Raw genomic sequence first — 64,922 nt, 5'->3', positions numbered from 1 at the left:
ATGGCAGTAACTTCAGTAGTGCTTGGTAAGCCGTTGATGAATTATCAGTAAAATTGCTTATCTTAGTTTTCAAGGGATTCATAGAATTTTAGAAAGGGACTTCAGAAGCTGTCTAGCCCAACCCATACACCTAATCAAGGATCCACTTTATCAATCATGATCATTGAACCCTTGCTTGAACACTTCCAAAAACAGAGATACCTACTAACAAAATAATATCTGTAATTTTTAATATTTGCTTGGCATGTACTAGGCACTATATAAATGCTTATTCTTGTCTTTCTCTCCCTTCCCTTCCTATCCCTTCCCTTTCCTTCTCTTCCCTCCCCACAGCAGTGATAGAGTTCTAATATGTTGTGAGAAATGAGGGAAATAGATTATTTTAAGGAGACATGAAAAAAATGTATAGGAATTGATTTAAAGGGAAGTAAGGAGAGCCAGAAAAATAATTTATATTATACCCTCAATATTATAAAAACAAAAAACTTTGAAGACCTTTATAAACTGATGAAGAATGAATTAATAGAACAAGGACAACAACTAAAACAATCACGAAACTGTAAAGATAAACATCTTTGCAATCTATAAGAATTAAAATCAATATAATGACCATCCATGATGCCAAAAGACCAATGATAAAGCATGCTTTCTACTTCCTAACAGAGATGATGGATTCAGGGTACAGAATGAAATCTATTTTTTGAACACAGTTAATGAGGGAATTTATTTTGCTTGTCTCTGCATTTTTGTTACAATGAATTTTTCTTTCTTTTTTTTTTTCCAATGGAGTTAGGGGGTAAGAGAAAGAATTAAATTATTTAATTAAAAAAATAAAAGAGAACAACAACAAAAATATGTTCCAGAAATCTTGACTTGGTTCTAGTTCTTTTTGCTTTTAACCATTTTATCAATCCTTACTGATTACTGAAGCCTGACTTACAGTAGTACCAAATCTATATATCATCTTGGATCCCTGAGTCCATTTGACTGTCTGGACTCAGAAATCTGCCATTCCCAATCCCAAATTACTTTTCTCTCCACCCTCCCCCTTTTGCCACCAACACAATAACTCAATGTCCAGGTCTGTCAATCCAGTCCTACTTTGGTTCAGTTTGATTCAACAATCATTTATTAAGCCCTATTAAAATAAAAATAAAAATAAATGGGAAAGATGGCATTTATGAGTGATTTTGATGGACAGATTAGTCAGCAATCAACCTAGTACTGAACAGAACCTTACAGAATGGAAATAGGATGGCTCAGTGTTGATGGGGTTGTGTGTGAATTAACAGCTGACTGTTGGTAGGACCTGAATGGTCAACATGAGTGGTGATGTACTGCATATAGGTATATTCTGTACATGGAGATATATATATGTATATGTATATGTCATATATATATATATATATATAATGTCTGAGTAAATACTTTCTTAGAAAGATGATGTGACACAGAGTCCAGCTAAACCAGAGGAAGTGGGGTAGAGTCTTTAAAATCTGACAAATGCTGCCTGGCAAGCTATCACTATAATTTGGGTTTAGCCTGGAAATAAGATCCAGAGTCAGGTCTTGGGTCAGCATGGCAGCTTGGATGGAAAGCAGGGTTAATTAGCTTAGATCCCTCTACGTCCAGATTATAGGTGTCTTAGATTTTGTCTTTGTGCTTTATTATTCCCAAGTGCTGTGTTCTGTCATTCCGTCTCTTAGATAATAATGTTTAAAAGTAGTAAATATCATATATCATTATTATATGTAAATTGTATATCATTATATTACATAATATACAAATGCATAAATTATATACATTTATATTATTATAAGTATAATAAATTGATGATAAATAATTATAAGAAATAATATTTATTTAAAGAAATAATAAAATAATAAGAGCTAACATTACTTAGTACCTACTATGTGCCAGGCACTGTAGTTAATCAATCACTTTACAATTATTACCTCATTTGATTCTCACAACAGCCCTGAGAGGTAGGTGCTATTATTATTATCCTCATTTTACACTTGAGGAAACTGAAGCAAACAGAGGTTAAGTGATTTAAAGTGCTTATAAAGTTCTTTCCAGCAATTTAGCTTCTGCCTTGGGTTCATTAGGGACATTCATGCCAAGGTAGGAGCAGTAGAGATGATTTGAACCCAATTCCGAGAAGCATAGAATCATAGTTTTAGAGTTGCCGGGGGACTTACTCCCAAATGCCAACTGATAGAGGTTGATTAGGGTAGAAAGTAGAGAAAAAGAAAACCCCAGGGAGCATTGGGTTTGGTCCTTGTCCTTCTTGTTTGGAATCAAAGACATAGAAATATCTAGGACAGGAGTAGGGAAGCATGGGAGCACAGGACACTATGGAGCAGAGACCAAGAGAAGAAAAAGATCGTAGAATCGCAGCATAACAAGAGGACTGGCCAGTAGGCTCGGTCCTTAAGAGTTCAGCTAATGCAATCTCCACTTGGATTTTGGATCATACCCAGATTTCTGTAACTGGCTCTGCTAACCAGGTGGTAAAGACAAGGACTTTGTTGACTGGCCATGGAGCTGGAACCCTTGTACAACAAGCCCATACTAGACCCTCCTTGTTCTGGCGCTTTCCTGTCTGGGTGCTTTTTAGAGAGACTACAAGACAATAAGAGAGGCCCGAGACATTCTCCATCCTGAGGCCTTCAAGAAATCCATGAATATGGGCCTCTGTATCTGTCTCTTTATATCAGTTCTTTCTGATTTTAAGGGAAGAAGAAATATCGGAGTAAAATACAACCTTGTGAGCTTTTGAAAGATCAAAATAGTAAGCCACCGGAGGTATGAGAAGAGAGTCCATGCCAGGACTTGCCAGAAGCCACATGTTGAGGAAGGAGATATTGATCAGCCTGTTTGACCTGGCCCAGGGGTAGCTAAGACAAAGACTCCTCCAGTGACTTTTGCCACTTTTGGAAGTGAACTTGGTGGGATTAATGCCATGTGGAAATTTTTTTGTCTGTACTGACTCGTCCCAGACACGGAAGAAAGTGTGACTTTCAGGTGTTATGGGGAAATGTTGGTACAGTTGTTCTTATGTGTCTTCACAATAAATATCTCTCATAAAAGCTGACTGATTTTACTTGGTTAAAGAAACTAGATCTGGAATTTCTGAAGGCTGACAGTTTGGGGAATGCACTGGAAGGGGGTTGGAGCTGGTCGTATTAGAGATTGATACTCCTGATCCTTCAGAGGCATTCTGAGAACCCTGAGGGGCATGTAGCTAACCTGGACTGCTAATATTTCTAGAGTCATAGAGTACCCCAAACCAACATTTCCTGCTTCAGAGTTTTCTGTGGAGTCATATCAATTTCATTTATGCCATGATGGGCATTTGAACACAATTGAACTTAGGAAAAGAATCTGGGTACAGGAACTGAATCAAAGGATAACTTTCCCAGTAAGCAGTGGGGTATGTATGCATCTATATGTATGTTTATATAGGTATATATCAGTGGGGCCCAGCCTTTTAGAGACTCAGTGCCCAAACTGTACCCTCATGCTGCATATGAGCCCCCTGTCTTACCCCAGATGAGGGAGGGAGGAAGTATTCCCTTTGGACTGTTGGGCAGAGAGGCAGGTAATGGGAGAAAAGTCCTCAGGAGTCTATGGAGAGAAGGGAGGAGAGCAGCCCCCTCTGCCACACTCTAACAACATGTGCCATAGGTTCACCAACATGGGTATTTATGCATTTAACTATATACACATGTATACCTACATATACACATGGGCAAAATGCACATGCATGTACATATGGTCTTTTTAAGGAATCTATAGTTTTTGTACTTTTTTCAACAGGAGAAAAAGAGGGAAGGAGACAATATCTATCATGTAATCTTGAAAAACTTATGTATAAGTTTGTTATTGGAATAAAAGAAAAGAAAAAATTTTTAAAAGAGAAGGGAACATCAAGGTCCTGAGCCTAAGCCCCTAAAAACTAACATTGGACTTGACTCCCATGGGAATCTCCCTCTTTTGTATGTCTCTCTCTCATTTCCAATTGTGCTCTGGATGTGAGATATGAGTTTTTTGGTAATCAATCTGAAAGAGTTCACCCATAGTAAGAGGACTGTGGGGCCTATGAATGACTTGTGGAGCTGAATTCCTGGTTTCTACTTCTTTCTACTATGGATGAAATCTTCAAGGATGATCTAACCACTCTTACTCTTTCCCTCTCTCTCTCCCTCTGTCTCTCTGGCTCTGTCTTTGTCTCTGTTTCTCTTTCTCCCACCCTCTCTCTCTTCCTTCCTTTCTTCTTCCTCCCTCCCTCCCTCTCTTTCTTTCTCTCTCTCTCTCTCTTTCTTTCTTGCTTGCTTTCTTTCCCTTACCTTCTATCTTAGAATCAATATTAGTCATTGGTTCCAAGGCAGAAGAGTAATAAGAGCTAAGCTATTAGGATAAAATTACTTGTTCAGGGTCACACAACTAGGAAGTATTTGAGGCCAGATTTGGACCCATGACCTCCCTTCTCCAGTCCTGGATCTCTATCCATTAAGCCACCTAGTTGCTCTTCCCCTTCTCTTTCTACATGGCTCAATTCAATTTAGCAAATATATGTGTAGCTGTTGTCCTTGCTAAATTTATGGAATATACAAAGATAATGTTAATAATTGACTGGTATAGTAACTTGAAGTTTTCAGATCACATAACAGTATCTTCTAAAATGGTAGATAGAGGCTTGGCTTAGAATCAGGAAGACTTAAGTTCAAATTTAGCCTTCTTTACTTAATAGTTGTATGATCCCAGGCAACTCATTTAATTTTGTTTCCTCATCTGTAAAAATGAGCTGGAGAGGGAAATGGCAAGCACCTCTATATCTTTCCCTACATGGAGTTGGGAAGAGTGATACTGAAATGACTAAACAACAACAAAAATGATCTAACTGAACAAATTGTGGTGTCTGTTGGTGATGGAATACTATTGTGCTCAAAGGAATAATAAAGTGGAGGAATTCCATGGGGACTGGGAACAACTCCAGGAACTGATGCAGAGTGAGGAGAGCAGAGCCAGGAGAACATTGTACACAGAGACTGATACACTGTGGTATAATCGAACGTAATGGACTTCTCCATTAGTGGCAATGCAGTGATCCTGAACAACCTGGAGGAATCTACAAGAAAAACCACTATCCACATTCAGAGGAAAAACTGTGGAGTAAAAACACAGAAGAAAAACAACTGCTTGATTACATGGGTCAATGGGGATGTGATTGGGGATGTAGACTCTAAATGAACATCTAATGCAAACACCAACAACATGGAAATAGGTTCTGATCAAAGACACAAGTAATACCCAATGAAATTGTGCATTGACTTTGGAAGGGTGGGTGGAAGGGAGGGAGGGAAATAATGTGATTATTGTAAACAAGGAATAATGTTCTAAATTGACTAAATAAATTAATTTTAAAAATAAAATAAAATGCTCTAGTCTTGGGAGCAGCTGAGTAGCCTTAGTGGTTTGAGAATCAGGCCTAGAGAAAGGAGGGTCCTAGGTTCCAATCTGGCCTCAGTTGTGTGACCCTGGGCAAGTCACTTAACCCCCCTTGCCTAGCCTTACCACTCTTCTGCCTTGGAACCAATACACAGTATTGATTCCAAGATGAAAGGTAAAAGTTAAAAAAAAAAATAAAATGCTCTAGTCTTTTGAGGTAGGTTCTGAGGGTATCATCTCACTTTTACAAATAAGAAAAGTCTCAGTAACATGTATTGGTTCTAAGGCAAAAGAGTGATAAGGGCTAGGCAATGGGGGTTAAGTGACTTGCCCAGGGTCACCCAGCTGGGAAGTGTCTGAGGCCAGATTTGAACCTAGGACCTCCCATCTCTAGGCCTGGCTCTCAATCCACTGAGCTACCCAGCTGCCACCCCCCAAACCTTTTTAACTCTACAATGTCCAACCAAAGTAGATATCCTAGTCTATATAATACCTGTTATTCACTGGTTTCTTGTAGGTGTCAAAAGAGAAGAAGGCTATATGTTTAGCATGCCTCCTTGTTCAAAGACAGGAACAAGAGTCTCAGGAAATTCTTCTTACCAGCATTATCATTGATCCCTAAAGTACTTTTATCATTAATAGCTCTAAGCCTCAGTTTTCTCATCTGTAAATGAGGATAAGTCCAATTTTTAAAAAATAAAGATCAAATAAGTTAATAGAAGTTAAATGCTTTTGAAATTGTCAATTATCATCATCATCACCATCAACATCATCATGTTGGCATTTGATTAGACATACAAGGATGTAGCTGGTTCAATTCCCTATGTTTGTGATGGAGACATTGAACCCACTCCAAACTTGAATACACAGTAGTTGTGTTCTTGAAGAAGACCAAAATGGCATCACTGGTGATGTCTTTTGACTTTTGCAGAAATTCAATTTAAGCAAGGCAGAATTACACAAAATTGTTGACCTCGTTCTCTTTCAGAGTCATCGAAGTCCAGAGCAAGACGGTCAAGATGACTTGTGATGACTCGGGATATAGCAGATGACCTTGACTTCTTCAATGCCTAGCCAAACTCTAAGCACTACACAATACTTGCTTCTGCTATTGTCATGACTCTTGGAACAAATTGTTCTCATCTGTCCCTTATGCCAGAGGTAGTCTTCACATGCATGGGACAGATGCCCCCCTAATTTGCTGATGGTTTGGGGGTCTGCCAGTTACTCTCACCTTGGTTTAACCTGCCTCCTGACCTGATTTTATCAATGTGGCTGCTACTCATGTTACAGCTTCTTGGAGCCATGGGGAGAGCCAGGACACCAAAGGTGGATGAACAATCCTGAAGAGGCATGCCAAGACCTCCCTCCTGGGGTACTAGTCTTCCCAGAACACCCCTCTCATTCTGACACAGAATGTACTTAACAGAGGCATGAGCCCAAATGTGTACTAGTATTACCAATTTGAAGGGTGCTGAGAGAGAATATAGATTCATTTAGAAGGGAATGTCAGAGAAGTATATGAAGACCCAAAAAAAAAATTGCATTACTACTCCTCTGCCTTGGAATCAATACTTAGTATTGACACTAAGACAGAAGTAAGGGTTTTATTTAAAAAGGGGGTAGGGGTCACCAAATAATACAGTAGATAGAGTACCAGGACTGAAATAGGGAGGATGGGAGGACAGGAAGACCTGGATTCAAATTTGACCTTAGTCACTTCTTAGCTGTGTGATCCTGGACATATCACTTAACCCCAGTTGCCTACCCCTTACCCTTCTTCTGCCTTAGAAGTGATTACTAAACACACACACAGAAAATCCAGCAGTTTACTATGAAAAGCCTGGACTCCATGGAGCCCGTCAAATATCATCCCTGCTTGCCATGACATTTTGGGCAATCGGTGTGAAAAGATCGTAGATTTAGAGCTGGAAGGGGCATCAGAGGCTAGCTAGTCTAATTTCTTCATTCTACAGATGAAGGAATTGAAGCCCAGAGAAGTCGTGATACATCAGAGGGATAGTAAATGTGAAAAGCAAGATTCCAACTCAAATCCTCTGACTCCAGGGTAAGTGCTCTTTCTGCTAGACTGTCCTTTTTTTCATTAATAAAAGAAACTTGAAGCAGATCCTCTAGGTCCAAGTTCACTGCTTTTTACCACCTTTTTTCTTCTTCCCTGAAAAATGTATTGGATTAGGACAGGTAGATGGCTCAGTGGACAGAAAGCCAGACCTGGAGCTTGTAGGTACTGTGTTCAAATATGGCCTCAGACACTTCCTAGCTGTGTGACCCTGGCCAAGTCCCTTAACCATGTTTGCCTGGCCCTTGCCCTTCTGTCTTAGAGTTGTTACTAAGACAGAACATGAGTTTTGGGTTGTTTTTTGATCTATTTGGCTTGAGGGGTGGGATGGAGGTTCTCCTTTTCACAAGTCAATGGGAAAATCCCCCATTGCTTGCACTTTTTGGTAACCTTGCCAAGGAGAAAGGATTTAATGACTTGCACCAGCCTGGGACAAGCATAGGACCCACCAAGTTGCAAAAGTTAAATTCAGGATGGATTTCAGCATGAATCACATGCTCCCTCTAGTGATCCAAGAGAAAATAACACCCCAGAATGACAATAACATTTACAAAAACTACCCTGTGAGTTATACAGTAGTATATATCGTGAGTAGTATATATCTATATATACGTCGTTGCCCCCATTTAATTTATTAAGAAATTGGGGAAGCAGGAGCCCAGTGGATAGAGACTCGGGTCTGGGCTCGGGAGGACCCGGCTTCAAATCTGATCTCGGACATTTCCTGGCTGTGTGACCCTGGGCAAGTCACTTTACCTAGCCCTTTGCCCAGCCCTTGCCCTCTTATCCTAGAGCTATTTCGAAGACTGAATGTAAGGCCTAAAAATATTTATGAGGAAATCTAGGGCCTGAGTTGGAGTGATTTGGCCAAGTTCACACAGCAACTAAGTGTGATACAGGATTTGAACCTTCCAACTCTGAAAAGATCGCTCTTTCTACTCTACCACACTGCTTTTCCCAGTGACTAGACTCAGCTGTGGGATGGCTGGAAATATCAGTTTGAAGTGAAAACGGGAGGCAGAAATCCCCTACTGGAGCGGTCCCAAGGGGGAAGTTATTGTGATGGGAGAAAAAAAAAGGGGGGGAAAAAGAAAGTTCTTAAGTCATGAGAACCGGGATCCGTTTGTCCTCTCAGAAAGCATCGGAATTTCCCTCCGGCTGTGATCATCCCCCTGGGCATGGGAGTGAAGAAAAACGTCTCCGACTGGCTTTCTGTCCTTCCCTCAGACCGCTTCCCTCAGACCGCCGCCGCTTTCCCGAAGAGACTCCGGGCTGAAAACTGAGTCTGAGCTCTCGCCTGCCCGGGGAGGAGCTGTCCTTTTCTCCATCACTGAAGCGGCTCCTCAGATCCCACTGCCCCGAGTGCCTTCTAAAGCCAACCTCTGGCTGGGGGCTGACTGGCCGCCCCCACACCCCCCCACCCCTAACCCACTCACCCGGCATTCGGAGTTCTCTCCGGTGTCAGACCACCAGTCCTCGGTCCGGGGTGGCGCTTTTTTTATGATGGCGGCACTCAAGGAGAGTGAAGCGAGAAGGGAGAAGTCAGTGACCGGACTGCAGCCCCAAGGAGGGTCACTGACATTGATGTTTTTGAGTCTTTCCGTCGTAGGGTCTTCGGGACCTTCTTGGGATTTTCCCGGCAAAGATACTGGAGTGGTTGGTCATTTCCTTTTCCGCCTTATTTTGCAGATGAGGAAATGGAGGCAAACAGGGTGAAGTGACTTGTCCAGGGTCATCCAGCTACTAAGTGTCTGAGGCTGATTAGGAGTTGGGTCTTACTGACGCTAAGCCCAGTGTTTTATCCGCTGCGCTACGTGACTGCAGCCGCCGCCATAAGTCTGGTCACATCTAGAATTCCTTTTTTAACCATGAGAGATGACTTAACGGACAAATTGGGAGGTGACTGTTTTTATCTTAGGAGCTGCTCTGATAGCGGAGTGCAAGAGAAACAAGCCAGCTGGGAGAACAAAGAGGTCGACTTACTTCCGGTTAATTGCATTTAAAAAATGTACTCTGCTAAAGTATATATTTGCCTGATCTAATATTTCTCCTAAAGACCTGTCACTGAACCCGTCCACGTGTCGTGGTGTTTTTCACCTCGGGGCACAATGGGAACTGCACCGGAGAGAGGCGCTACCTGGTCTCTAACTGAACCATTTTATAAAGATGCTTCTAAGAGCAGAATTCATTGTGAATGTGGGCCAAGTGTTTGCTTGTTTGTTTGTTTTATCAGTTTGACTTATAGATGTGAGCCATGGTCAGTATATAACCTAGTTTCCCTTTCACTCATTAAAAATATACTTAGCCTCAGACCATTCCTAGCTGTGTGACCCTGGGCAAGTCACTTAACCCCCATTGCCTAGTCCTTCCTGCTCTTCTGCCTTGGAACTAATATTTAGTATGGATTCTAAAAAGTGACAACCTTATATAGTATTCCAATGTCACTTAGCAATAACAGTGCTAGTACTGTTGGGGGTGGGAAGGAGGAAGCTTCCAGCTGAAACTAGTTAAGCAAAGGCCAGTTCACATGACCAGGCCATGTATATTGTAGATCCGCAAAAACAGGACTGGAGAGGGAGAAAAGAGGAAGGCAGAACAATGGGTAAAATCGGAGGTGGAAATAGCAGATAAAATAGAATTTGAAGTTCTGCCAGAGTAGGAATAGAGTCAGCATTTTAATCAGGATCACAAATTTAGAGTTCAAAGGGACCTTAAAAGTAAAATCCAACCTGTCCTTTTATTTTTAACTAATTTTAAAAAATGAACAAAAATTTACTTTTTCCTCTTTCCCACTTTCTACCTCTATTGAAAATGGAAAGAAAAAACAATAACATTGTAACAAATATGCATAGTCAAGCAAAAAAAAAAATTGGCCATGTCCAAAAATACATGTTTCATTCTATCCTATGAGTCATTAATTTTCTTTCTTTCCCTTGTTTGCTCTTTTTCTTTCCTTCTTTCCTTCCTCCCTCCCTTCCTTCTTTCTTTCCCCTTGTCTACTCTTAGTATCAATTCTTTTTTTTTTTAAACCCTTATCTTCCATCTTGGAATGAATACTGTGTATTGGTTCCAAGCAGAAGAGTGGTAAGGACTAGGCAATGGGGGTTAAGTGACTTGCCCAGGGTCACACAGCTGGAAGTGTCTAAGGCCAGATTTGAACCTAGGACCTCTTATCTCTAGGCCTGGCTCTCAATCCACTGAGCTATCCAGCTGCCCCCTTAGTATCAATTCTAAGACAGAAGTGGCAAGAGCTAGGCAAGTAGTATTAAGTGACTTGCCCAGGGACATGTAGCTAGGTGTCTAAGGGCCAGATCTGAACCATAATCCTACCAACTTCAAGCCCAACATTTTATCCACAGAGTCACCTAGCTGCTCTTATGAAATTTCTATCTTAAGATGGGCAAGTTTCACCATATGTCCTCTGGAATGATCAACCCCCTTATTTTACAGACAAAGAAACTGAGGCCCAGAGAGTTTAAATAATTCATCCAATGTCACATAGGTAGTATGTTGTAGAAGTAGGATCTTGTGCTCTAAATTTTTATATCAATTTACACTTTTATTCTTTTTTGATTTGTTCATTATTTATTTCTTTACTTAATTGGAAAAAATTTTAGTTCAGTGTTGTAGTTACTGTTATTTTGGCCTGTCAAGTTTAGATAGGCAACTATGTGGAAGCATACCAGGTCTGGAAAAAGGAAGACATCTTCCTGAGTTCAAATCTGGGCTCAGCTACCTTCCTGTGTGACCTAGGCAAGTCATTTAACCTTGTTTGCCTCAGTTTCCTCATCTGTAAAATGAACTGGAGAAAGAAATAGCAAAAGTACTCCAGTATTTTTGCTAAGAAACACCAAAATGGAGTTACAAAGAGTTGTTTGCTACTTAAAAAATGACTAAACAATAACAAGCTGAGTTAAGTAAAAGCTTTTACTCATTAGAAGATCAGGAAAGCTGGGAGGAAATAACCTGGTCATGACAGAAGCCAAAGGTTAGGATGTTCAGGCTAGGTAGAGTGCTGTTGTTGGTGGCTATTATAACAGACAGGTGAATGAATACTGCTTTTTAACTGGTGCTATAGGTTTCTTAGAACAGGCTTTTTGGTCTCCAGATCTTTTAACATTCTTTTTTTTTTTAACCTAACCATCCAAGTGCATATTATAGTTTGCCAACAGGCCTTTATCTTTATCCACTAGGTTTTTCCTGTCCAGATAATTAGGTCAAATGCTATTGACCACATTTAGGCACTACATAAAGGTTTAGAAAAATAACAAGTAAAGATTTGTAGGGATGAATTAAATTTAATGGAACCCACATCTTTCCCACCTGCTTGTTCTTTCTTGCTTGCTTGCTTGCTTGCTTTTTCTTGCCTGCTTGCTTTCTCTTTCTTTCCTTCCTTCCTTCCTTCCTTCCTTCCTTCTTCCTTCTTCCTTCTTTCCTTCCTTCCTTCCTTCTTCCTTCCTTCCTTCCTTCCTTCCTTCCTTCCTTCCTTCCTTCCTTCCTTCCTTCCTTCCTTCCTTCTTTCTTCCTTCCATCCTTTCTTCCTTCCTTTCCCTTCCTCCTTCCTTCCTTCCTTCCTTCCTTCCTTCCTTCCTTCCTTCCTTCCTTTCTTTCTTTCTTTCTTTCTTTCTTTCTTTCTTTCTTTCTTTCTTTCTTTCTTTCTCTTCTTTCTTTCTTTCTTTCTTTCTTTCTTTCTTTCTTTCTTTCTTTCTTTCTTTCTTTCTTTCTTTTTTCTTTCTTTCCTTTTCTTTCTTTTCTTTCTTCCTTCCTTCCTTCCTCCTTCCTTTCTTTCTTCTTTCTTTCTTCCTTCCTTTCTTTCTTTCTTTCTTTCCTTCTGTCTCAAAATTGATACTAAGTATTAGTTCCAAGGCAGAAGAACATTAAAGGGTAGGCAAACTGGGGTCAAGTGACTTGTCCAGGGTCACACTGCTAGGATGTGCCCGAGGTTAGATCTGAACCCAGGACTTCCTATTTCTAGACCTGGCTCTCAATCCACTGAACCTCTCAAAATGTTTCTTTATTTATTAGCTAGCTGCCCCTCAAAATATTTTTTAAAGAAAACAGACTCCAGGTAAAGAACCTCTGCTCTAGGTGTCATGATCCTATGTACTATAATCCCTTTACCCCAGTTCAGAACAGCACAAGAAAGGTGCCCTCTCACAAGCCAGCTTTATTATTAGTGCAGAGGCCTAGGGAGGCAGGGGGACCAGTGATACAGATCACAAAGCCAAAAGCCTTGGCCTTGGGGAGAGTTCCAGTAGAAAAGGCATAAATGACAGCAGGCACTGAAGAAACCTCCAAATCGGCCACAACTCATCCTTGTCAGGGGAAACATATCAGAGGTCTTGTGGAAGGATGTGATTGGCTCTGAAAGATAAAGACAAAATGTATAGTATGATTTCTCAGAGGTCCCTAAGAGAGTAGCCCTCCTGTCTGGAGGCTTCAGGGAATAACTTCCCCAGAAAACTCTACCCAGTGGATTATGGAATTAGGGGGTCAGGGTGGAGCCTAGTGGGGTCCCAAAATTTCTTATCTTATGCCTGAAGGCACTAGCCTTGGAATCTTAGGGGTTGCATTCAAATCCTGACCCAGACACTTACAAACCATGGGAAATTTTATTTCACTTCTCTGAATCTTAATTTTTCTCACATGTGAAACGGGAATAATACTTACATTACTTACCTCACAGAGTTGTGTAGAAAGCAGTTGGAAGTTTCAAAGGACTTTAATAAATGCACATTATTATTATTCAGCTCATCTAGTTATAGTGTCTCGGAACCTTTTTTTAAAACAACCAAACATTAACCTTCCATCTTAGAATCAATACTAGAAATTGGTTCCAAGGCAGAAGGGTGGTAAGGGCTGGGCAATGGGGGTCAAGTGACTTGCCCAAGGTCATAGCTAGAAAGTGACTGAGGCTAAATTTGAACGCAGGATCTCCCATCTCCAGGTCTGGCTCTCTCCACTGAGCCACTTAGTTACCCCTCAGACCCTTCTGATGAGAATTCAGTTTCCCACAAGAATCAGAATGCTTCAAACCAGAGGAAATGCCCTAAAATACTGTGGCGACATCACTGAATTAGAAATGTTGATTTTGCCATTAAATATATGTGAGACCTTAGATGAGTCATTTAACTTCTCTGTCTCAGTTTCCTTTTCTGTAAAACTATGGATAATAATACTTGTCCTGTCTATCTCACATGGTGTAGTGAAGGAAATTCTTTGTAGAGCATATGAACTGTTATTCTTAATGAAGACATTTAAATCAGGTGTTGCTTATTTTTTAATGCTGCAAACACTTTTTGAATTAGTTCCTTTCCTCTCAAACATCCTAGGTCCTCACTTCACTCTGTTCTAAACTGTGTAGGCTCAGATCTGAAGTATGTCTGTTTTCTTGATCTTTACAAGCTGTGTGGTCCTAGCAGAGGACCTCTCTGAGCCATAGTCTCTTCATTTGTAAAATGGGGACAAAAATACTTTGACTATGAACTTCACAGAGATCTTGTTTACAATCACGGATTATGCAGCTCTTTCCTTAGAACAAATTCTGCGAATTCGATAGTGCAAACATTTCTACGCCCGTTTTATAGATGAGGGTACTGAGGCTCAGAGAAACAAACGTGACTAGCCGTGATCACACAGCTGCTGAGATTCTGAGGCGGTACTCAAATCCAGGTATCTCGGCTCCAGGGCCAACACTTCTCCTTCACCCAGGAAGCTCTTTGCAAGTTTCTAAACTTTAAACTTATGTGAATAATAATTATCAGTCACGTAGATAATTATTGCTATCATCGTCCATTCATTTGACCACCGAGAAAAAAATGGAGGCAAAAAGACCAGTTAGAAGGACAATGAAGTCCTGGACAGGGGTAGCAGCCTGGAGCAGACGAGGGAATCCTTTCTTCGCAGAGAGCTCCCAGCAGCGCCTGCAGCTTTCCTTTCTACCCAGTCTAGGACATTGCCCTTGTCCCAAAGCACATTGGTATGGCACTCTCTTCTTATTGGCGGACATGGTTTGGGGACTCTCCTTCATTGATGGAGATGAATACTTCATCTCCTGATTGGTGGAGAGGAAAGATTTATCTCCACTGATGCGGAGAGAGTCCTATGCCGGTGGGCTTTGGTCCGGGGGTTACGAGGATTTTAGCCCAGGGCTGGGCACATAATAGACACTTAAAAGCCTGAGTAACTGATTAATCACTGGCCATTTGGGAGTCCAGCTGCAAACTTTTCTGCTTTATCTCTTATGTGGTTCTTTACAGAAGTAGAAGACAACTTGCATTCTCAATCCCATCCCACCACAAGTCCTGCCTTCAAACTCCGTCCTCCTGGCACATACCTGTACTTAAAGTTCATCTTCATTGATTTGCCTATGGAGAAGACAAGAAAGAAAAATCCTTTTTGAGTCTTAAGGGGTAGAAAGGAGAAGAGAGAGGAGAAAAAGGGGGGACGAGGCCAGGATGGAGAGTGGCAAAAGCCTGGGAGATTTTGCTCTCCATCCTAAAATCTTAGTTTCCTCATCAGTAAAATAAGGAATTTGGATGAGATTATATGTAAGTTCCTGTACAGCTGTACAGTTTTGATTCTAAGATTCTGCAAGTCTGGAGGGTCTTCTGGGCACTTCTTCCTCTCCCCTTCCCTCCACCCCAACCTGTCCAGGAACTCACCGACGTTTCTTCTTGCCCCCACAGCGAAGTCTTTTGCCTTTGAAAACAGACAAGAAAATTTATTTTCATTAACTTCTGTCCTCAAGAAAAATCTACTCCCCTTTCCTTCTCTCTCCCATCTCTCTCTCTGTTATCTGTCTTTCTGTCTATCATCTATCTATCTGTCTATCATTCATCTACCTATAAATCTCATCTATTATTTATCTATCTTTATCATCCTTTCCCATCGCTATATTTGGTGCAGACTTTGGCTCCCTTGGGGTCCCCATCGAGATCCTCAATATTCACTAACTCATGGAAGTGACATGTAGCCCAGTGGAAAAATGCACTGGGTTCAAATCTTGACCTTTGCCATGGATTAGCTTTATGGTCTTGGGTAAGACATTTCCCTACTCTGGGCCTCAGATTCTTCATTTGGATGTAATCAAGTGGAAGACTAGTGCCTTCTGGAGGGCAAGAAATTCCTCCTCATTCCTCCATTTATTTGCCTCAGGAATTTCCCTCATCCCATAAAGGCCTTGGGTCAGATTATGACTGACAAACAGCCTTCCTATACTGAGAGAAAAGAAAGGCAGAGGCTACAGTCAAAATAGGAGTGAATAAAGGGGACGGGGCCAAACTTGAAGGTGGCTTTGAAAAGCCACGGTCAGGCAAGGCCCTACAGTAGCTGAACCTTGGTGACCAAGAGATAGAGAGAATAGTCTTCTTTCCTAGAAGCAGTGAATAGAGAACGGGGCCTGGAGTCAGAAAGACCCAAGTTCAAATCTAGCCTCAGACACTTACTAGCTCTGTGACCCTGGGCCAGTCACTTAACATCTGTCTGCCTTCATTTGTTTAACTATAAAATAGGGATAATTACAGCACCTACCTTGTAGGGTTGTTATGAGGATTGAATGAGGTAATGTTTATAAAAAGTGCTTAGCATTTCCTAGCTGTGTGATCCTGGGCAAGTCCCTTAACCCCCATTGCCTAGTCCCTTATCACTCTTCTGTCTTGGAACCAATACATAGTACTGATCCTAACATGGAAGGTAAGGGTTTGGTTTTTTTAAGTGCCTAACACAATGTCTGACACATAGTAGGCACTACATAACTGCTTTTTCTCTTCCTGACCCTTGTTGTTTTGTTGTTTAGTCGTTTCAGAGGTGTCTGATTCTTCATGACCCTTTTTAAGGTTTCTTGGCAAAGATACTAAAATGTTTTGCCATTTCCTTCTCCTGCTCCTTTTACAGATGAGGAAATTGGGGGCAAACAGGGTTAAGTGACTTGCCCAAGGTCACCCAGCTAGAAAGTGTCCGAGGCTACATTTGAACTCAGATCTTCCTGGTTCCAGGCCCAACACTCTATCCACTATACCACCTAGCTGCCCTGACACCTGCCTGCTCTGCTGCTATGTGTATAATGGTTAGATTGGATGAGATTTTCTCTCAACCGTCTCTTCCCAGCTCTAGCTCCAAGGATTATACAAGTTGCCCAGCTCTGTACCAGATGTAGATGCATGTGACACGGTGCCTGCCTTAAGGAGTTGAGAGTCTAAGGAGACAGGATAAAACGGGATGAGACAACAGAAGGACGATGACGTGTCACTAGGAAGCCTGCGGGAGTTCAGGGAAGACAGGAGCTCCTTGGGGTCATCTTGTAAGGGAAAGCGGCACAGAGGAAGTAGGGATTACGCAGGACTCTGACAGGCGGAAGGAGTCAGGTGGGCCAGAGGGAGAAATGAAAAGAGGGTGTTGAAAATGGAAGTAGAAGAGAGAAACAATGTGGTGCTACACAAACGCCACTGAATTTGGCGACAGAGAATCCGGTTAAGAACCTCTATCAGGAGCCATCTCACAGCGTCTACCCCCGCCCCATCTGACTCCCTCCTTCCTCTCCAGACTCAGGGAGGCAGGACCAACATGGTGGCTAAGAGCATGAAAGCTGGAGCAGCTCCAGAGCAGCTCCCCTGGCCCCATATGGCCAAACCTCACTTACCCAGGATGATCATCAGTCCCACAATGAATGCCAAGCCAGCAAAAATCAGGCCTCCATTTCGGACAGTGGAATAGTCTTGGAGAGGGGAAAAAGAAGGTGAGCGGCCTGAAGGGAGCTGATTAAGCCGTGGGGTAGGTGGAGGGGGAACTGGACGGCTAACAGAAAGGCGAAAGGACCCCTACCACCCCCACCGCAGTAGAGGAGGCTGACAAAGCCGGTCCTCTTACATTCCATTGTGCCAGTAGGCTACGGCGTTCGGCTACCTCTCCCCCCACCTCTCCAGTGACCGCTGAAGCACGGAGGGATACTATGGGGGCAGGGTCGGGTCATTCGGGCATCCTCCTAGGAGAGACCCAGGGCATGTGGAGGAAAGTGCTTACCATATTGGAATCTGTCCTCGTCCCCCTTGGGACCACCACCTGATTGAGGAGAAAGAGATAAGCAAGAACAACTTCACAAAGAGCTCGTAGACCTTCTCTTGTGGGCAATGGGAACCTGGTCATTACTCAAGTTAAGAAAGCCTGCCCAAGAAGGAAAAGGCTGAAAGCTCGAGAAGCAGGTGCTGGGTTGGGGCACCAGCATCTAAATGCCCGCTCTGCCAGCCACCTGCCATGTGACCTTGCCTGTACCCTTCATCTTTCTAAGGGCTCATCCTTCAAACATACCTCGTCCAACAGACCACTTGATACCACAGGGAACAGGGGAACAAAGTGGAGTAGCTGTGGGAGGATTAGGGGAGGATCAACATGGCAAGGGTATTATGACGTGGCTCAAACATAAACCATCAGAACCCCAACTGCAAAAATGGGCATTCAAGACACTGAAATGTAGGGAGCAAGCTATGTGTGTGGGGTTGTCCTACGACTCTGCTCAAGAAAGCTTTCAATTACTGTTGGGGCCAGTGGATGCAGATCAAAGCATGCTATCTTTCACATTAGGGTATTATTTGGGGGTTTGCTTTTGTATGAGTATGCTCTTACAACAATAGTTACTAACACAGAAATGTATTTTACATGATAAGAAAAATTGTTTCTATCTGTCATTAAAAAATAAAATTCAATTTAAAAAAGAAAGCTTTCAATTCCTCTTTTCTTACCTCACAAGATTTTTTTTTATTTTATAAATTTAAAAAGAATAGGCAATTTGAGAGACAGCTAAGTGGCCCAGTGGATAGAGAGCCAGTCCCAGAGATAGCGGTCAAATCTGGTCTCAGACACTTCCTAGCTGTGTGACCTTGGGCAAGTTACTGAACTCCAGTTGCCTTGGAACTGATGCTTACTGTCATTTCTAAGACAGAAGGCAAGGACTAAAAGAAAAAATGAGGCAACTGGAGAGCAATTTGGAATGATGCCCAAGGAGCACATGCCCTTTGACCCAGCAATATCACTATTAGGTCTGTTTCCCAAGGTGATCAGGGAAAAAGGAGAATACTCTCTGTGTTCTCAAATAGTGATAGCCCTCTCTTTCTGGTGGCAAAGCATGGAAATGAAAAGGACACCCATCCATTGGGGAATGGCTAAACAAGTTGTGGCATATAATTGTGATGTCAGAACTATGTGGTCATGAGGAACAGGTTAACTTTCAAAAAACAAGGAAAGACCCCACATCCAATTATGAAGAGTGAAACAGGCAGATCCAAGAGAACAGTATGTACAGCAACAGAAAGACTGTTCGCAGAATAGCTGTGTCCACTTCAGAGAAAGAACTGATAGGTAGAAACATGCATGACATGGGCTTTTATATACATGTTTTGTTCCTTTTTGTCAAGTGATGCCTTCTCTAATGCAAGGGAGGGAGGGAAGGGAGGAAGGAGGGAGGGAGGGAAGGACATACCTGGGAGCTTTAAAGTCATGAACACACAAATAAACGTTTAAAAGAGAGGGGGAAAACAGACTAGGCCAGCATTCCCTTAATAAAATCAGAGGTAGGAGGCATCTGAGCTAGAAGGGACTTGGACTCTCACTTAGCTTGGAGAACACAGGACTCATTTGTGAATCTTAAAATTTCTCAGACTTGTGAATGTTAAAAATTCTCAGACTCTACCTTAGAACATTTGGTTAAGACCATTCCCCATTTTAAACAATAAAGGTACTTGATCAGGAATGTGAGAACTCTAACCTTACTCCACCCATACTCAAGCATACTTTAGGGGAAGATAAAGTTGTAAACTCCTTACTGAACAATGAAAAGTACTTAACTCATACTTATAGTGAGGCAAAAGCCCTTAAGCTAAGTCTATTTTTAGATCTTAGCACAAAAAGGTGCAAAGTACCTATGAAGGTCAAATTAATCACTAAAAGGTCAGGCAACTTGCGAACTTGCAAGGGATAAGCTTAACAAAAGAGGTGTGAAGTTTTAGTCTACCCAGAGAAGTTGAGAACTAAAGAAGATGTGAATTAAGAATGGTCACTCCTGTGAAAACATCTACTGTGATTGGTAGATGTGAGAACTTAGGGGAGGTGACATAGGAGAAAATTCTCTTCAAAAGGAGGCCAGAAGGCCTCTGAATGAAAATGCAGCCTTGGAAGCTGAAGTGGAGCTTCCTGAGCTAAACTGGAGGGTCTCTCTGAACACTAGAGTTTTGCTTGGAAGGATCTTGTGGTGAATGATTAAAGACTGACTGGTCTCTCTTAAGGCTTAAAGCCTAGGCTGGCCTAGGCTTTTTCCTACTATTCCCTCTTACTCTGTTTCTCTCCCTTTCCTTAATTCCTTATTTTGTATTAATTAAAATCTCCATAAAAACCCAGCTGACTTGGGCATTTCATATTTTGGGAATTTTCCCATGGCGACCACTTTATTTTTTATTTAACTCAAGACACTGTCTTGAAACCATACTTTTGTGGTCACAGTTTAAGAAAATCACTCTTTTAACTGTAACACATTATGACTAGAGGGGACAGGAGGAGTGGTAGCTCCAGAGGGGATAACAACAGAAATCATTGTAAGGCTCACAATCCAAAGTAAACAAGGAACCATCCAGTCTTTGACAGAGCCACTGAAATACTGGGCAAGTGCTGTGTGTGTGTGTGTGTGTGTGTGTGTGTGTGTGTGTGTGTGTGTGTGAGAGAGAGAGAGAGAGAGAGAGAGAGAGAGAGAGAGAGACAGACAGACAGAGACAGAAAGAGTCAGAGAGAGAAGAACAGAGGCAGAGGCAGAGACAGAGAGAGAAGGAGAGAGAGAGAGAGGAAGGGAAGGGAAGGAAAGAAAGAGGAGAGGGAGGGGGAGGGAGAGAGAGAACTGAAGCATCCTTCAAGGTCATACAGCTGCTCAGTGGCAGGACTGGGTTTTAAATCCAGATTCTCCGCCTCCAAATACAAGCACCCTTTCCATCCCATCTCATTGGTGTTCTTGCACAAAGGATCAAGTCATATTGTCTTGCCCTGTGACTCCAGGCAGAATGGTGTCTTCACTACACCCAAGCATGTGTATGGTTCTCCATGAATACATAACCAGTATTTATATAAGCACTTTAAAGTCTGCAAAGCATTTGACATTTATTATTTCATTTGCTCCTCACAACCAACCTGGGAGGTAAGTGCTATTATTTCCATCTTACAAATGAGGAAACTGTCTTATAACAAACAGTAAAGTAACTTGCTCAGGGTCACAAAGCTAGGAAGTAAGTATGGTAGGATTTGAACTCAGATCTTTTAATCTCCAAGTCTTACCTGTTGGGTAAACACCAAAGAGGCACTGGGACACAGGGACAACCTAGAGTTGATCCTCAATGGCAGGAGTGCCATTATCCTGTTCGGTTTCCTCATATATATGTCTACATAGCCTGGCTCCTTGGACATCACAAAAGCAGCGTTTGCAGCTATTAAAAAGAGCCTGTGATAGCGTGTGGTAGGAGCTGGGCCTTTTCAGGGTCTGGGTTGAGCTCAGAGGCTCCTGAGTGGGACTGGATTTAGTTCTTTGTGGAGGAAGGAATTAAAGGGAGCTGAGGGAGATTCCTGAGAAGCGTCTGAAGTAAGAGGAGGTCCCAGGGATTTATTCTTTAGGAATCAAGGGGAAAGCCCAGAGCCCTGGATGCGAGTCCATCCCCTTGCAGTTACATTCCTCAGAGAAGGTCCCAAATTGGGGAAGGGAATGAGAAGGAGGGACAAGACTCCCTTTGGGCCACCTGAAGCTGGTTCTCCCTGCTTCCCCACCGCCTGGCCCTGGGGAGAGAGGTCCGGGAGGTCTGGGGTGCCTGGACATTCAACAAGCCCTCTGCCTCCGCTCGGTCTCTCCCCGGGGGCCTAAGCACTGCGAGGCAGAAAACCCATCTTTCTCCCGTGGGTCTGCGACGGCCAGAGCACCACGAGGGCTTCCACTACACGGAAGCAGAAGAAGAAACCTCCCCCCACACGCGTGCACACGGACACACTTACTGTTAGCCAGCGTCATCTCGGGCATTTTGCCGGCCGAGTCTTCTCTTCTCCCTGCTTTACTGAGTGTCTAAAGTGGGGGCCGGAGGGTGGGAAGGTAGGCATGGGGCCTGGGGGGGGGGGGCATTAAACATTAACAATGCCGGGGTAATATTTACCCTGACTACGAGGAGAGCTTTGGGCAAGCTCGGGAAGGGAATGAAGGCGAAATGTGTGTGTGTGTGTGTGTGTGTGTGTGTGTGTGTGTGTGTGTGTGAGTGTGTGAGTGTGTGTGTGTGTGAGTGTGTGTGTGTGTGTGAGTGTGTGTGTGTGTGTGTGTGTGAGTGTGTGTGTGTGAGTGTGTGTGTGTGTGTGAGTGTGTGTGTGTGTGTGTGTGTGTGTGTGTGTGTGTGTGAGTGTGTGCACATGGGATGAGCCGTACTCTTTCTCCTCAAAGGAAATTCCCAAAGCTCAGAGGTGCTGGTCTTAGTCATGGCGTCCTTCTCTTCCACTGGAACTTTGGGGCCTCCGGAGGGGCAGGAAGTTAACTCTCCCTAGGCCATTAGTGATGTGCCTTCTCCTGGAGGGAGCTAGTCAAGGGTCAGTGCGTACCAGACCATCTTTGACCGTTCCCAGGGATCTCGTCCATGCCACGAATCCCATTGTGGAGGGCCGGGGAGCAGAGAGGAAGAAGGGCGACTCTCTTCGGTTTCATTGGCGTTGGTGGACATTAGCAGTCACAGAACACAGTATAACCTATCCTCCCTCTTCCTCCTCCTTTCCACTTTCCTCCAGTAAAAAATGGGGGAGGTGGGAAAGGGCAAAAAGGCAGAATGTAGTCCTTTACGGTCACATGGCTGGCTTAGCACATCATCTCACTTGATCCCCACAACATTACAGATGAGGAAACAGGAGAGACGAGTGAATTCGCTTCCTCAAGGTCAGCCTCTGGTTAAGGGGTAGAAATACAGTTTGAAGCTGAGCCTTCTAAATTCAAGTTCGGGGGATAGGACTGGGGATGTAGACTCTAAATTATCACACTAGTGCAGATATGAATAATATGGAAATAAGCCTTGATCAATGAGACATGTAAAAGCCAGTGGGATTGTGTGTTGGCTATGGGAGGGGTGGGAAAGAACATGAATCCTATAACCATGTGAAAATATTCTTAATTAATTAATTAATTAAATAGATGAATAATCAAATAAGTAAATAAATGCAAATAAGGGGGGGAAAATAAGCTCAAGTTCAGGAGTCTTTCCAACATACCATACTGCTTTTCTAGGATACAACAGATGTCATAGAATCATAAATTTCAAGCTGGAAGGGCCCTTAAAAACTTCCAAGTATCTCTCTCCTTTCCATTTTTTTATTAACAGAAAAGGAAACTGAGATCCAGAGATAGGGGCAGCTAGGAAGCACAGCGAATAGAGAACCAGGCCTACAGTCAGGAGGATCTGGGTTCAAATCTACCTTCTGATCCTTAATAGCCCTGTGATCCTGGGCAAGCTCCAACCCCAATTGCTTAGTCCTTGCCCTTCTGTCTCTTGTTACCAAAACAGAAAGTAAGTATTGTTTTTTTAAATACATTATCACAGAGGTCGTAAGTAGCAGAGTCTAGATTGGAATCCAGCTCCTGAGCCTCCAGACTGCACCATTTTTGCACTACAACATTAAGTAATAGTGATTCATCCAGTCTATCTCTTACTCTATTGTTCTCCAGGTAACTTCATTTGCAAATCCTTATGAGATTCTTCCAACAACTCTATGCTATAAGCAAGGCATAGAGGAGAAAAGGCCCCTAGATTTGGGATTAAATGCTAGTTCAAATTCTGGCTCTGTAATTGCTTATGTAGCCGGAGGCCAGTCAGTGTACATCTCCAGGCCAAAGTTTCTTTTTTCTATAAAATGAGAAAGTTGGAGTAGGTAATCCAGAGAGGCCCCTCTTAGGTCTAAATCTTAGGATTCCCATTTTACACAGAAGAAAATCAAGTCTAAAAGTATTAGTGGCTTTCTCAAAATAATAGACAGTAAGTCATGGAAGTGGGATTAGAACCCAGATCTTTGGACTCCTAATGCCATGCTCCTTCTACTATCTTATCTAGACAGCTAGATGATATGAAATACATGAGTCTCTACTCCATTTCTGTTCTTCATCTTCTTGCCCAAAGTCCGTGGGATCTCTTAGCCAAGTGATTTCACCAATCCTGAAAAGATCCAAGAGGGGAACAACATGCAGAGTTTGACTTACCAAAATATAGTCTATCCATGTCCTCAGGGTTGCCACCACCTGTGTGTGGAGGTCAGAGAAGAGAAAAGGGTGAGGATAGGATCTCCAGGGATAGTCAGAGGCAGCTTCCACCCTCTCCACACTTCATCTGAGTCTTCTTGGGGAAAAATAAAAGACCAAAAACAAAACAAAGAGGAGTGGCTGGCAGTACTATCCTCACCTAATGCCTTATGGGGTGGAGAGAAAAAGATACACGTGAGACTGTGACAAAGCTGTCTGAACACTACCTGGCCCCAGGTGGAGGAGGAAGCTGGAAGCCTCTGAAGAGCAAACACAGCCCCCAGGTCCGTTCAGAGCTCAGGTTACAGGATGCAGAGGCTCAGCCTACATCTAAGAAACCCAGGGTATTCACAGAGGGCACCGAGCTGGGGGACAAGGGAAAGGGCATTGGATTTAGAGGGCAAAACCCAGGTTTGAATCCTGATTCTGCCTCCTGGAACTGGCACGATCTTGGGTAGTCACTGGGCCTCAGATTCCCATCTGTAAAGGGAAGAGACAGACTAGAGGATCTATTAGGTCTCTTCCAGATTTTAATCCTATGATCTTATGATCCTGTGACTGGTGGTGGTGGAAGGGGATTTTCTAGCCAAATAGCAGAATCAACACTTAGTCAGAAATTCAGATCTCTCGGGAACTTGTACTTCATGATAGGAAGGTGGAAAAAGCTGAGGATTAATGGCCCAAAAGGCAGTGGGTAGAGTGTAAACTCTGCAATGAAGAGAACTTGAATTCAAATCTGAATTCAGACACTTACTAATTGTATGACCTTAGGCAAGTCACTTAACCCATTGGCCTCAGTTCTTCATCTGTAAAATGAGCTGCAGAAAGAAATAGCAATGGCAAACCACTCCAATTATCTTTGCCAAGAAAATCCCAAATGGGGTCACAAAGAGTCTGAAAAATGAACTATAATAGGTTGCTTCCCTCTCTCAAATTCTATATACTCTCAGCCTAGTTTAGCCTACTATCGTCTCATGAGTAGAGAATCTAGGAGTCATCTTGAGGGTCTTCTAATAGCATTCATGTCTTGGAAGACCTTTCCAGGGACTGCCACATTGGAGTGCTTTCAACGTAGCCCAGCCAGGTCTGTTTTTCTCCAAGACCTTTTCTGCTCTCAATAGGAGAGCTCTCAAGGTAAGAGTCCCAGCTAGCAGCTGGATAGCAGGGGCCTTGAAGCCTGTTATTAGGAGGGAGGTCTCTTACAGTCAGAGAGCTCAGCCGTTGAAGAGACTCAAGCCCAAGCCTGAACCCTCCTGAGTTGTTCTCCAAAATGTTGGGTATCCAGACTCGTGTTAGTCAGTCAAGGTGGGGCCACCCTTCCTCCAGGGGAGCAGCACCCCCTTGGGTCCTTACCGAGTCCTCGGGGGCATCTCAGGAGGTAGTGACGGCAGAGGGAGGCTTTCTCCACAGCCCTCTCCCCATACCCTGTGCCCAAAGCATGGCAGTCTAATGAGGTCTCTTTGGGATTCCTGTTAATGGCAGAGAGGAAGTGATGAGAAAAGCAGCCCATCTCTGCTTTCCCAAACCCCAGCGCACAGGCCAGAATTTTCAGTGAAGCAAGGAATCTCTGTGTCACTATCCCCAGCTCCTCCATGGGGAAAAAATGTCCTTTCTTTAATTCCCCTGGCAAGTGGTCCAGTAGGGGGAGAACCCTCTACTTCTGGAAGCAGCCCTGCTTTTGATAACAGACCCACTTGGAGATAGCTTTTCGCATTGTGCAGTCGATTCAGTCTTTTGAGACCTGGGATTTTCTTGCCAAAGATGCTGGCGTGGGTTTGCCATTTCCTTCTCCAGCTCATTTGACAGATGAGGAAGCTCACATAGCTAGTAAGTATCTGAGGCTGAATTTGAACTCAGGTCTTGCTGCCTCTAGACCAGGCACTTTATCCACTAGCTGCCCTGCAGAAGGAAATATTTTATAAAGCTTTGATTGATCTTTTATAATTTTTATCCATATCTCCTAATTCTGCCCTCTGAAGTCAAACAGATTAAATAATTTTAATCTCTCTTCCATATGATGGTTCTACAAATATCTTAAGACAGTCTATTCTTCCCCAAGCTAAACCTTTCCAGCTCCTTCCATTGATCTGCAGATGAGATGACCTCAAGGTCCATCACATCCAAGTTGCCCTGCTCTCATTAGTCCATGATGACTGGTTGGTAATTAAGCTTCAGACTTACCCTGGTGGCCGTGAAACGTTCTGAGGTCAGCCTCGTTCTCAGTCTACCCTTAGAATGTCGCCGCTGGAAAGGACTTTGGAACACAGAATGTTAGACCAAGGCTCATAGAATTCCGAGCAAAAAGGAAACAGGGAAAAAAAGGGGACCAGGAAGCATTTATTAAGTACATACTGTCTCAGACACTGTGCTAAGTGCTTCATAAATATTATCTTATCCTCACAAATATTCTGGGAGGCGAGTGCTATTATTATCGTCCCTATTTTTATAGATGAGGAAACTGAGGCAAACAGTTATATACTCAAGGTTACATAGTTAATAAGTGTCTGAGGCTGAATTGGAATTCAGGTCCAAGTCCAGTGTTCTGACTACTGTGCCTTCTAGTTGCCTTAGACATAGAAAAAAGGACATAGAATGAACAGCAGAAAGATTTTATTTATTATTTATTGATTTTTAAATTTATTATTACTGCATTGATAAGGAAAGGAGGCCCAGAGAAAGTATGTAATTTGCTTAAAAATCACAGTGCCTTGTGGTTACTTGAATCTAAAGGGGGGATGTTTTTTCAAAAAATTTAATTAAATTTTTTTTAATTGCTGGTGCTCTTTCCAATGAATGAATCTCACTATGTTACATGGATGACATTAATTAATAATGTGCTATATGGGGTTGATCACATGTTTTGGTATTTTTAGAACAGTTTCCATCTCTGGGCTTCTTTTCCATGGTTTTCATTAGCTAGTCCCTTCAGTTGTACCCTCAGGGTACAACTCCCTTCCTCTCTATGGGAGGAGGAGCCCAGAGGCTGAATTACTGCTGTTTCCACAGAGAATAAAGTTAACTTCTTGCATTCCGTGACTCATAGTTTTCTACATTTCTAGTCCCCATCTTTATAGGACTTAGAGTTTCAAAGACACATCTGGGCCAAAAAGCATCCTAGCTCACATTTATACAACACTTTAAGCTTTGCAAAGCCTTTCATCTACCTCACTTGACACCGTGAGAGAGATGTTTTCATTATCTCCATTTTTTTTGGTGGGACACAGAGAAGAAAGTAAGTGACTTACCCAGAGTTACTTAGCTAGTAGGTGTCCGAGGCTGGATTTGAACTTGGGTCTTTCTGCATTCTAGCCACTTTAAAGTAACTTTCTCAAGGTCAGTGGGCTAAAGTCCTGTGAGCAGTGTTTTAAACTGGTAAACATTGGTCAGGAAAATTGGGGAAGCTTGCTTAATAGGCTCCTTATCTTTTTTGATTATCTCTCCTCATCTGTCTCTCCTTCCTTTCTGTATCTCTATTTTCTCTCTCTTTTGCTACCTCCTTCTTCTGCCTCCCCTTGTAACTCTGACCATACTTTCCCCATTTCAGGTCTGGGCACCAGGTTTTAGGAAGGACATTGATATGCTAGAGAGATCCCCCCAAATTAATCACTTTGTTAAATTCACCCCTGATCTAGGGCTAGGAGTATCTCAGCCCAAGATTACATCCAATCTCCTGCCTCCACCTTGGGACGAAGAGGGTCTTTCCCAAATAGACCCTGAATCATAGAATCCTGGAACTGGAAGGGATTATTATATGACATGCTCCAACCCATCTTTCCTACCTTTTTTTTCTTTACAATTGAATAAACTAAGGTCTAGAGATGGAAAGTGACTTGGTACAAGATCATTCAGCTGGTTAGCAGCAAATTAGGGCCAGGGCTATGGATCTCCTGATGACCCACCTTGGGGCTTTACATAATTCCAATCTACAATTAAGAACTTGCAGTTTTGCTAAACCTTTTGGAAAAAGTGATTTGTAGCCAAAGCCTCTACTTCCTCATGACTTACTCTTCAGCCCACCCCATTCCTTTTGGCTTCCCCCCTCCACCCTTCCCTGACAAATGCTACTTTACTGAAACTCTTCTCTACAAGGTCACTAGTCATCAATGAAACCAATGTCCTTCGTCTGTCCTTGTCCACTTTGACCTCTCAAAACTGATGCTCTTAACCATGAGTCTTTTCTCTTTTGGTCTTCAAAGACAGGCTTTCCTGCTTTTTAAATACTGTTCCTTCCTTGTTCCTGGCTCTGGATCCTTCACTATTTCTAGGGCTATTAAGGTACGTGTTCTCCAAGAATCTGTCCTCAGCCTTCTCTCTCTATGCTCTCTCCCCCCAGCAATCTTATTTATCCTGGAGCTTTGGCTGCCTCCCACATCTATATATCCCTTGTCCCAACCTCTGCTGAGCTGCAGACTCACATCTCCCCCTGCCTACAGGATACTTCAAGAGGCTGTGTGGCATGGTAGAAAGAAGGCTGGATTTGGAATCAGATGACCTGGGAGCAAATACTTCTACCCTTATGACTTCGGGAAAATTACTTGGCTTCTCTAAACCTCAATTTCCTCATTTGTAAAATGAGATGATTGGACTAGATGACCTTTCAGGTTCCTTCCAACCTTAAATCTATGATCCATGACTCCTACCTGGATGCTACACAGACCACAAATTCATGTCCCAAAGTATTTGTCATTGTCTGTAAACTTGCTCCTCCTTGACTTTATTACTTCTGTTCATATCCAATCGGTTGTCAAATCTTGTGATTTTTATCTTCACAACATCTCTCTCATCCAAGCCCTTCTCTCTGCTGACACAGCTCACCTCTCACCTACATTACTGCAACAGCCTCCTGATTGGTCTCTTTCTGCCTCAAGTCTCCCCCATCCAGTCTATTCTCACCCATGCTGGCTGCCCCAGTAATTTTCCTTAAGCATAGATGTGACCATGTGATTCCTCTACTCAAGCAACTCCACTGGGGGAAGGGAAGGGAACAAGAATTCATTGAAAGCACCTACCAAGTGCCAGGCACTGTGCTAAGAACTTTACAAATAGGAACTCATTTGATCTTCCTATTTGATTTCCCATTGCCTCTCAGACCAAGTGTAAACTCTTCTGTTTCGTTTTTGAACCCTTTTTTTTGATATCACAGCTTTAATAAACACTACCACCTTGCCACATGTTAAATATATAAATTAGAATGTGATCACAGACAGATTATCTAATCCACACCTTGAGTAATCATATGGTAAACTGGAAAAGATCTCACTGTCATTCCCATGGTGTTATCCTCTCAGGGTGGCCCAGCACAACTGGCCAGATGCTTCAGTACCTACTATGCGCCACGCACCCAGAAGCACCAGCTAATAGCTGCTGCAAAGGATGTCAAAGACAATTGTTTCCTACAGCTATCCAAGACACCTAAAGCTGTAAGGACAAGTCAGTCCCCCCTCCTTCAGCATCTGCTCCAAAGGCAACGATTATTCATGTTTTGTCTTTTCAGCCTCATCAGACATTATATTCCCTGCTGCACTCTCAGAAATAGCCTGCCTTCTCTCCGTTCCTTACACGGGACACTCCATCTCCCATCTCCGTGCCTTTGCACTGGCCCTCCTATATGCCTAAATAAACTACCTCCATGCCTCCACCTCACAGACTTCCTCTTTCCTTTTAAAATGAGCACCATTTTCTGCAGGAGAGTTTGAAGTTCTCCTTTGAAGTTCTAGTTAAATTTTTAAGGTTAGCTTTTTTGTATATATTTGTACTTGTTTGTGCAGTATATGTGTGTATATTGTATATATGTATATATGCATTCTATACACACATACATATATGCTGTTTTAGTTGTTTCAGTTGTGACTGACTCTTCATGACCCCAATTGTAGGGTTTTCTTGGCAAAGATACTGGAGTGGTTTGCCATGTTCTTCTCCAGCTCATTTGACAGAGAAGGAAACTGAGGCAAATAGAATGAAGTGACTCCCTTAGGGTTCCACAGCTGCTAAGTGTTTGAGGCTAGATTTGAACTCAGGAAGAGGAGTCTTCCTGATTCCAAGCCCAGCACCCTGTCCACTGCACCACTGAGCTGCCTGTATCTGAAAACACACCCACCCTATACATATCCATTCACACACATATATCTTTTTTTTTTAAACCCTCACCTTCCGTCTTGGAGTCAATACTGGGTATTGGTTCCAAGGCAGAAGATCAGTAAGGGCTAAGCAATGGGGGCCAAGTGACTTGCTCAGGATCACACAGCTGAAAAGGGTCTGAGGTCAGATTTGAACCCAGGACCTCCTGTCTCTAGATCTGGCTCTCAATCCGCTGAGCCACCCAGCTGCCCCCCTTTAACAATTCTTCTTGCTAACTCCATAAAATGTCTTGGGTTCTACTTGATTGTCTACCTGCAATATCTCTCATGTAGCCCCTCTTCTTTTCCCACTGCTGGCTCCCTGGAACAAGGCCTTTAATAGCAGTCATCTGAACTATGGGGAGAGTCTCCCCATTTCCATTTTCCTCTCCATCTAATCATTCTTTATACTGTGGCTCAACTAATCTTTCTTATCCGTATCACTTTGCATTCAAAAATGTTCATTGGCTCCCTGTTGTCCAATGAGTAGAGTTCAGACTCCTCTGCTTAGCACTGCAGAACCTCCTCACCTTCCCAGCCTCCTTTCCCTTCTCCTATCGTCCCCTCCATAGAATCTATGCTCAAGCTAGAGTGGACACACACTATGTCATTCTGTCTCCATTCCTTTGGCTCACGCTTTGGCCCTACTCCTCGAATGCCTGTCTCTTCCTTCGTATGTATTTTAAAATAATTTAAATTTAAAATAATTTTAAATTATTCAATAATCATAATTCATCGTATTTTAAAAGTCAGCCCAAATGTCAAAGTCTCCACATGCCTTTCCTATTCCCCATCGATCAATAATAATAACAACATAACGATAATAGTAGCTAGCCTTTATATGGCACCCTTATAAAGCACTTTACATACACTGTCTAAGTTGATTCTCAATATAACCCCCTGGGGTAGGTGCTATGATCACCTCTGTCTTTGAGATGAGGAAACCGAGGCAGACAGAGGACAAAGTTTGGGTCCAAGTCAGAATTCCAGGGCAGCTTTGAACCTGTCCTCATCCTCTGCTCTCTGTTGAACTTCCCCTCTCAGACTTCGTACATTACATTTTCTTTTGTGTCTCTCTAATGTGTTCATCATTCACTACAGTGATTTATAGTGACTGGGTCATTCTCCTATCAGTCTATAAGTGGTTTTATGAAGGCAGGAATGGTATTTTAACTAAACTTCCTGTCTTTTCCATTGTCCAACAAAGTAATCTTATCACCAAAAAATAGCTTAATATATGTTCCTTGTTTTCATCAGAGCAGAAAACAAGGACCTGACATCCCTTTAAAAGCAATCAAAGGGGGCAGCTGGGTAGCACAGTGGATGGAGAGCCAGGACTAGAGACTACCAGGTCCTGGGTTCAAATCTGGCCTCAGACACTTCCCAGCTGTGTGACCCTGGTCAAGTCACTTAACCCCCCATGGCCTAGCCCTTACCACTCTTCTGCCTTGGAACCAATACACAGTGTTAACTCCAAGATGGAAGGTAAAGGTTTAAAAATAAATAAATAAATGAATGAATGAATAAATAAATAAATAAATAAGTGAATAAATAAATAAATGAAGGCAATCAAAGTAATCGTGGGAAAATAGTCTAACTTAACTAATTAAATAAATTAAAAAAAATAAAAGCAATCAAATTCCCAACTGTATGACCCTGGGCAAGTCACTTAACCCTCATTGCCTAGCCCTTACCACTCTTTTGCCTTAGAACCAATACCCAGTATTGATTCTAAGATAGAAGGTAAGGGTTTCAATAAATAAATAAATAAATAAAAGCAATCAAAGAAGGGGGCAGCTGGGTAGCTCAGTGAATGGAGAGCCAGGCCTAGAGATGGGAAGTCCTGGGTTCAAATGACCTCAGACACTTACTTCCCAGTTGTGTGACCCTGGGCAAGTCACTTGACCCCCAGTGCCTAGCCCTTACCACACTTCTGCCTTAGAACCAATACTTAGTATTGATTCCGAGAGGAAGGTAAGGGTTTAAAAAAAAAACAACCAAACAAATAAATAAAAATAAAGCTATCAAAGAATTCTATCCTGAAGCAGTTTCCCTTCTTCCCACTCAGAGCAACTCCTGATCAAAGCTCAGCAACAAGTTTTTTTGAGAGATAAGCCTTCAGAAGCCCACCTTTAGCTAAGGAATGATGACACCTTCAGAGGAGGTCAAAAAAGCAAGAGCTGAGGGACTGTTTGAATTTCCCCTTCTTTATCTAGCTTTGACTACTCTTAACTCCTCTTCTGTGTCTCTCACGGGAGTTATTAGGTCCTGATCAGGAATTTATAATTCAAGTCCTACAGGAAAGTGGTCTAAGGAGTCCAATTCTTGTAAAGGATAAGAGAGATTCCATAGATGGCCCTGGTAACTAGTCCCCCTGCCAAAGAGATGTCCGGAACATGTCACCTCCCTGGGTTCCCTGGGCCCGTCTGGTCTCAAGTAACCACCTCCATGGAGTTTAGGAAATTGATCTGGGTTGGATTCTCTGCAATGCTCTTGGCCTTGCCTTCTTCTTGTGCCATGATCAATCCCTTTGGCCTTCTACTGTCATCTGGTCATAGTTTCTTTGTCACCTACCTCAGAAAGGTCTTCAACCATCTCCCATCAAAGAGGACAATCCTGGTTTCTTCCAGGGGTCAGGCCGAGTAAGAACATTACACCCCTTTTCTTTTGAATATCTGAGGTTGAAATTTAATTAAACCATGGTCCCTGGCACCCATCTCTAACAGGAGACAGGAAGGGCAAGAGGAAAGGCATCGGGGGAACTCTAAAAAGGGCCAAAGTCAAGCCCTTCCAGGTTCCTCTTCCATGTGGTCATCCCTGTTTCCCCATATCTACTTCAAGGCCTGTGTAACAAAAGGCACTGTCATTGGTTTACTCCATTGGTTTCTCTCCCTTGGTTGTTGAGGTTTGGGGAAAAGTAATGGAGGGGAGTGGTGGGTGAAGAAAGAGAAGAGAGCATTCAGCCAGGATAGTGTGGTAAGGATACAAAGAACAAAGGAATCCTATTGAATTCCCCTCCCCCCCAGATTCAAAAGGAAACTTTGGCAAAAAGCTATTGGAAATGTTTTCCCCTGGGCATTCACTGCTTTTTCCTTTCCCTGGTCTGCCCTTGGCTGTCTCGTGCCCATTCCAGGCTTGGTGAAAACCTTGTTTAATAGCCTTGGCTTTACATTCCAGGTTTGTAGGCAGTTAGTTATGTCAGCAATGGGTCCCAGAAGTTGGTACCTGGGCTATTGAAGTTTGCACCAGGCTCTCAGGTTGCCTACGTCCACAAAAAGTCATCCCCCAGATCCTGTGAGTCTTCAGAACAAAAACCAGAGTTGGTGGCAACCAGGTGGCAGAAGAACAGGATGATTAGACAGCTTCAGAGATGTCAGCTGTAGACCTGGTTCTTTATTTTCCTTCTGCCCAGAAGTATGACCACTGTTCTGGGGCCTGTCTCCTGCTATGGCCTTGAAAGATAATGTGTCTGGTGTCTTATAAAATGGAGTTAGGAAGGAGGTGTGCCCAGAAGGGGTTGTTTTCTTAAGTGTTTACAAGGTTTACAAGGTTGCTGAGGCCAATGGGGTGTGGAAGCTCCAAGAAACTCCAGGAGGCAGGCCCTACGGGGTGTTGAGGCTGCCAACCCTATCCTGAGCCCTGGTCTGGCAGGGAGGTACGAAGAGCTCCCTGATATTTCTCGTTAGGGCTACAAGGGCAAAGCCATTGGATTTGCCTTTCCCACAGTGAAATACCCTGCAGTGAAACTCATTCTGGTTAGGAGAATTTAGGGCTGTGCCTGGATCTTTCCTTGAAACTCCTCCCCACCTCCACCAAGTCATGGACTTTCCCTTCATTAAACTTCAACTTGATTGTCCTCCTCTAAGCCTTTGGTGCTGAATTCCACCCAGCTCTGGTTGCTTTGTGACTTTCTCCAAGGTTGTAGGCAATTTGTGCTCTCTTTATTTATACTTCCTCCAGTGAATTCTTTCTTCCATGCCTCATCTAGACATGGAGGTGACCTTGTATTCTCTAAAGTTTTGCCATTGTAACAGAAGCTCTGACAGGCCCTCTTAAGCTAGAAAGGCTTTGACTGACAGCTATGCCTATCATCTGAAGGGCAGACTACATTAGGAGAGGCCCCTTACCAGAAGGCTGGCTACCAAATGATAATTTTTAGGAATTTATGGATTCTGTCTACTAAGGCAGGGAGTTGTTGCTATCTGCACCAATGGAAGAAATTCCTGTACCATGGAAAGCATGGGTCCTTGAACTAATTTTCACTTGTTTATAACTCCCATTTACTGAATGCTTTTCTCCTGACCTTATGTGACAAGTAGTACCAAGATGATTATTATCTTTACAGATGAGAAAATGGGTACTCTGAGAGGGGAAGATCAAGGTCATATACCTAATAAATGGCACAAACCCAGGCTTTCTGATGCCAATGCAAGGAAGGCTTCCCACCATAATACTCCGGCAGCTTTATCTATGCATTGCTTTATAAATATTCTTAGCTAATTTCACAAATCTCCAAATTAGTCATAGGCACCTTAAAAACAAGGATGCTGCCTTGAATTTCTTTTATATATTTTCACAGTACCTAGAATGAGTTCTCTATTCACTCCTTTCTTTTTTTCTTACTCATTGTTACTGAGTGACCAATGGCGAAAGAGGAATGGTGAAGAAATGAGGGAAGAAACCGCTTAGACCTGGAAAGCCTCAGAGTAGGGATTCACTTTCTCTTATTGCACATCTGGGGTGTGTCCATTGGAGTATATGGCCTTTAAAGTTCTGCTTACTATTTCTTCTTATTCCAACTCTTTCCTTTTTCGATGCCATTACTTTTTTTTTTCAAATCCATTACTTTAGGTTAAATGGTTCAATTATTAACAAACTGCTCATAGAATGGGAGTAATTCTTGTAAGAAAGCTAGACAAGATAACTTGTTGGCCACTCCTGGTAGGATTTATGTGAATGTGGTATAGATGGGACCAATCATATCATCCAAAACCCACCATTTTATAGATGAGGAAATTGTGGCCAAGAGACTATATACTGCTTAAGATCACATGGCTAGTTAGCAGCAAAGCTAGGCAATTTCACTTGAATTAATTAAAATATTAATAACTAATGAAATAAAATGTATTAATTTGAAGTAGTATTGAATGATTGATTGACTTTAAGTTTTTATATTAATTTCTTTCTCTGCTCTGCATCCTAAATCAGTTGCAGCTCACTTCTGGGCCATCATGGGATACTAGGATCAGTGACAATAATGGATAAAATTATTTTAAAAGATTTAACACTAGTCTTCAACTGGAGAGTTCCCTTAAAAAAAAAATAGATCTCTAATTACTATAGTGTAATATTCCTGACTTAGTATGTTCTCTTCTTTTGAAAGATCTCTCCTTTTTAGGTTTTCATGACAGCACTCTCTTCTGGTTCTCCTCCTACTTATGTGACGCCTTCTACTTTTTATTTTATTTAAAATTTTCTTTTTTTCAGATACAAGCACTTTCCCCCTTCCTCCTAGCTACTCTCCTTTCCTTAAAAAAAAAAGGAAAAGAAAAAGAAAACTCATAACAAACATACATAGTCAAGAAAAATAAAATCACATATTAGTCATGTCCAAAAATGGGTGTCTTATTTAACATATTTAGTCTATCATCTCTTTGTCAGGATGTAGGTAAGGTTCTTCATCATCAGTCCTCTTGCAGTTATGGTTGCTGACCTTTACTGGCTCATCATACCTCTCATTCCACTTAACTGTGGATGTTCCACTGTGCTCTATCCTAAGCCTTCTTTTCTTTTACCTTTATACTCTCAGGGACTTCATCAGTATCCCAGTACCTGTGGGTTTAACTATCATCAATGCAGGAGGCTCTAAGCACTACATAAACAGTCACTGGCCTCTGAGTTCCAGTGGATCTTTTTCCTCTAAACCCTCCTCACTTCCTTCTTCCCCATTTCTGTTGAAGGTACCACCTTCCTTTTAGTCTCCCAAATCACCTCAGAATTATTTTGCATATTCCTCTCTCTCCTTATTTTTCTCTCTTCCCTTTCTCCTCTCTGCCTTAATCTTCTCTCTCTCTCCCTCCCTCTCTCTCTCTCTCTCTCTCTCTCTCTCTCTCTCTCTCTCTCTCTCTCTCTCTCTCTCTCTCTCTCTCTCTCTCTTTTCCTCCCCATCTCTCTTAACCCTTACCTTCCATCTTAGAATTAATACTATCAGTTCAGAAAATCAGTAAAGGTTAGGCAATTGGAGTAAGAGACTTGCCCAGGGTCACACAGTTAGTGATATCTTAATGATAAAATGTGATCATCTTTTCTCAGTCCTCATCCTTCTTAACCCAGTCATTTTGGAGTCAGAAGGGCCAAGTTCAGATCCTGCTACTAGCTGTAGCACCCTAGCTAAGTCTCTCTGTGTTTCAATTCCTTCATTTATAAAATGAGGATTACAATAGCACTTAGTATCCTGGGTTAATGAGATGGTGCAGTGGTGCTCAGACACTTATTAGCTGTGTTATCCAGGGCAAGTCACTTAATCCTGTTTAACTCAGTTTCCACATCTATAAAATGAGCTGGATAAGAAAATGGAGAACCACTCCTAAATCTTCTCCAAGAAACCCCCAAATGACATACATTCTGGTGGAGTTGTGAACTGATCCAACCATTTTGGAGAGCAATTTGGAATTATTCCCAAAGGACTATAAAACAATATTCATACACTCGGATTGAGTAATACCACTACTAGATGTGTATCCCAAAGAAATTTTTAAAAAATGGGAAAGGACCTGTTTGTACAAAACTATTTATAGCTGCTCTCTTTGTGGTCACAAAGAACTGGAAACTAAAGGGATGTCCCTCCATTGGGAAATGGCTGAACAAATTGTGGTATGTGATAGTGATGGAATACTATTGTGCTATAAGGAATGATGAACAGGATGACTTCAGAAAGAGCTGGGAAGACCTTCATGGACTGATGCAGAGTGAAAAAAGCAGAACCAGAAGATCATAATACACAGTAACAGCAATATTGTGGGATGATCAAATGTGATAGACTTGGCTACTAACAGCAATACAATTATATAGAACAATTCTGAGGGACTTATGACAAAGAAGTCTATCCACCTCCAGAGAGAGAATTGTGGGGATAGGAATTCAGATAAAAGCATATGCTGTATCACTTTGTAATGACTAAAATTATGAAGCTAATAGTAGCTTAATAACTTTATTAAATCAAAGTAGTAGTAGTAAAGAGAGGGTAAGATAGGGGAGAAGTCGAAGGATACTGAACTTTCTTATCTATGGCTGCCATTTATGGACCTCTAGCTGAACTCCAACAAGGGTTCATTCTGCTCTCCATGCTGATGCCAGAAAGACCAAGACTCGCTCCTAGTCTGAATTTATAAGCTCTTTTCTCCACCCACCAATTCTCACACATCATATCTCAGGAACCAATCATAGTTTCTTAATTTCCCTGGGCTGCCCAGGGGGTAGTGCCTGTGGAATAAGTTTCCTGTCTCATTGGTTCCTTGGTTCTTTAACTTCCTTTCTCTGAGGGCTTATCTATACCTAAATTTACTCAGTGGTATTTGACCTCCAGGTCACGGAGAGATGATGTTAAAAAGGCAACACTGGAGAGAGAAAAATTTGCTTCCAACAACTTCTTTATCTGGGTATATGTTTTAGGGTTTGGAGCTTATAAGATTATTCACTTAAAAAAATGAACAATATGGAAATATATCTTGCATGATAATAAATCTAGAAAAAAATATGATATCGAAATTTTAAAAAAGAAACCCCCAAATGGGGTCATGAAGAATTGGAATGACAAAAAATAGACTCAACAATTTTTTTCCTGTAAATAATTGTGTCTGTGTGTGTGTGTACACATGAACATGTTTATAGCTCTAGTATAAGTTCTGGGCTTCTTATTCTGGACCAACACTCAAATTGGTGGGTTGAGTTCTTAGAAAATGGCTGCTATATCTTCCCTCAGGGTTCTAAAAGGTAACTAAAGGGATTGCAGGAGGTTTTCTCATACTCTTAATTCATCAATCCATGTACTCCTCCCCTACCTCCCATACTCTCTATTGAAGAAAAAAAGGAATCTTTGAAGAGTCAGAAGGCACTTAGATGGGACTCCTGAATTCAAATCTACTTGTAGACACTTCCTAGCTGTGTGACCCTGGGCAAGTTACTTAACCCCCATTGCCTATCCCTTACTGTTGTTTTGCCTTGGAACCAACACACAGTATTGATTCCAAGATGGAAGGTAAGGGTTTTTTTTTTATTATAAAATAAAAATAAAATTAGAAGTCACTTAAGGATCCAACAGGGATCCTCAGAGATATCAGAGAGACAATTATAGTGTAGTTTAAGGAAAAGAGGACTTAACTTAATTTCTTTTCTCAGTTGTCAAAAGTGCTGAAAAGTCAAAACAAAGGTAATTACCAAGACCAACATCAGTCAATACTATCACCAGTACCAATAATTCACTTTTCATTATAGCCATACTATAAATATAGAAGGAGGGGCAAGTATGATGTTTGTCTTGACCCTTTGAAACTATTTAAAAAAATAAAAATCCCAGGTAACAGTTTGATTTTTTTGCCTAGGGTATAGAAGGTGCAGGTGCATAACTTATGCTGAGAGAGCTGGTCACTGGAGACTTTTAATTGACACAGCAGTGAATAAACCAGTTTTCATTAGAGCTGTAGCAAGTTGCCTGGGCATGCTTCTGGGGACCTTGGGAAAGGAACTCCTCCTTACCTTTTGGTTTTCTTGCCAATGTGTGAAGCTCCCTAGGTCTCTAGTTTTGGACTCTTTCTATTCTTCCTTTCTTGTGCTGATTCAGTAAAGAATGAGTTATTTTAGTACAGGAGAGCTTTCTGGAAGTAATGGCCCTGAGTTGGGCTAAGTCCCATTTTTATTTTTTGAAATAGTGTTAATGAAATCATCCCCATGACATTTAAGGAGGACAAGTAAACAGATGCGGGTGGGAAACAGAAGAGATCTTTATAGATTTTTACAACACATTCTTTTCTTCAGCAATGACCATGAAGCTGCCATATCTAGACTTTTTTTTTAACTCTTACTTTCTGTTTTAAAGTCACTACTCTCTTGGTTCTAAGGCAGAAGAACAGTAAAGGCTAGGCAATGGGGATTAAGTGACTTGCCCAAGGTCACATAGCTAGAAAGTATCTGAGGCCACATTTGAATTTAGGTCCTCTTAACTGTAAGATTGGCACACTATCCACCAAGCCACCTAGCTGCTCCCATATTTAGACTTCAACATTGCTACCCCTTTTATGCTATATAAGGAAATAGAAACTATGCCTTAAAAAAACCCAAAGATTCCAAAAACAGCTTATCAAGTATTATTTCAAATATATACAGATAATGTCTGTGCTAGGAGAGACACAACTTTGATGAATTTATGGGAACAATTCTTAAATTATCTAAAAGAGAAGATAACAAAAGCTTCCAAAATTTTTCAGACTCTATTGTTGCCAAAAAAAGATTATTAAGCTCAGTGGCGTGGTGTATATCTACACTCACAGTAAAAGGAGAGACTGAAACTTCTGTACCTCTTGACTTATAGAGTTCTGAGATCACTGCCCCCTCCCTCTGGGGAGAAGAGCCTCCAGATTGCCCAAGGATGGGCAAACTAGATTGCTCTTTTCATCTGAATTGAACTGGGTCCATGAACAGCCTCTGAATTTTCAGCCTGGGTGAGATAGGGAGACCTAGTCTGTTGAAAGAGAATAGGAGGGCTTTCTGGAAGCAGTGGTCCTATGAATAGTACACCATGCTTGGTGTTGGGAGAACCTGGGTTCAACTCTGACCTCAGACACTTCCTTACTGGGTAACCATGAGCAAATCATTTACCTCCAGTTGCCTTGAAACCAATATTCAGTAGCACTTCTAAGACAGAAGGTAATATATTTCATGCCCCACCAGGGAATATTTTAAAAATTAATTTGTTATTATATACTTAACAAATACCAACAAAAAACCATTTAACTAAAGAAATAAATTTAAAAAATTATATGTGAAATCACAAATTCTACATTATTTATAATGTTTGAAAATATGTAAGTTATATTTGTATGCTAATATAAACATCCTCTGCCTTTGGGTTCCCTTTAGAATTGTTTTACTTGAATATTTTTTCTCTCGATTTTTTGGTGTTCTTTTTAAAAATGTCATCATGTATTATTTTTAGACTCTTTTCTTCTCATCTCTTCATACAGTTTCATTATTTTCTTTATATTTTTAATATTTGTCATTTTTAGTAACATGAAACAATCCATTACATTGAAATATCACAATCTATTTAGCCATTTCTCCCATTGCATTTGTGTTATTTCCAGTTACTTTGTTATAATAAACAGAGCTCCCATGAATATTTTCATACATGCCCATGTTTTTACTTTCTCAATAATGTCCTTAGGGACTGACCCTAATAATAGAATCTCTAGTCCCATCTTGTTTTCTAAAAACAAAAACAAAAACAAAAAAACCCACTACTTCTCTAGCAATGTAATATTAGACCTGTTTCTCCATGTTCCTGTCAGCATTTAATATGATCACTTCAGACCATCTGGTTCTCAGTTAGCATATATTATCAGGACCATATTTTCCTAGAGTGGTCCTTAGGCAGCAGAAACAATCGGTTGACAGGACCATACTCTTTACAAAACAAATCATTCCAGCTTGGCTATATCCAATGGAACTCTTGTTCCAATGCCACAACCCAGGATTACCTCCATAGTATGATGAGTGTCAAAGTAAGACTTCTGCAAAATATTTATGCTCCCTAAACCAGTGTTATCCTACCAGAAACAATGTTTGGATCATGTGTATGCTTAAGCTTAGATCTACTACTAATCTCATGTAGGTGAGTGGGGGCCCTCCAGATATCTATTTTATTTAACTTATCCAAAATTTTGTTCATCTCCTTAACTTCTTTATTATTTATTTTTTTGGATAGATATATCTAGTTCTAACAGGGGGAAATTAACATCCATTGCTATTATTACTTTGTTATCTCTCCATCTGTATCTCATTTAGATTTTCCTTTAAAAATCTGGGTGCTTTAACATTTAGTGCATACAGGTCCAATATTGATAATACTTCATTATCCCATAGTAAACCTCACCCCCAACATAATATAGTTACCCTGTTCATCTCTTCCAATTATATTCATTTTAACCCCAACTTTGTCAGAGATCATGACTGCTACCCCTTCCTTCTCTGGATCAGTAGAGGCATAGTATATTCTACTACAACTCCTCACTTTCTCTCTATGGTTGCCTCTCATTTTCTTCCCATGTATGAATTCATCCATTACACTCAATGTCATAGTTACTAGCTGTGCATTTCCATCTATTCTATCCCTCCTCACTGTTTGTCCCCCTCTTTCTTCCACCAAAATGCGAGCTGATTCCCCCCCAATCCCCTCAACTTCAGAGCCAGCACACACTAGAATCAGTGAGTGAGAGAGGGGCACCTCTAGGTACTTGGAAGCTGACTAAGACCACCAAAGACCTACCCCTGAGAGCAGCTAAATCTGAAACCAAAGCAGACTGAAGAGCGCAGACCTTGGGTACACACAGGGAGATAGCATAGAGAAGCTCAGCAAACAGCAGAAGCTGCAGAGACTTAAGAGCTACCCTCAGGCAAAATCCTTGCTCCTTAGCTCCATACACAGAGAGCCTGCCCTCCTCACTCAGATTTCTGCCTAGAAAGGGAAGGAAAAACAACCATAGTGATGGCAAACAGTGCCTAGGAACAACTTCACAACACCAAGAAAAACAAGAAGAAGGCATTGACCCTGGATAATTTTTACAGAGGAAAAATCCAGACTGCAGAGGAAATAGCAGAAGAGGAAATCCAAATAAAGACATCCAAAACTTTCCCCCCAAAATGGAAATTGGCCACAAGCTCTTGAAGAGTTTAAATTGGAGCTTACCAAAAAGATGGAAGCCTTCTCACAAGAAAAGTGGGGAAAAGTTCAAAAAGAAAATAACAGTTTAAAGGACAAGAACTCCCAATTGGAGAAACAGCTGGAAGCCACAAAAAGCAGGATAGACCAAACCAAAAAAGTAAATCAAAAGATTAGAGTAGAAAATCAAAATATTATAGTAGAAAACCAGAACTTAAAGACCAGAATTGGGCAATTGGAAACCAATGATCTTGCAAAACAGCAAGAATTAATAAAGCAAACTCAAAAGACTGACAAAATATAAGAAAACATAAAATATCTCACTGACAAGATGACAAATCAGGAAAACAGATCATGAAGAGACAATTTGAGAATCATTGGTCTACCTGAAAACCCAGAAATACACAGAAATCTTGACATTATACTACAAGAAATTATCCAAGAAAACTGCCCTGATGTTCTTGAACAAGGGGGAAAAATACATTGAAAGAGTTCATAGAATACCCTCTACACTAAATCCTCAAAAGAAAACTCCCAGGAATATAATTGCAGAATTCAAGAGCTTCCAAGCTAAGGAGAAATTTTTACAAGATGCCAAAAAGAGACAATTCAGATATCAAGGAGCGCCAATTGGGATTATACAAAATCTGGCAGCTTCCACACTAAAGGACTACAAGGCTTGGAATATGATATTCAGAAAGGCAAGAGAATTGAGTCTTCAACCAAAGATCACCTACCCATCAAAACTGACTATACTTCCAGGGGAAAGTATGGGCATTCAATAAAATAGAATATTTCCAAGTATTTGTAATGAAAAGACCAGAACTAAGTGGAAAGTTTGATATCCAAACACAAAAATCAAGCAAAACATGAAAAGATCAATAAGAAAGAGAGGGGAAAAGGGAAAAATGTTTTTTCTTTTAATTAAAACTTTCTTCTTCGAGGGCTTCAATAAGATCAAATTGTTTATATCAATATATGGGGAAAATGTTATTTGTAATTTAAAAATTATATTCATTATTATAGTAATGAGAAGAATCATTCACAGAACAGATTGGGATAATAAGTGATATAAGATGATATGCAAAAAAAAAGAAAAAGGGAGGGGGGAATTGAAAATGGCACCAAGAGAAACTTAAAATATGATAAATAGGAAGGGGAGGGGAAGAATACTATCATAAGAAGGAGAGGAAGAGAGTGCTAATAGGTAATACCTAAACCTTACTCTCAGTGAAACTAATTCTGAGAGGGAAGATCATCTAGATCCATTGGGGTATTGAATTCTATCTTATCCTACAGGGAAAGTGAGAAGGGGAAACCAAAGAGGGGAGGGGGTGTAAACCTTAAAATTTCTTAGACTTATAAATGTTGGAAATTTCACCATTGGGAAATTTCATACTTGAAAAATTTCCTATTGATAGTCTTTTGGAATGTGAACCCCATTGGCATGGGAGGGTCATTCTCCTCCCTTCTTAAGATTACTTTAGGACAGAAACCTTTTGCTGAACAATGGAAAGGGCTTTGACCTATGCTTAAGCATAGAACAGGAATTTCTTTGAGTCATGATTGATTTTAGAATTGATACAATGGAGATACTTGGAATGACAGAACCAGGTCTTGGAAATTGCAATCTCCATCCTACTCAGTCCTAACAGGATTTAGGAAGGGCTGCAGCATAGATCAAAATTTAATTATTCCAATCTCTCCCCTACTCAGGGTAACAGGATTTAGGAAGGGCTGTAGCAAAAGATCAAGATTTAATTATTTGAGAATATGACCTTCAACAGACATGTGCAAAGCCACAGACCTCTGGGAGGTCCTGGGTTAAGCTAGAGCCACCATTGGCACAGGGAAGACATGGACAGTGATTGGTAGATGTGAGAACTGAGGGGAGGGAACTTGGATGGTTTCCTTAAAGATAGAGGGGTCTGAGGACTGAGGAGGTGGTTGGTTGGAGAGTTTTGGCTCTGAGTGGTTGGAGAGGTACTCTGAGAAGGCTGGCTCTGAAGGAAGCTGGAGGTGGAGGCCCCTGAGACTGTTTCTCCATTTTGGTCACGTGAGTGATAGGGACTGATCTCTTTTCTTTGCCTCAGCTATCTAAGGGCTTGGGCCTTTTGGCCCAGCCTAAACAGAAGGGGTATTTAAGCCCTATTCCCTTCTCTCCCCTTTCTCTCTCCCTCTCTCTCTCTATCTCTAATTCCTTTCTTCCTCCTGTTTGTAATTAAACTCTATAAAAGGTTGACGGCTGACTTGAGTTTTCATTTAGGAATTACATAGCTGAATTCCTTGGCGACCTTAAATTAATATATATCTGTCTTTTAAAGTGATTTCCTTGTCACATTGTGGCGACCACGAAGAATATGCATTATCATCTCTATTATTTAATGTTGTACTAGAAACACTAGCAGTAGCAATTAGAGAAGAAAAATAAATTGAATGTATTAAAATTGGCAATGAGGAGACCAAGATATCACTCTTTGCAGATGATATGATGGTCTACTTAAAGAATCCTAGAGAATCAACTAAAAAGCTAGTGGAAATAATCAACAACTTTAGCAAAGTTGCAGGATACAAAATAAACCCACATAAGTCATCAGTATTTCTATATATCTCCAACACATCTCAGCAGCAAGAATTAGAAAGAGAAATTCCATTTAAATCACCCTAGACCATATAAAATACTTAGGAATCTATCTGCTGAGACAAACACAGGAACTATATGAACACAACTACAAAACACTCTCCACACAATTAAAACTAGATCTAAACAATTGGAAAAACATTAACTGCTCAAGGGTAGGATGAGCTAACATAATAAAAATGTCTATCCTGCCCAAACTTATTTACTTATTTAGTGCCATACCCATTAAACTACCAAAAAACTTTTTTACTAAATTAGAAAAAACCATAACAACGTTCATTTGGAAGAACAAAAGATCAAGGATATCCAGGGAAATAATGAAAAAAAAATGCGAAGGAAGGGGGCCTTGCAGTACCAGATCTCAAACTATACTATAAAGCAGTGGTCATCAAAACAACATGATACTGGCTAAGAGACAGAAAGGAGGATCAGTGGAATAGACTTAGCGTAAGTGACCTCAGCAAGACAGTTTATGATAAACACAAAGATCCCAGCTTTGGGGACCAAAAATCCACTATTTGATAAGAACTGCTGGGAAAATTGGAAGGCAGTATTGGAGAAATTGGGGTTGGATCAACATCACACCCTGTGAGATTTAAATGGTTGAGGTCTTAAACTGTAGTGATTAAAATAGTGGAAGATATAAATTGTGATAGATATAAGAGAGGGTGAGTAAATTTGACCGCAGAAATATGTTTCACTACAGTGTCTTGGGTTTAAAATCAAATATAAGGTGGTCACCAGGGAAATATTCCCAATTATTCAAATACCCAAGTCAATTGGGTTTTATAGAGATTTTAATTAACAATACAATGAGTAATCAAAGAAAGAGAGAGTAAGAAAGGAATAAGTATGAAGAGCCTCAAGCCAATATGGCCTAGACCTGAGTCTTAAAAGAGAAATCAGTCAGTTTTTTAGCACTCACCACAAGGTCTGACTAAACAAGGATACTAGTGACACCAGGCCAGCGCCCTTCCTCAAAAAGTCTTCCAGCCAGAGATTGTTTCAAAGGGCCTCTCTCAAGAGCCTCCAGAGCTCCTACCCCAGAGGGACAGAGCCCCTCAGAGGAGCTCCTCAAGGAGCTCTCTTTCAGAATGAGATCCTTCTGAATGAGAATCAGAAATTGAGATCCCTGAATGAGATCCAAGCTCTTATTTTTAAGGGCAAAATTTCCTCTGTCACCTCCCCTAAGTCCTTACATCTACCAATCACTGTAGATGTTTCTAAAGGACCACCCATTTTGAATTCACAGCTGAGTAGTTTTAATTTCTTTAGTAAGTCAGAAAAAAATGCTGCTGTGTCAACAAATTTCATTAAGAAAAAACCTCTGAATAAGTTATCACCCTTTTAGGTTTAAGTAGTTTACAAGTTGCCCCACCTTTATAGGTACTTAGTATCCCATTGTATCAATTCTAAAACAGTCATGACTCAAAGAACTTCCTATCCCTTCCATAAGCATGGATCAAAGTACTTTCATTGTTTAGCAAACAGTTTTCTGTCCTAAAGCAGTCTTAAGTAGGGTGGAGCAGGGACACTCCCATAGCTAGGAGGCGCCACACTCAAGTAGAGTTCTCACCATCTGCTAGGGAATTTTTTTTAAGTAGAAGATTCCCAAATGGGGGAAACCCCTAACATTCATAAGTCTGAGAAATTTTGAGGTTTACAACCCTACACCAAGATAAACTCAGAATGGGTGAATGACCTGAATATAAAGAAGGAAACTATAAATAAATTAGGTGAACACAGAATAGTATGCATGTCAGATCTTTGGGAAAGGAAAGATTTTAAGACCAAGCAAGAGTTAGATAAAAATCACAAAATGTAAAATAATTTTGATTACATTAAATTAAAAAGGTTTTGTACAGATGAAATCAATGCAAACAGAATTAGAAGGAGAGTAACAAATTGGGAAACAATCTTCATAACAAAAACCTCTGACAAAGGTCTAATTATTCAAATTTATAAAGAGCTAAATCAATTGCACAACAAATCAAGCCATTCTCCAATTGGTAAATGGGAAAGTAACATGGACAGGCAATTTTTAGTCAAAGAAATCAAAACTATTAATAAGCCCATAGAAAAGTATTCTAAATCTCTTATAATCAGAGAGATGCAAATCAAAACAACTCTGAGATATCACCTCACACCTAGAAGATTGGTTAACATGACAACAAAGGAAAGTAATGAATGCTGGAGGGGATGTGGCAAAGGTGGGACATTAATGCACTGCTGGTGAAGTTGTGAATTGGTCCAACCATTCTGGAGAGCAATTTGGAACTATGCCCAAAGGGTGATAAAAGACTGTCTGCCCTTTGATCCAGCCATAGCACTGCTGCATTTATACCCCAAAGAGATAATAAGGAAAAATACATGTATAAGAATAGTCATAGCTGCTCTCCTTGTGGTGGCAAAAAAGTGGTAAATGAGGGGATGCCCTTTGATTGGGGAATGGCTGAATAAATTGTGGTATATGTTGGTGATGGAATACTATTGTGCTAAGAGGAATAATAAAGTGGAGGAATTCCATGTGAACTGGAACAACCTCCAGGAATTGATGCAGATTGAAAGGAAAAGATCCAGGAGAACATTATACACAGAGACTGATACACTGCGGTATAATTGAATATAATGGACTTCTCCATTAGTGGCAATGCAGTGATCCTGTATAGCTCTGAGTCATCTATGAGAAAGAACACTTTCCACATTCAGAGGGAAAACTATGGAAGTGCAAACACCAAAGAAAAATAACTGCTTGATTACATGGGTTGAAGGGGATATGATTAGGGATATAGACTCTAAATGATCATCCTAGTGCAAACATCAATAACATGGAAATAGGTTCTGATTAAGGACACATGTAATACCCAGTAGAATTGTGTGTGGGCTATGGAAATGGTGGATGGAGGGGAGAGAGGGAAAGAATATGATTCTTGTAACCAAAGAATAATGGTCTAAATTGATGAAATAAAATTAAAATTAAAAAAAAAACAGAAAATAACTTTTAAAGCAAAAAAAATGAGGAAAATCCTTCCCAGTTTATGGATAGACTTATTGAGCTGGGAGGTATATACCTGGATCTTTCCAGAGAAAGGGATGTTAGACAAATACAGAGACAGTTCATAAAAAATTGTTGTAAAGTGGTCAAAGACTATTTTAAGACTAACTGCCCAAATTGAGTTACTATGGATCTTGAGGAATTGAGAAGGGTAACAATTTATGTCTTTAAGGTCATGAAAAGAAAGATGAGGAGAACAATGACTTAGTGGAAGCATTAAGGAAAGAAATAAAAATTTTAAAGCAGGAAATTAAAAAAGAAAAAGCAAATCAAGGAGTGGCCATAGCCCCTTTGCAGGAATCCAGAAATCAACCAGTAATATGTTATTTCTTTGGAAAAGGGAGTCACATAATGATGAACTATAGGAAGTAGAATCAGGCAAATAGAAATAATAACATCTTAGAAATAATAATCATTACAGAAATAATAATCCAAATGAGGCAACCAATAACTCACACCAAAATACCCCAAATGGGGCTCATCCACACTATACTCAGGGTGAAAATCCCCCTCAACATGAGGAACTCCAGAAAAATGACCAAGGATCTTTATGAAGGAGGGTGGGATAAGTAAGGGCTCTGGAAGAAGAGAGTGAAACCTTTAATTTCCCAGACCCTGATGTTTTAACGCCAGTTATTCCAGTCCAATCTCCCCCCACCCCCCATATTAATGAACCTTATATAACCCAGAAGGTTGGAAACATGTATTATGATTGCCTCAGATACTGGAGCTTCCAGATCAGTATTGGTGAGTAAGCCTGAAGCTGAATGTAATTCTTTTGGCTCTCTGAATGTAGTAGGTGTATTTGGAACACTTATAAAGTTCCCAAAGCTTTCCCATTGAATGATGTCTGTGAGACCTGTATCAGCAGAATATTCTTTCCTTTTAATGCCTGGGTGCCCTATAAATTTGTTAGGGAGAGACCTTTTATCAAATGTAGAGTCAAAATAACATGCCTCTAGATAGCTCTATGACACTAGAATTGACTAATGAATTCTGAAATTTGCTTCCTGTGTTTCTTTAGACAGTCAGGAGGTGAAGGAGTGTCCCACCTTTAAAATCCCAGCTTATATACCTGAGTCTCTCTGGGCCAGATCTTCTTATAATGTAGGCCTCCTTAAATAAGCTGTTCTTATTCAAATTAAGACAAAAGGTGGTCCACCTCCTTCCATTCCTCAGTATCCTCTATCAAAAGAGGCAATTGAGGGAATTACCCAGTGATATATTTGCTAATTGAGCAAGGAATAATAATTCCATGCAAATTTGAACACATCTAGCCTACCTGTAAAAAAAGTCAAAATTAGTTGCCAATGGAAAACCTGTCTATTGATTTGTACAGGATTTAAGGGCTGGTAAATAATCATGTCATAAAAAGGCACCCTGTGGTCCCAAACCCAACTACAATTATCTCCTCTATTCCCAGCACAGTCATATATTTTACTGTGGCAGATCTGTGCTTGGCATTCTTCTCAATCCTTATTCATAAAAATTCCAGGAATATATTTGCCTTAACCTGGAAAGGTTCTCAGTAGACCTGGTGTCTGCTAACACAAGGGTTCATGGACAGTTCTACATTTTTCTCACAAATTTTAACACAGGATTTAGCAAATATTAGTTTTCAGAATAGCTGTTGGATACAATGTGTAGATGATTTGCTCTTGGCCTCACCAAATGCCACAGCATGCCAGGAAGATAGCAAACATCTCCTTTTAGAGCTACATAAGAGAAATTACAAGATCTCTAAGGCAAGTTTCAGTGATATCTCACCAAAGTAGAATATTTAGAGTATTTTAACTGCTAGTGCCTGTTCCATTTCTCCTAAGTGCATTGAAGATATTCAGAAATTGAGTGCTCCATTCACTAAAAGTAGTTAAGAGTAATTTTAGAAGCAACAGGGTTTTGTAGGCAGTGGATCCTTTGCTATGGGGAAATCACTAAGCCCCTTATAGCTCTGACAAAAAAAATCAATATCTGAACTACTTAGATTAGAGGCAGAACACCTGTCAGCTCTTTCAAAATTAAAACAGGTTATCCTATCTGCCCCTGTTCTAGGCATTCCAGATTACAAAAAGCCATTTAGTTTGAATGCACATGAACAGAGAGGGGTAGCTTCGGGTGTTTTAACTCAAATTTTAGGACCTTTTCAGCATCCAGTTGCTTATTATTCAGCCCAGCTGGACCCAGTAGCTTCAGGAGCCCCACCATGTCTTTGAGGCATAGCTGCCACAGCTTTGTTAGTAACTAAATCTGCTGGTTTTGTATTGGGATGCCCATTAATCATAATGTGCCCACATGAAGTTGAAGCACTGTTGCTAAAGCATAGAACACAGGCATTTTCTGATCAAAGACTCATAAGGTACAAAGTAACATTGTTAGGTAATAAAAATATAACCTTGAAACACTGTACAGTTCTTAACTCTGCAATCTTGCTTCCAGATTTGCCAGTTTCAGAAGAACCAGTTCATAGTTGTGAATCTTTAGTGACTGTGGCTGAAAAGCCTCGAGATGATCTCTTCAAGATAATCACTCCTTTAGACAACCCACATTTAGTCTTATTCTCTGATGGTTCTTCTTTCATGAGGGATGACCTTCACTACCTTGGAGCTGCTGTAGTCACAGAATTTGCCACTGTGTGGTCAGCTTCACTGCCCTCAAATATAAGTGCTCAAGGTATAGAACTTATAGTTCTAAAACATGCCTGTATAATTACCAAAGATAAGAAGGCAACACATTATACAGATTCTAGATATGCCTTTGGAAAATGTCATGCAGTGGGTATACTATGGCTCCAAAGAGTGTTTTTAACCTCAGCTGGAAAATGTATCAGAAATGCAGAAATCATTTAAAAAGTGTTTTTTCTCTCCAGCTCCCTGAAGCCCTAGCTATGGTTCATTGCTCTATCCATACAGGTGGCTCTGACCCTGTCTCTAAAGGAAATGACCGAGCAGATACCACTGCAAAGCTTGCTACCTCTGAAGGACCTGAATTAATTTTAACTTTGGCAACTAGTAATGACTCAAATTTATCCTTTTCTTATAATGAACAGGAAGTGGAAAAATGGAAACAAACATTTAAAGCAAAACAGATCACTGGAGTATGGGTGTCATCTGAAGGTTTGTATCACCAAATATGCTTGTAGACTCTGTTAAAAGAGTATGGATAGTCCCTGGTATAACTACCCTAGGATTTAAAGTGTGTGCAGCTTTCTCCACCTGTCAAGCTTATAATAAGCATGCCTTTTGTGGCAAAGCTTTTGCTGGGCATCCTCTGGCTTACACACCTTTTGAACACCTGCAAATTGATTTTATCACTATGCTAAAGGCTAGACTTTATAAATTTTGTCTGCTCATAGTGGATCAGCTGACCAGTATAATAATTAAAAATAAATATTTCTTGCTACCCAGAGGTATATATTTTATAAAGTTTATTATGAAGGGTAGACAATCATTCCTAAGTAACCTGGCCTCATGGAGCCTAGCCTGCCAGCTCCTCTCTCATTTCCCCCTCACCTCCTGCACTGTCCCTTCTCTTCAGGCTTCCCTCATGGTCTTCTCGTCCATCTCTCCCTTTCTCTCATTGGTCTCCCCATCCTGCCCCAAACCTTAACTTTTATTGACATACAGAACATATCCCGATGAAAATCTGGCGCAACTGTGGTATGTCAAGAATGTTTGATGAACATGTAAAGTTACTCAGGAAGGGGGAGGGGATGAGCTTCCTTGACACACCAGATTGCCAGAAGCATTTCCTAGCTCTTGGACAACACTGGCTTTTGTTGCCAAGGTACTCTTAAAATAGATTATTTCTTGCTTTGGCCTGCCAGCACATATTGATTCAGACAGGGGAACTCATTTTACCAATTAGGTTTTGTCTCAGGTATATCCTTTTTTTTTTAATACCCTTACCTTCCACCTTGGAGTCAATACTGTGTATTGGTTCCAAGGCAGAAGAGTGTTAAGGGCTAGGCAATGGGAGTCAAGTGACTTGCCCAGGGCCACACAATTGGGAAGTGTTTGAGTCCAGATTTGAACCTAGGACCTCCTGTCTCTAGGCCTGACTCTCAATCCACTGAGCTACCCAGCTTCCCCCTCAGATATATTCTTGTTTGGAGATGACTTCCAAATTCCATGTACCATATCACCCCCAGAGCTCAGGCCAAGTTGAAAGAATGAATAGAGATCTTAAGACTATGAATGGAAAATTATGCACAGAGACCCTCTTAAAATGACCTGGAATTCTCCCTCTGGCCCTCTTTTATCTTTGAAGCAGGCCCAGGGGAGATCTACACATCTCACCATTTGAGATGCTTTTTGGACACCCCCCTCCATACAGGCTAAGTCTTTTTCTCTTGTATACACATCATTACTGGGGGAAAGGGTACACTTCCATTGCTTCATATATACAGGACTTATGGATTAAATTGCGAGACTCCATAAATCTGGGGCTACTGTACAAGCAGGACCTATAGACTTCTTGTTCCATGACCTACACCCAAGTGACAAGGTATATATAAAGAACTTCCAGCAGTCTGGAGGAACTCAGACTGCCTGGAAAAGTCCATTCCAAGCCCTGTTAACCACTCCAATCTCTATCAAAATTGGAGAAAAGGACTCTTGGGTCATTGCTCAAATGTAAAACTGGCACCTTCTATAGACACTGAGTGACTATATCCTGTCATACTTATTGTATTTGTTAATTATTTGTTTTAAGGTTTAATTTTGTTTTTAAGTTCACATATTAATCTGATCTAATATATTCCATTACACTATGCCACCTTCAGTTATTGTGTTTTGACCATTAACTACATTTTCTGTTATTTTTTTTTTACTCCTCCTGTGACTAGACTCGAGATATAAGTCCATAGACAAGTTGAACACAGTTTTGGCTGACACACTGTCATGGAATGTGAAGTATAAATTTTTTGTATTTTTTAAAATTTATTATTGCTTTTCCTTTCATGTGTAATAGTATATTTGAAGTTTTTTCTCTTATTTTTTGTACTTGAAGTACACATGTAACCAGTATTAATGGCTTTTTTATTTTGCAATAAAATTAATTTAAAATATCCATTAGCCTTAATATCAATGCATACTATAAAGATTAAAATTAGGGGAAGCTGAGGCAGGTAGAAATTAGTTTCTCTCTGCAAGGAGTATTATATTTTTAGAGGTTTATTGAAGATTAAAAATTAAAGAAAATATAGGATAAGAAAGCACGTGTCTAGGCCCAAGGGCCTAGACAACGTCACCTACATTATGAAAACAGTCGCATCTGCTTGCAAACGGAAACAGGAAAGACCCCTAAAAGCCTTTCCAATCAGGTTAAATACCCCTTCTCGATCTCGGCCCAGGTGAGAATTCAGTGAGATCACAAAGAATTCTGGAGGAAGTGGACCAAGGACTTCTGGGGATTGAAGTCCTGGATTCAAGTCCATTTTTATATACCCCTGTTTGATTCTTATTGGGAATGGTTTCCCCAAAAAGGATCATGAAAACATAATCAACTTAAAGATTACAATAATTTGAGGATGAGGAGAAGAACAAAACCAATAACTGCTTGATGCATTGACAAAAAGCCAGTTCTGGCATGAAAGTATACATACAAATAAATGTTCAATCAACCACATCCAAAGTTGTGGATGCTTTTTCATGGTGTCTTCTCCAACAGTTCAATTTTTGGATTCAGAGAGGTATCATCTTTCTTTACCTAAAATTCTTCTCAAAAGGAATTTAAACTTTGCAATTTAAATAATGATATTTTTTACATTTCCCCGTTAAGAGGGTGATTGAAAAATACAGGATCACTTAGGGATGCATGGCTGAGGTATGAGGTATATGAATCAATTGGCAAGAGAAATTAAAAAGATCAGAAAAATCCAAATAAAAAAGAAAATTTTCTGGATGAAAATATAGACTATCAAAGTCTTATGTATAAAAAATTTAAGTAAAAGAAAAATAAATCTATAAGAGGTCCTTGAATCAGGGCCCAATCAAAATGATCTAAGCAATGATGCATTTACCCAGTCAGTAGCCAGGACTACATGAAAGGCAGAAAAGGGACCAGATTATAGGAGCCAAGGTTGAGATACTTGGTAGAATGTGGAACAAGGAAGATCTGCCTTTAACACATGTTAAACAACCACAACCTCGAACCCCAAACACGTTCAAGTCCTCTTTGTCTAGGCTCAAAATTACTTTAATCCCACCAGGATTGGTTGGTCTCTTTGACTTTGTGCTCGATTGGCACTATGCAGTTTAGCTTTGTGCTTCTTTGGCACTGTGCAATGGCTCTTTTGTGTATATCTTGTCCTGGAATCAGACAGAATCTTTAAGCAAAGTCCCATAACTTATTTTAAACAATTAGTGGCATCATTTTTATAGTCTCTAGCTTTTTGGGCATGCATTAGCAAATTTTATTTTAAACTTATAGTACTGAAAAGTAAAAAAGTTAAAGAAAATCTTAATGCTGGTGATGTGCTTCAAATATAAAAAAGGAGAGAAAATATATAAAAAAAAACCTGAAAAAGTATATTGCACATGCAAGAAAAACATAATAATAAAAGTCTTTTAAAAATTCAAAAATACAGCTTATAATCATTGACACTCTGTATCAGCTAAGAAAATATAGAATACAAGGCTTTCTCACCAAAAATGAGACCCATTTCCTCTTCATATCTGGCCATGCTCCACTGTGAGTATAAGGCAAATGAATTGAGCAAGGTAACATTTTTCATTTTTAAAGAACAGTATTACAAATATGTGGTATCAATATCCCCAAAATTCTCAATAACCCAATTAATTACAATAGCAAACAAACACACTATCCTATTTCACATAAGTTGCTGTATGGCATTTTTTTTAAAAAACCTATGAATTGATGAATATTTGTCACAAGTTTTTACAATCATAGCAATTCTTTCAACCTTTGGTATTTAAACAGATTTTTACATGTGATACCCAGTGGAATCTCATTTCAGCTATGGGAGAGGTGGGGAGGGGGGAGGAAAAGAAAATGATCTTTGTCTCTAATGAATAATGTTTGGAAATGATCAAATAAAATATTGTTAAAAAACAAAAACAAAAAACATATTTTTAAACAAAGTAAAATTCATCTTGGGTTAAGAACATAATCAAGAAATCTATATATCTTTCTGGTGGAAGTAAAATAGTGAGCTGAAGAGTATAAATGAGAGATGTTCCTTTTTTGGAGGCTTTTTTAGGGGTACAAATGCCCTGAGATTAATTGCCTCAACTTCCATTCACATATTTAGAAATGCGGGAAAGTTGGGGGTTATAAAATGTATTTCACTTCAACTAGAATTGGTCTTACACCTCGTGTTAGGGGCAGACCAAAATAACCAGAGATTGTTAAAAAAAAAAAATCCAAAAATCATGTTTTAAAAAAAAAAACCCTTAAAATCATTTGGGATATTTAGCACATTAAATTTTCCAAAGGTTGTTATACAATTATAACCAGTTCTGAAGTAGTCCATCTATCCTCTATGTGACAATTTACAAAGTCAAAAATAGAAAGGCTGTTTTTTCATATATGGGCTTAATTACAATGATCTCAATATGGTTATAGGGAAAAGCAACAGAATTTAAAACTCAGTAGATTAAATTGATTCAGTGTAACAGAATAATATTGAATCCAGTAATATATGAACTTAAAATCACAAAAATATCTTAAACAAAACAATCAGGAAAATGCAATAGAAATACAGAGATTTTTATAACCATTTGGAATCTGAAATGCCTTAGAATATATAACCTCCAGTCTTTAAAGTTCCTTAGGTGTGTTTTTTTTAATTATTAATTATCCATTTAGATGCCTATTGTCTGAAGGCAGAGTGGTAAGGGCTAAGCAATGGGGGTTAAGGGATCTGCTCAGAGCCCCACAGCTAGGGAGTATCTGAGGCCAGATTTTAACCCAGGACTGCATGTCTTTAGGCCTGGCTCTCAGTTCGCTGAGCCACCCATTTGCAACTTCAAAGTTAAAGTTGAATCTTTGGGCTGAATCTTTCTTCTCGCACACAGGTGAAATCAATGAAATTACCAGAATAGTCAAAAGGTATCCTTCTAAATAGCCCATTGCTTTTAAGTTCCTGTTTGGAAAAGTCTGTTTCTTCTCCTCTACCAGCTGGTAGAAATGAGTCTTGAGTGATGAGCGGATCTGCTCCAAGGCTTGGGTTTGTTGGGCAGGCAGGTCACCAGGTGGTCGAGATCTGGGTTAAACAGGGACCGGGTGAGAACACCGGGGTGGGCAGGGCTGGGACAGGAATGCAGACAAGCAGCAGGGCTGGGAGCCTGAGCAGGCAGCCAGGGTGGGCAGGTGAGCTGCAATCGGGTCAAACAGCAAACCAGTCTCTAGTGGATGACTGCAGGCAGGAACGCACAAAAGCAGGGCCAGGAGCTGGAGTGGTCAGATGAGTCAAAAGGCTAAAAAGGCTTGGAGAAACTTGGCTTAGAAATCATTATCTAGGCTATCCTTCTTTAAAAAATTGAGAGTCTTTTGTCCCTTCATGGTCACCAACTGTAAAGATTAAAATTAGGGGAAGCTGAGGCAGGTAGAAATTAGTTTCTCTCTGCAAGGAGTATTATATTTTTAGAGGTTTATTGAAGATTAAAGATTAAAGAAAATACAGGATAAGAAAGCACGTGTCTAGGCCCAAGGGCCTAGACAACCTCACCTACATTATGAAAACAGTCGCATCTGCTTGCAAGCAGAAACAGGAAAGACCCCTAAAAGCCTTTCCAATCAGGTTAAATACCCCTTCTCGATCTCGGCCCAGGTGAGAATTCAGTGAGATTACAAAGCATTCTGGGGGAAGTGGACCAAGGACTTCTGGGGATTGAAGTCCTGGATTCAAGTCCATTTTTACAATACCCAAACGCTTTAGACTATAGAAATCTGCCAATGATTGTTAAATATTATGGGACTTGACTAATAATTGTGTAGGATTTCAAAAGAAGGAATCACAAAAGAGTCATTGTACAGTTCCAAGAAGCACAAGGTCAAGGAGGCCAGCCAATCCCTGTGAGATTGATGAGAATCTGTGCCAAGACAGATGACTTGTTTTGGGGTTCAAGGAAGCAGCTGTTTTACATCAGACCCAGGATTCCCTCATGCCAGATTTCCAACAAGTACCTCAGTTTGGCTGCCATTTTGGCTCTCCTCTCCCTGAGAGTGAAAGTAAAATCAGACCAGGGAATGACAGTTCCCTTTTACTTTAAAATCTAGTCCCTTTTCTCTCTTTTATAGTATGGCAATTTTCAGTAGTCCTGGCTGCTGATTTGCTAAGTACATAATTGCTGCAATGGTCCAACAGGATTTTGGGACATAAATGACTTTATTAGGCCCTGATTCAAGGACCTGTTATAGGCTTATTCTTGCTTACTCAAAATTTTATATACAATTTGATTTTTATTTTTCCCCAAATTTTAATTTCCCCTCTTTTATTCTCTAAGTGTTTTTTGGTTTTTCTATTAAGAATTGATTTGATACCCCACAACTCAACCACATATCCTGAGTGTATCAGGGTGTTGGTCAACACCCTCCTCAGGGGGAAATGATATAATTTCCATAAAATTCAAGATTTATTTATTTATTTTAGTTTTAGTTTTTAATTAATTTTTATTTTTTCCCAAGTTTTGGAAAATTTCATTTGATTATATTAATTTAGAATATTTTTCCATGGTCACAAGATTCATGTTCTTTCTCTCTTCTCCCCCAACACCCCTCCCATAGCTGAAGCACAATTCCACTGGGTTTTACAAGTGTCCTTGATCAACACCTATTTCCATATTATTGATATTTGCACTAGGGTGATCATTTATTCTATATGCCTAGTAATATCCCCATAAACCCATGTGATCAAGCAGTTGTTTTTCTTCTGTGTTTCTATTACCACAGTTCTTCCTCTGAATATAGATAGTGTTCTTTCTCATAAGTCTCTCAGAGTTGTCCAGGATCATTGCATTACTGCTAGTAGAGAAGTCCGTTACATTCTATTGTACTACAGTGTATTAGTCTCTGTATATGATGTCCTCCTAGTTCTACTCCTTTCAGTCTGCATCAATTCCTGGAGGTCATTCCAGTTTGCATGGAATTCCTCTAGTTAAAAAGAATTTTATTTTAGAGTAATTTCAGGAAAAGAAACTCTCTAAGTCCCCAAACCAAGAAAGTGAACTATTTGGAAAAGGCACCATAAAGATGCCTGCAGAAACCACACATTGCATCAAAAGATCCAGAATAAACTTTGGGATGTAGTAAATTGAATTGAGGGGGTTGAACACATTTACTCTAAATGTAAACTCTTATTCCAAAGGGGATTGCCCCCAATTGGCTTTTTGTCAATGTGCCTAGAAATCATTGGTTTTGCTCTCTTTATCTTTTATTTCCCTCTTATCTCCAAATTATTGTAATTTCCCCTTAGAAAGTGCAATATTGTGTGTACCTCTAGTAAGACATCTTTAGAGATATAAGCTGGTTATGTGAAATGATTCACTGGGGAGACTAAACATGTAAATCTGGGAGATTTCAACATGCTCATCTCCCAAAGAATCATAGGGAGGGGATTTTGTAGATAGAAATTACTCTCCAAGGTTTGTCCAACCTGGTTCATCTTGTCCAGCATCCCATTTGCATGCTTATGCTGTGTGAATGTTTGGAGGATAAAAGTTTTGGTGTGGCACTGCCCTCTCTCTGTTTCCCAGAATGTGGCTGGGGAGCTTGTCTGAGCAAGCCAGGCTGTGGTCAGTTAGTTTAGATTATGCTTTAATCTGCTTTCTCTATCTTTAGTGAGTATTAATAAAACTATGGAAAATAAGAACATGGAGTTATCATTATTGATATTGATTTAAATTTTACACACCTAACCCCATTACCTCTTGATGTGTACCCCCTTCTCCAGTCCCTCTCTTATCCCATCCCCTTCCCTCCTTTTCCTCTTTGTACATTAAAAGAATTTTTACCCTTCTAAATTGTGTATGTTGTTCTCTCTTTAACCAAGGTCCGATGACAGTAGAGTTCTAGTACTACCAGGCTTCCACCCTCTCTTTCCCTTCTTCTTCTACCACCATTTTGGCTCATTCCATTCCATTCACCTTGACCTCGACTCTTCCCTCCATACATGCCCCTTCAATATACTCAAGCAATGATGCCATTATCAGGGGCCATAGATGCCATTTTCTAACACAGGAATCAAACAATGGTCTTTGGGATTATTTATGATTAATCTTTCATTACTTCTGTATATTTATTATAGATCTTTTTTTTTTTGCTGAGTTCTAGGTTTTCCCCAGGAATAATTGAAACTCCTTTAATTCATTAAAAATTCATCTATAATTATGCTCATCTTTCCTGGATATGTTATTCTTAGTTTTAAGTCCAGTTCTTTTACTTTACAAAATGTTCTGTTCCATGTCCTGCTTTCTTTTAATGTTACAGTAGCTAGGTCTTATGTTATTTTGACTAGAGCTCCACAGTATTTACATTGGGTTTTTTGTTGTTTATAATATTTTCTCCTTAACCTAGAAGCTATGGGACTTGGCAATAATATTCTATGCATTTTAATCTTTGGGTTTCCTTAAGGTGGTGATTGGTGGATTCTTTCAAATTTTACCCTTTGATCCTAGAATTTATGGGCTGTATTCCTTGTTAATTTCTTGGAGTGTGGTATACAAACACCTTTTTTGATCTTAACTTTCTGGAAGTCCAACTATTTATCCAACTCTCTCCTTGATCTATTTTCCAGGCCAGTTATTTTTGTGATTATGCATTTCATATTATCTTCTATTAGTTCACTCTTTTGAGTTTGTTATTATTTTTTTATTGTCTTAGGAAATCATTAGCTTCTTTTCCAGTACTAGTTCTTAATACATTATTTTCTTCCATGAGTTTCTGGATATCTTTTTTCAATTTGAATGATCTTTCATAATTTTCTTGCAATGCTCTTATTCTTTTTCTAATTTTTTTTCAGCCTCTTTCATTTGGTTTTTGAAGTCTTTTTAAACTCTTCCAAAAGCTCTTTTTGAACTTTGGGTCATTTATTGTATTTCTTTTCTATTTTGGAAGTAGGTGTTTTTACTTTACTGTCCCTGAGTTTGAGTCTTGATCTTTTCTGTCCTTGTAATAGCCATCTACAATTAGGTTCTTTCTCTGGTTTCAGCTTGTGTGTGTGTGTGTGTGTGTGTGTGTGTGTGTGTGTGTGTGTGTGTGTGTGTGTGTGTTTACCTAGGTCTTATTCAGTTTTTCCAGTTTTTATAGTCCAGAATTTGATGTAATCCCTGTCTGGCTCTAGCCCAGATCTGTGTTTGATTTTAGGTGTTCCAATCAGAGCCCACAGGCCATTCTGCCACTGTTGCTTCAAGCAACCAATCCACCTCCCTCTGGAGTCCTCAGGACCCCACTCTCCTGGGAGTGGCCACAGTTGACGGGCCCTCAGCAATCTCACTAACCCTCACTTGCTAGCAGTGATGCCTGATTGCCTGATGCCTGCTGACTCTATGGTGTCCACTCCTTCAATTCCCCAGCTGTGAACAGGGGGTGGGGTGAGGGGTGGAGCAGGGGTGTCAGGGTCCCTGGAGGCTATGCTTCAGATGACACAACAGTTCCCAGGACCCTATCCCTGAGGATTCCAGCGATCTCCTTGGGCAAGCTGGCTCATCAAACAAGGTGAGGTAGCTAATCTTGCCCTCTGGGGTTATTTTGTAGATTCCACAAAGTCTCTCTGGTTCCTGTCAGTCTTTCTCACTTTTAATGTTGATTTTGTGGAGTTATTTTTTGTTGTTTGTGGAAGGTATTAGGAAGAGGAAAAAACTTCATTTCCTACTAAGCCATCTTCCCTATATTATATTCCTAATGTAAGGATTATTTTTTAAATGACTGGAAAATACTTTGGAAATGGCTAGTACTCCAGTAGATAGAGTCAGGCATAGAGATTAGAGGTCCTGGGTTCAAATGTAACCTCAGACACTTTCTAGCTATGTCACCCTGATTGACTCATTTAACCTCAAATTGCTGAGGCCTGATCACTATTCTGCCTTGGAATGGATTCTTAGTGTTGAATCTAAGATAGAAGGTAAGGGTTTAAAAGTAAATAACGGAAAAAGAAAATTGCTATTACCTGCCTGGAATCCTTGGTAATTTTCTATTGACAAGAATGTTGGATTGACTAGAGAACTTAGCTCTACTCCTTAACGAGCAGCTGTTTTACCTCTTTGTTACTTAATTTCCCTCTTTGGATCACAGTGTCCTTATTTGTAAAATGATGACTGGCCTTTAAGATGTTCTCAAAGGTCTCTGATTCCTTTCTTTAATCTTATTAGAAAAGCTTTATAGCATTCATTCATCTTAACATTTCTATAGATCTGCCTTCATCTTGCCCCCTTTCAGATTTGAGACTCTGTTAGAGGCCCTGCATTTTTCTCCACACTCTGTATTCAACTTCAGCTAATAGGATAAGGCTATACTCTCCCTAGTGGGAGGGGGTGGTAGTAGTGATGGAACTCCTTCCTGGATGACAAGGTTTACCTTGGTCCCACCAGAGGCCTGGAATGGGATGGAGTGAGAGATGGGGTGATATAGCAACTAAATATCTCTCCTTCTTATATGATAGTTACAACTCATTTCTCCACTTTTTGTGGCTCCTCAATTGAAAAGAAAAACATCAAAGAGGAAATCCAGAAGAGGCTAACAATAAGCGTATGGCTTCCAAAGATGGCAGCCATACCTAGGTCCGACTAAGAGTAGCTGGAACAATTGTCCCTCACACCTCTCTCTCTTGCAACTTGATTCACATCTCCTAAATGGGTTTATCCTCCCTAGCCGTATCCACTTCCTATCTGGAGCTACACACTTTTCCCAGCATAGACTCTTAACATTAATCATGGTGGTGGGTGTCTTAAGAAATTCCTTAGGAGGTTCCGGTCAAGATGGCGGCTTAGAGAGAGCTAAAGTTCAGATCTCCGGAAACCCCTTCCTTACCGATCTCAAACTGTATGCTCCTAGGACAACGAAATTCAAAATAAACAATAGGATAGATCCAGGGAACCCTCCTCCTGAACCTGGATCAAAAGGTACAGCCCCCCAAAAGCCAGAACCCAAGATCACTCGGATCTAAGGGATAGGCAGAAGGAAGGTCCCAGGAACCATCCCCCCCCCAACCCAGAGTGCTGAGCCCGAGGCAGCAGCGGGAACCTAAGAGCCAGCAAAAGGACCCCAGGGCCAGCTATTCTGAAGGCCGCACCCTGAAAACAACCCGAGCCAGTCGCGGGGGCACCCAGACAGCAGGGAAACAGAGAGACAGAGGGGAGCCTGTAGCCTCCTGGCTGGATCCTTCCGTCCGAGTCTCAGGAAGGTCCCTGCTTTAAGACACACTCAATCCAACCCAACTGAAGTTAATTCTATCAGGAGCCCTTGGAGCTCCAGGAAGCCTCAGCCCCTCCCCCCTCAGAGTGCAGGCCTCTCTGGCCCACAAAGGCTCTGAGATACCTCGGGGACAGTGCAAAGCCAGGCTCAGAGCATGGGAGTAAGGCAACGAAGAAGCATGGGGAGGGAACTGAGAGCAGTAACACCCACGAACGGACAATTTGCCTGGGGCTAAAGCCTCTGAACATCAGACAGAGATAAGAAAAGCTAGACCTCCCCACTCAGATACAGATGGCAAACAGCACAGAAAAGCCTCAACACTTCAATAAAAACAAGAAGAAGGGGGCGACTTTGGACACATTTTATGGAGCAAAAATACAAAATACAGAGGAGATAGAAGAGGAAACACAAGCAAATGCTCCGAAACCCAAAGGAAACAGAAACTCTCCACAAACCCAAGAAAAGTTTGAATTGGAAATGATCAAAAAGATGGAAGCCTTCTGGGAGGAAAAGTGGGAAATAATGCAAAAGAAATTCACACATCTACAAAACTAGTTTGACCAAACTGAAAAGGAAAACTAGGCTTTAAAAGTCAGAATCAGCCAACTGGAAGAAAACGAGCAAGAATTAATAAAGCAAAGCCAAAAGACCAAGAAATTAGAAGAGAACATAAAATATCTCACTGACAAGGTCATAGACTTGGAAAATAGAGGGAGAAGAAACAATTTAAGAATAATTGGACTACCAGAAAAGCCAGAAATAAACAGCAAACTCGACATTGTAATACAAGAGATAATTAAAGAAAATTGCCCAGAGATTCTAGAACAAGGGGGCAATACAGCCACTGAAAGAACTCACAGAACACCCTCTACACTAAAGTCCCAAAAGACAATTCCCAGGAATGTAATTGCCAAATTCCAAAGCTTTCAAGCAAAAGAAAAAATCTTACAAGAAGCCAGAAAATGACAATTTAGACATAAAGGAATGCAATCAGGGTCACACAAGACCTTGCAAGTTCCACTCTGAATGACTGTAAGGCATGGAACATGATTTTCAGAAAGGCAAGAGAGCTGGGCCTTCAACCAAGAATCAGCTACCCATCAAAACTGACTATATACTTCCAACAGAAAGTATGGGCATTCAACAAAATAGAAGATTTCCAAGTTTTTGCAAAGAAAAGACCAGAGCTCTTTGGAAAGTTCAATATCAAAAAACAAAGAGCATGGAATACCTGAAAAGGTAAATATGAAGGAAAGGGAAAAGGAGAAAAATGTTATCTTTTTCTTTTATTTAAACTCTCTTCTAAAAGGAATACATTTATATCAATCTATGTATACTAACATGTGGGGAAAATGTAATGTGTAAATAGGGGGGAAAGAAAGACCAAATAGAATAATCTTTCTCATACAAAGATTCACATGGGAAGGGGAGGGGAAGAAAACTCCTATAAGAAGGAGAGGAAGAGAATTTTTACTTAAACCTTACTCTCAGGGAAATCAACTCTGAGAGGGAAGACCATCCAGATCCATTGGGATCTTGAATTCTATCTTACCCAACAAGGGTAGGGAGAAGGGAAAACCAAGGGGGGAAGGGGGGAGGGAACATAAAAAAGGGAGGGAAGAAGAGGGGGGTGGCAGAGAGAACAAAAAGGGAGGGGCTAGAAAGGGAAATATATCAAGGGAGGGGACAAGAGGGACTGATTTAAAATAAATCACTGGATTAAAAAGTTAGAGCTGAAGAAGAAAGGTTAGAATTAGGGAAGGATATCAAAATGCCAGGGAGTCCACAAGTGACAATCATAACTTTGAATGTGAATGGGATGAACTCACCCATAAAACGTAGACAAATAGCAGAATGGATTAGAATCCAAAACCCTACCATATGTTGTCTCCAAAAAACACACATGAGGTGAGTAGACACCCAAAAGATCAGAATTAAAGGATGGAGTAAGACCTTCTGGGCCTCAACTGACAGAAAGAAGGCAGGAGTTGCAATCATGATATCTGATAAAGCCAAAGCAAAAATAGACCTGATCAAAAGGGATAGAGAAGGTAATTACATTCTGTTAAAAGGGACTTTAGATAATGAGGAAATATCACTAATCAACATATATGCACCAAATAATATATCACCCAAATTTCTAATGGAGAAACTAGGAGAACTGAAGGAAGAAATAGACAGTAAAACCATATTAGTGGGAGACTTGAACCAACCATTATCAAATTTAGATAAATCAAATCAAAAAATAAATAAGAAAGATGTAAAAGAAGTGAATGAAATCTTAGAAAAATTAGAATTAATAGACATATGAAGAAAAATAAATAGGGACAAAAAGGAATACACTTTCTTTTCAGCACCACATGGCACATTCACAAAGATTGACCATACACTAGGTCACAGAAACATGGCATACAAATGCAGAAAAGCAGAAATAATAAATGCAGCCTTTTCAGATCACAAGGCAATAAAAATAACGATCAGTAGTGGTACGTGGAAAACCAAACCAAAAACTAATTGGAAATTAAACAATATGGTACTCCAAAATCGTTTAGTTAGAGAAGAAATCATAGAAACAATTAATAATTTCATCGAGGAAAATGACAATGGCGAGACATCCTTTCAAACCTTTTGGGATGCAGCCAAAGCAGTCATCAGAGGTAAATTCATATCCTTGAGTGCATATATTAACAAACTAGGGAGAGAGGAGATCAATCAATTGGAAATGCAAATTAAAAAACTCGAAAGCGATCAAATTAAAACCCCCCAGCAGAAAACCAAACTAGAAATCTTAAAAATTAAGGGAGAAATTAATAAAATTGAAAGTGATAGAACTATTGATTTAATAAATAAGACAAGAAGCTGGTACTTTGAAAAAACAAACAAAATAGACAAAGTACTGGTCAATCTAGTTTAAAAAAGGAAAGAAGAAAAGCAAATTAACAGCATCAAAGATGAAAAGGGGGACATCACCTCCGATGAAGAGGAAATTAAG

General features: G+C 40.5%; 1 protein-coding gene across 3 annotated transcripts; it reads right to left on the bottom strand.

Annotated features, from left to right (window-relative positions):
- Positions 1-12,681: 12,681 nt before the first annotated feature.
- FXYD2 (FXYD domain containing ion transport regulator 2) lies at positions 12,682-25,688 on the bottom strand. 3 transcript variants are annotated; one of them, XM_056794326.1, is made up of 8 exons: positions 25,555-25,688; positions 25,167-25,282; positions 23,775-23,813; positions 17,555-17,593; positions 17,175-17,249; positions 15,199-15,235; positions 14,871-14,901; positions 12,682-12,898 (listed from the first exon to the last, which is right to left on the bottom strand). In XM_056794326.1, the coding sequence occupies exons 1-7, from the start codon at positions 25,593-25,595 to the stop codon at positions 14,877-14,879; spliced, it is 372 nt and encodes a 123-aa protein (XP_056650304.1). In that variant the 5' UTR covers positions 25,596-25,688; the 3' UTR covers positions 12,682-12,898; positions 14,871-14,876. The 3 variants fall into 3 exon arrangements, with proteins under 3 accessions (XP_056650304.1, XP_016289310.2, XP_016289311.1); XM_016433824.2 differs by lacking the exon at positions 25,555-25,688 and having other exon boundaries at positions 25,167-25,422; XM_016433825.2 differs by lacking the exons at positions 23,775-23,813; positions 25,167-25,282; positions 25,555-25,688 and adding an exon at positions 21,548-21,669.
- Positions 25,689-64,922: the final 39,234 nt, after the last annotated feature.

This window comes from Monodelphis domestica, chromosome 4 (assembly GCF_027887165.1).
Source record: "Monodelphis domestica isolate mMonDom1 chromosome 4, mMonDom1.pri, whole genome shotgun sequence".
In the NCBI taxonomy this organism is placed as follows: domain Eukaryota; kingdom Metazoa; phylum Chordata; class Mammalia; order Didelphimorphia; family Didelphidae; genus Monodelphis; species Monodelphis domestica.
Note: the sequence above shows the minus strand (reverse complement) of the source record. Positions and strands in the feature narration are given on the sequence as shown.

Excerpts from the sequence above, each read along its gene's own strand:
- FXYD2 (XM_016433824.2), bottom strand. The coding sequence starts at position 25,407 with ATGGAGGAGCTGGGGATAGTGACACAGAGATTCCTTGCTTCACTGAAA. Across the intron at positions 17,594-23,774 it reads CATGGATAGACTATATTTTG|GTGGTGGTCCCAAGGGGGAC; the intron begins GTAAGTCAAACT and ends CTCCTCAATCAG. Across the intron at positions 14,902-15,198 it reads GGGGGCAAGAAGAAACGTCG|GCAAATCAATGAAGATGAAC; the intron begins GTGAGTTCCTGG and ends TCTTCTCCATAG.